General features: G+C 42.0%; 1 protein-coding gene across 1 annotated transcript; it reads right to left on the reverse strand.

The window, feature by feature from the left end:
• Window positions 1-9,986: 9,986 nt before the first annotated feature.
• On the reverse strand, window positions 9,987-43,559 carry TFRC (transferrin receptor). The gene is made up of 19 exons (XM_066240923.1): window positions 43,458-43,559; window positions 37,756-37,814; window positions 37,000-37,210; window positions 36,172-36,358; window positions 34,108-34,257; window positions 33,866-33,965; window positions 31,321-31,434; window positions 30,618-30,716; window positions 29,677-29,816; window positions 26,154-26,311; window positions 25,262-25,381; window positions 23,378-23,463; window positions 22,778-22,841; window positions 21,973-22,040; window positions 20,431-20,489; window positions 20,131-20,212; window positions 14,637-14,858; window positions 13,618-13,758; window positions 9,987-13,017 (listed from the first exon to the last, which is right to left on the reverse strand). Exons 2-19 carry the CDS (start codon window positions 37,789-37,791, stop codon window positions 12,775-12,777), a joined length of 2,280 nt encoding a protein of 759 aa, XP_066097020.1. The 5' UTR covers window positions 37,792-37,814; window positions 43,458-43,559; the 3' UTR covers window positions 9,987-12,774.
• Window positions 43,560-72,089: the final 28,530 nt, after the last annotated feature.

Raw genomic sequence — 72,089 nt, forward strand, 5'->3', positions numbered from 1 at the left:
TGCAGAAACAGACTGATGTTACTGTCTCTCTTGCTCTCCCTTCCTCTCTCTAAAATTAATAAAAAAATTTTAATTGGGTTGTCTTATTATTCAGTTGAAAATAGTAGTGCCTGACCAGGTGGTGGCACAGTGGATAGAGTGTTGGACTGGTATGCGGAGGACCCAGGTTCGAGAGCCCGAGGTCACCAACTTGAGCGCAGGCTCATCTGTCTTGAGCAAAAAGCTCACCAGCTTGGACCCAAGGTCGCTGGCTCGAGCAAGGGGTTACTCGGTCTGCTGAAGGCCCATGGTCAAGGCACATATGAGAAAGCAATCAATGAATAACTAAGGTGACGCAAGGAAAAACTAATGATTGATGCTTCTCATCTCTCTCCGTTCCTGTCTGTCTGTCCTTGTCTGCCCCTCTCTCTGACTGTCTCTGTCTCTGTAAAAAAAAAAAAAAAAAAAGATCATATATTCTGGATATAAGTCCTTTATCAAATATCTGATTTGTAATTACTTTATTCTAGTCAGTGGTTTGCCCTTTTATTTAAAATAGAAACTTCTGGCCTGACCTGTGCTGGTGCAGTGGATAAAGCGTCGACCTGGAAATGCTGAGGTCGCCAGTTCGAAACCCTGGGCTTGCCTGGTCAAGGCACATATGGGAGTTGATGCTTCCAGCTCCTCCCCCCTTCTCTCTCTCTGTCTCTCCTCTCTCTCTCTGTCTCTCTCTCTCCTCTCTAAATGAATAAATAAAAAATTAAAATTAAAATAGAAACTTCTGAAAAGCAAAACTTAGGAATTTGGATGAAGTCTGGTTGATCACCCTTTCTTTTGTGTGCCAGGTTTTTTATGTTCTATCTCTGTTGCCTATCCCAAAGATTTTCTCCTGTATGTTTTTCTAGAAATTTATAATTTTAGATTTTTAATGTAAGTCTATGATCTGTTTTGAGTTGATTCTTGTGTGTGGTATGAGGTAAGGGTCAGTCAGTGTTCATTTTTTTCTACCTGTCAGTAACCAGTTGACCCAGCACTGTAAAGACTTGTCTTTCGCTTACTGAATTGCCTTAGCACCTTTGTAAAAAATCAATTGACCATCTATGGGTGGGTTTATATCTGAATTATTTTCTCTTCTATATATCAACCTTTTTACCTGTACCAAACTCTCTTGATTTCTACAGTTTTAGAGTCTTGAAATCAGTTAGGCTAATACCTCCAACTTTGTCTTCCTCCTCTTTCTCTGTGCACCATCATTCCTGGAAGTACTGTAGTAACAAATCAAGGAGTGAAGCAGATGAAATAAGCTCCTATTCTATCTCCCTACTCCAAAAATACATTTAATATATTATCCTTAGTAGAGAACATGTTAGATAATAGGAGATAATACATTTAAACTTAACCAAAAGCCAAGAAATTCTTCTTATCAAAAATTGCTTCTCGAGGCCCTGGCCAGTCAGCTCAGTAGTAGAGCGTCGGCCTGGCGTGCAGGAGTCCAGGTTTGATTCCCGGCCAGGGCACACAGGAGAGGCGCCCATCTGCTTCTCCACCCCTCCCCCTCTTTTTCCTCTCTGTCTCTCTTTTCCCCTCCCGCAGCTGAGGCTCCATTGGAGCAAAGATGGCCCGGGCGCTGAGGATGGCTCTGTGGCCTCTGCCTCAGGTGCTAGAATGGCTCTGGATGCAACAGAGCGACGCCTCAGATGGGCAGAGCATCACCCCTTGGTGGGCATGCCAGATGGATCCCGGTTGGGCGCATGTGGGAGTCTGTCTGACTGCCTCCCCGTTTCCAGCTTCGGAAAAATGAAAAAAAAAAAAAAAAAAAGAATTGCTTCTCTAGGTCCTCTGCATTTCCATATATATTTTATTCTAAGTTTGTCCATTTCTGCTAAAAAGCCTATTAGAAATTTGATTGGGATTGTATTCACTCTTTAGATCAGTTTGGGGACAATTAATACCTTAAAAATATTGAGTCTTCCAATTCATAAACATGATATATTTCTGCATTAATTTAAATCTTTATCTCAGCAACATTTTGTAGGTTTTAGCATTGAAATTTTAGACATCTTTTGTTAGATCTTTTTCCTAAGTATTTTATGGTTTTGGTGCTATTGTCAATTCATTTTTTAAAAATAATTGCTTGCTGCTAGTACACAAGAATGCAATTGATTTTAGTATATCAACCCTGTATCCTATCCCTTTGATAAATTCACCTGTTCTAGAAGTTGTTTTGTAGACTCTTAGGATTTTCTATATGAACAATTATATACTGTGCAAATAAGGAAAATTTAATTTCTATCCAATCTTTATGCCTTTTCTTTCTTTTTCTTGCTTTATTGCATTGGTTAGTGTCTCCAGTTCAATGTTGAATAGAAGTGGTGAAAATGGGCATCATTTCATTGTCCACAATCTTATAGGTGAGCAATTAAGACTTTCACAACAAAGTATAAGTCTTACTTGTAGGTTTTTCACAGATGCCCTTTATTGGTTTAAGAAAGTTCTCTATTATTTCTAGTTTTCTGAGAACTTAAGAATAATGAAAGGGTTTAAATCTTTCCAAATGCTTTTTTTTTTTTTTTTGTATTTTTCTGAAGTTGGAAATGGAGGCAGTCAGACAGACTCCCGCATGCGCACGACTGGGATCCACCCAGCACGCCCACCAGGGAGTGATGCTCTGCCCATCTTGGGCATCGCTCCGCTGCAACCAGAGCCATTCTAGCGCCTGAGGCAGAGGCCGCAGAGCCATCCTCAGTGCCCGGGCCAACTTTGCTCCAATGGAGCCTCAGCTGCGGGAGGGGAAGAGAGAGACAGAGAGGAAGGAGAGGGGGAGGGGTGGAGAAACAGATGGGCGCTTCTCCTGTGCGCCCTGGCCGGGAATTGAACCCAGGACTCCTGCATGCCAGGCTGACGCTCTACCACTGAGCCAACCGGCCAGGGTCTCCAAATGCTTTTTTGAATCTATGGCATAATCACCCGAGTTTTCTCCTTTGTTCCATTAATATAGTGAAATGTGCTAATTAATTTTTAATAACAATGTACATTCTATAAAAATCACCCTTTAAGAAAGTAAAATTTGGCTCTGGCCAGTTGACTCAGTGGTAGAGCATTGTCCTGACATGTGGAAGTCTCAGGTTCGATTCCTGGTCAGAGTACACAGGAGAAACAACCATCTGCTTCTCCACCCTTCCTCCCCCCATCTCTCTCTCTTCTCCTCCCACAGCCATGGCTCAATAGTTCAAGCAAAGTTGGCCCAGGGCACTGAGGATGGCTGCATGGCCTTGCCTCAGGGGCTAAACTAGCTCGGTTGCCGAGCAACAGAGCAGTAACCCAGATAGACAGAACACCCCCTGATAGGAGGCTTGCAGTTGCAGGGTGGATCCCAGTCAGGATGCATGCAGGAGGAGTCTGTTTCTGCCTCCCTGCCTCTCATTTAATAATTTTTTTTTTAAAAGTGTAAAATTCAATGGTTTTTAAAAGATTTTATTTAGGGCCTGGCTGGTTAGCTCAGTTGGTTAAGAGCATTGTCCTGAAAAAACAAGGTTGCAGTTCGATCCCTGGTCAGGACACACACAGGAAGCAACCAATGAATGCACAACTGAATGGAACAAATGAACACTTCTCTTCCTTCTCCTCTCTCTCTCTTCCTCTCTCTGTCTAAAAAAAAAAGAAAAAAGCCCTGGCTGTATAGCTTGGTTAGTTAGAGCATTGTCCTAGAACATGGAGGTTGCCAGTTCTATTTCCCAATCAGGGCACATACAGGAGCAGCTCAATGTTCCTGTCTCTCAAAAATTTTTATTTCTTGATTTTAGTGAGAGGAAAGAAAGGCAGGGGAGGAGGAGGAAGCATCAGCTCATAGTAGTTGCTTCTTGTATGTGCCTGACCTGGCAAGCCAGGAGTTTCAAACTGGCCACCTCAACATTCCGGGTTGACAATTTATCCATTGTGCTACCACAGGTCAGGCAATTCAATGGTTTTTAATATGTCCACAGAGTTCTGTGACTATCACTCCTATTCGATTTTAGAACATTTTTATCACTGCAAATAGAAGCACCATAGCTATTAGCAGTCACTTGGTATTCCCTATTCATCTATCTGCTTTCTGTCTCTATAGATTTGCCTAATTTGAACATTTCATACAAATGGAATCATATCATATGTGGTCTTTTGTGACCGGCTTCTTTAAGTTAGCATAAGGTTTTCAAGGTATATACATGTTGTACTATTATCAAAATTTTATTCTTCTTTGCCTGACCAGGCGGTGGCGCAGTGAATAGAGCATTAGACTGGGATGCGGAAGGACCCAGGTTCGAGACCCCGGGGTTGCCAGCTTGAGCGCAGGCTCATCTGGCTTGAGCAAAAAGAAAAAGCTCACTAGCATAAACCCAAGGTCACTGGCTCGAGTAGGGGGTTACTCAGTCTGCTGAGGGCCCGTGGTCATGGTACATATGAGAAAGCAATCAGTGAACAACTACAGTGTTGCAATGAAAAACTGATGATTGATGCTTCTCATCTCTCTCCATTCCTGTCTGTCTGTCCCTATTTATCCCTCTCTCTGACTTTTTCTCTGTCCCTGTAAAAAAAAAAAAAAAATTATTCCTCTTTATGGCTGAAGAAAATTCCATTATATCTATATACTACATTTGGTTTATCAGTTCATCTGTTGATGGACACTTAGGTTGTCTCCACCGTTGGACTCTTGTGAATAAACAATGAACATTTTTATACATACAAGTGGTAGAATTGCTGAACTGAATCAGAATTCTGGCCTGACCAGGAGGTGGCACAGAGGATACAGGTTCGAAACCTCAAGGTTGCCAGCTTGAACGCAGGGTCACCAGTTTGAGCATGGGATCATAGACATGACCCCATGGCTGGTGGCTTGAAGCTCAAGATCCTGGGTTGAGCCCACAGTCACTGGCTTGAGCAAGGGGAAACTAGCTCACCTGGAGCTCCCCACCCCCCATCAAGGCATTTATGAAAAAACAATCAATGAACAACTAAGGAGACTAAGGAACCACAATGAAGAATTGATACTTCTCATCTCTCTCCCTTCCTGTCTGTCTGTCCCTATCTGTCCCTCTCTCTATTGCTTAAAATAAATAAAATAAATCATAATTCTGTTTATCTTTTCTGAAGAACCATCAAATTGTGGAACTGTTTTCCATAGCAGCTGTGACATTTTACATTCCTATTAGCAATGCAACAGGGTTTCAATTTTTTCACATCCTTGCCAACACTTATTTTATCTTTAAAAAAACACCCAATAACCAGTGACCTTGGGCTTTAAGCCAACAACCTTTGGGCTCAAGCCAGAGACCCTGCATTCAGAGACCCTGCATTCAAGTTGGTGAGCTTGCGCTTAAGCTTGCAACCTTGTATACCTTTTGTATATGGTGGAAGGTAAGGGCCTAACTTTATTTACTGCTTTTGCATGTGGCTTATACAGTTTTTCCAGCACCATTTATTTTTTATTTAATTTTAAAATTTTTTATTTATTTGTTTTAGAGAGGAGAGGGAGAGACAGAGAGAGAGAGAAGAGAGACAGAGAGAGAGAAGGAGGGAGGAGCTGGTCAAGGCACATATGGGAAGCATCAACTCCCATATGTGCCTTGACCAGGCAAGCCCAGGGTTTCGAACCGGTGACCTCAGCATTTCCAGGTCGACGCTTTATCCATTGCGCCACCACAGGTCAGGCCTATTTTTATTTATTTATTTATTTATTTATTTAATTTTTCAGGGACAGAGAGAGAGTCAGAGAGAGGGATAGATAGGGACAGACAGACAGGAATGGAGAGAGAGAAGCATCAATCATCAGTTTTTCGTTGTGACACCTTAGTTGTTCATTGATTGCTTTCTCATACGTGCCTTGACTGTGGGCCTTCAGTAGACCAAGTAATCCCTTGCTTGAGCCAGCAACCTTAGGTCCAAGCTGGTAAGCTGCTTTTTTTTTTTTTTTTTTTTTTTTTAATCATGCCAGATGAGCCCATGCTCAAGCTGGTGACCTTGGGGTCTCGAACTTGGGTCCTTCCACATCCCAGTCCGATGCTCTATCCACTGCACCACAGCGTGGTCAGGCTTCTCATCTCTCTCCATTCCTGTCTGTCTGTCCCTGTCTATCCCTCTCTCTGACTCACTCTCTGTCTCTGTAAAAAATAAATAAATAAAAATTAAAATACCAATGACATACTTCAAATATATAGAACACATATTCCAAAAATTTATATGGAGCCAAAAAATAACCTGAATAGCCTCAGCAATCTTGAAAAAGAAGAATAAAGGGGGAGGTATCACTCTTCCTGATATCAAGTTATACTACAAGGCCATTGTACTCAAAGCAGCTTGGTACTGGCATAAGAACAGGCATATAGATCAATAGAACAGAACAGAGAATCCAGAAATAAACCCACACCTTTATGAACAACTGATATTTGACAAAGGAGGTAAGAGCATACAGTGGAGTAAAGACAGCCTCTTTAACAAATGGTGTTGGGAAAATTGGACAGCTACCTGCAAAAAAATGAAACTATTGGTGTGCAGTTTTCTTGTATCTTTGTCTGGCTTTGGTACCAGGATAATGCTGACATCATAGAATGAGTTACAAAGTATTCTCTCCTCCTCAATTTTTTGGAAGAGTTTGAGAATTGGGGTTAATTCTTTAAGTATTTGGTAGAATTTACAAATTAAGCTATCTGGTCCAAGGATTTTCCTTCTTGAGAAGTTTTTTATTTTATTTTATTTTAATTCATATTAGAAAGGAGAGAGAGAGAGAGAAGGGGGGGAGGAGCAGGAAGCATCAACTCCCATATGTACCTTGACCGGCAAGCCCAGGTTTTCGAACCGGCGACCTCAGCATTTTCAAGTTGACTTTATCTACTGCGCCACCACAGGTCAGGCAAGAGAAGTTTTTGATTATTAATTCAATATCCTTGATAGTTCTAGGTCTCTTCAGATTTTCTTTCTTCATGAGTCAGTTTTGGTAGATTGTGTATCTCTAGAGATTTGTCCATTTTAATCTAGGTTATCTGATTTGTTAGTGTATAATTGTTCATAATATTGTTATAAGCTTTTAAATTTCTGTTCAATTGATAGTAATGCTGCCATTTTTATTTCTGGTTTTAGTACTTTGAGCCTTTTCCTTAGTCATTCTAGCAAAAGGCTTGTCAATTTTGTTGAGCTTTTCAAAAAACTTTTGATTTCTTTCACTTTAAAAAGATAAAAAAATTATTTGACTTTAGAAAGAGGAGAAAGTATGGGGGGAGGAGCAGGAAGCATCAACTCATAGTAGTTGCTTCTTGTTGTATGTAAATTGACCAAACCTGGGGTTTCAAATTGGCAACCTCAGCGTTCCAAGTTGATGCTTTATCCACTGCACCACCACAGGTCGGGCTGATTTCTTTGATTTTTTTATTGTTTTTTTGTTTTCTAACTTGCTTTAATCATTAAAAGCTTTGAATTTAGTTTGTACTTCTGGTTCCTTGATCTCCTCTTCTACATACACCCCAACCAGCATCCACCCAGCAAGCCCCATCTGGGACCAATGCTCGAATCAATTGAGCTATTTTTAGCATCTGAGGCTGATGTTTGGGCCAATGAGCTATCCTCATCACCCATGCCAATGCTGAACCAATCAAGCCACTGGCTGTGGGAGGTGAAGAGGTAGAGAAGGGGGAGAGGGGAGAAGCAGATGTTTGCTTCTCCTGTGCTCTGACCAGGAATCAAACCTGGGACATCCATACACTGGACACTGTATCCACTGAGCCAACTGGCCAGGGTTTTGCTTTTTTTTTTTTTAGATTTTATTTATTGATTTTAGAGAAAGGATAGAGAGAAGTGGGGGGAGGAACAAGAAGCATCAACTCATTCCAGGTTAGTGCTCTATCCACTGCATTGGTCACGCCAAACTGCAGTCTTTTAACTCAAATACCAAAGAAGGTAAACCCATTGATAGCCACAACTGATAGTACCTGAGGTGTTAAATTCTAAAAGATGGTATATTTTGCAGATAACCAGATGTCCTTAAGTGTTTGTTTAGGGCTGTTTCTTGGCTCATTCATTGCCTTTCACAGAGGCACTTTCTCCTATAGAATACAGCAAGTTTAATTATTGTCCTGCTTCTCCTCAAGGGTGTTTGTGGCTACTAATTCTGACAGGGTAAAGCTTAGACATAGATGAGGCAATTAAAAGGCTTCCCAATTCTCATGGCTGCAATTCCTGCAATCATAAAGAATACTGGCTGGCACTTGTACTGATATTAAATTGTAAGATGCATTATCTGGCAAAAGACTGTTATCCAAAATCTACAAAGAGCCTGACCAGGCGGTGGTGCAGTGGATAGAGCGTCGGAATGGGTCACAGAGGATCCAGGTTCGAAACCCCAAGGTCGCCAGCGAGCGTGAGCTCATATGGTTTGAGCAAGGCTCACCAGCTTGCGCCCAAGGTCACTGGCTTGAGCAAGGGGTCACGTGGTCTGCAGTAGCATATGAGAGAGCAATCTCATATGCTACTGGTCAAGGTACATATGAGAAAGCAATCAATGAACTAGGTGCTGCAACGAAGAATTGATACTTCATCTCTCTCCCTTCCTATCTATCACACACACACACAAAAAAATCTACAAGGAACTCTTAAACCTCATAAAACAACCCAGTTAAAAGAAGGGCAGAAGATCAGGACACCTCACCAATATATTAATAGTTAGTAAATAAGCATATGAAAAGATGCTCAACATATCAAGATATGTAAATTAAAACCAGCTACTACTACAAAACTATTAGAACGGCCAAAATCCACAACACTGACACCACCAAATGCTGCCAAGGACATGGAGCAAAAGGAATTCCCACTAATTGCTTGTGGGAATGCAAAACAACACAGCCACTTTGGAAGATTTTGGCAGTTTCTTACAAAAAGAAACATACTCTTAAGAATATGGTCCAGCAACTGCATTCGTCTTTAGCCACATGAACTGAAAATTTATGCCTACATAAAAAACTGTACGTATGTTTGTAGCAACTTTATTCATATTTGCCAAAATTTAGAAGCAAAGATGTCCTTCAATAGTTGAATGGATAAACTGTTACATCCATACAATGGAGTATTATGCAGCACTAAAATGATAGCCATTGACATGAAAAGACATGGAGTGATGTTAAATACATATTACTGTGAAAGACACTCACCTGAAAAGGCTGCATACTGTATGATACCAACTACGTGACATTTTGGAAAAGGCAAATCTATGGCAACATTGAAAAGATCAGTGTCTAGGTCCTGACCGTTTGGCTCAGTGGTAGAGCGTCAGCCTAGCATGTATAAGTTCCAGGTTCAATTTTGGCCAGGGCACACAGGAGAAGCACCCAGCTGCTTCTCCACCCCTCCCCCTCTCCTTCCTCTCTCTCTCTCTCTTCCCCTCCCGCAGCCAAGGCTCCATTGGAGCAAAGTCGGCCCCGCTGCTGAGGATGGCTCAATAGCCTCTACCTCAGGTGCTAGAATGGCTCCAGTTGCAACGAAGCAACGCCACTCCAGATGGGCAGAGCATTGCCCCGGGTCAATCCCAGTTGGGCACATATGGGAGTCTGTCTCTCTGCCTCCCAGCTTCTCACTTCAGAAAAATACAAAAAGAAAAAAAGAAAAAAAATCAGTGTCTAACGGGGGTTAAAAGGGAGGGAGATGAAGCAGCAAAGCACTAAGGATTTGCAGACAGTATAACTATTCTGTAATATACTGTAATGGTGGACACATGTCATTATACATTTGTCCAAACCCACAGAATGTACAACACCAAGAGTTGAATCTTAATGTAAACCATGGTCTATGAGTGACAAAGTTATGTCATTGTAGGTTCAGTTGTAGCAAATGCAAATGTCCTACTCTGGTGAGAAAAGTTGCTAATGGAGGAAGCTGGGGGGTAGGGTGCACAGGCAGGGAGTATATGGGAATTCTACTTTCAACTCCATTTTACTGTAAACCTAAAACGCTCTAAAAAATAAAATTTACTTTTAAAACATGACAACTCAGTGTTCAAGCATTTTATTAATTCAGATAAGGAATTGTTGCACATACTAGCTTGTATACAATTATAGGGCATATCACTTGTTTACAAAGATCTAGCTGAGCAGTTGGTTGAGAAATTTAATTAATAATCCACCTTTAGCTAAGTAACATATTCAAATATTTTAAGAGGAAACACAGTAAAGATCATGCAAGTTCCAGAACAGTGAATTATGACAGAGCTCACTCATTTTTCTCTTTACCTTCAAAATGCACATGGTATCTATAACCAAGAAAGAAATGTGAACATCAGCAGCTGTCACTAGTCATATATACATTTCATTCAGGAATATTAAGCCTCTCACTATTTACTGTCTTGTTTTACTGGAAATAACTCAACCTTCACCACAGAAGAGTTTTTTTGAAGAGACAGCTGTAAAATGTATGCCCATTATTCATATTACACCTTGAAGTCACTGAGCTTTTATTTTAGTATGATACACAAACCATGAATCCCAGCTATGACCTTTTTTTACTTAGCCACACTAAATGCCATTCCGGATGAAACGCTGTGAAGACTACTCGGACTGGGTAGTGAGACAATTCAATGAGGCTGTAATAATCTAGATCTTATTTTAACTTAGGTAAATGACACTAAGTTTAAAGAACTTTAATAGACTATGGACTTTAAAAAAAAAAAAAGAGAGACTATGGACTTTTTCTTAGGTGACAGTATTGAACTACCCTCTAACAAACAGCTGATTATCAGGTTGAGTAGTAGAAAACAAAGTCTTTTACTCATGTAGCCTCAAACTTACTTGTTCACATCTACATTTAACTTATGACCACATATACTAATGCGCAGGTAGGTAGACATGATCAAAAATTCTTTGCAAGCTTCAGCTCCCCACACCCTTCACTCCCTCCCCCCCCCGACCTCCTATACAGTTCCCCCTGCTTTAAGCTAAAAGGTCAGTTCTGGATTCAAACTTGTATGAACTAAGGTTACAGGAGATAACATGCATATAGGGGATAAAATTAAATTTAGTTGTCAATAGCAAACATTATAAATGTGTGCTGCTATCCCACAGAAGACCCAGAGAAACCACAAATATGACAAAACATCACATAAAGTTTCAAAACAACCTTGAATCTTTACATTCAAATCATTAGGTTTATAAAAACCTTTGAATCAACAAAAGGAATCTTAAATGAATAATTGTATTTTATCATGGTTGAATTTACTCACCAAATGTTTAATGACCACAAAATGTTTTTGCAACTAAAACTAAAAGACAGAATTATAGGGAGCTAAAAATACATGTTAGATACTAACGATCTTCAAGCTTTGAAGATGTCATTGCATGAAGAAAATTATGGGAAACACTGTTCCCGATAATTACGTACACCCTTAGTGTAACATATGGAGATCACTGCCTCCGATATAGACACTGTGGTAGGCAAAAACTACCTTGTTCTTTATACATTATGGAAGACACTGCTCCCGATAATGTGAGTTAGGTTTGTGACAAAGGTACTGGAAATTTTGCAAAATTTGAATTAAAAGTTACATTTTGGATAAATTGAGCTGTAAAATTTTACATGAGTACTATTAGAGCCTTTAAGTGACATTAATTTATAACTTGGTCACAATTCATTGCATTTAGGAAAACTACCATTTTTATCTGCTTGGCTAAATAGAAGTCTAACTTGATTAGCAACCCCTAATTAATTTTAATTCTTCTCTAATATTTAGCTTTAAAATTTTATTTGAGGCTGTTTGCTAAAACCCTCAAATATTGACCATTATAAAAGCAAAACTTCCAGTATCTGTTGGGTTTTATTAGCAGATGCTGCTTTTATTTTTTAAAAAAAACGACAGTATAACTGTCATAATTATGGAAGGCACTGCTTCCGATAATTATCTTCTATAAAAAAACACCATTTATAGTGATCTCTGTCACTGATAAATAAAATAATAAATACCTCAGAAGCCAAAATGACAGAAAGCTTTTCCAAAAAATTAACACTTTGACCAAAATTTGGCAGTATGTTCTTTCAAGTCTGACAAACTGAGTTTGAAATTAAACACCTAAAACTGGTTCTCTTTCAAAATATCTTAAAACAACAACTAACTAAACGAAGGCTTGTGGGGGAGGGGACAGAGGAAAAGAAATACACTAGGTCTTTGGCTCTGGTCTCCTCTTTTCATAAATGATCTTAAGGTTAACACATTAAGGCCTTCCCCCTGTGATAAACAGTTGAACTTTATTATATCCAGCTAAAGGACCTCTATTTCAGACCTCACTGGCAAGAAAACAAGTCCCATCTCTTGAAAGTTAACTGTTTCATTCAGGTATGTGGAAACCAGCTAAATCCTTAAAGAAAGCAGATATCTTGCTACCTGGTATCTAGCATTAAATAAGGACAGAGGATCACGCTAAGCTACCACTTTTAACATTCAGCAGATACCTCCCACTCAAAAGCTACCAGTTCATGTCCTTAGGATTTAGACCAGTAGTTCATGTAACTGGTTCTGACTTTTTATACCTCTAATAGGAAAGAGGCAGTTACCATTACAAAGCACTTAAAATACTAGAGAAAATGTTCTGTCATGAACATTTTTAAGTGGTTACTGACTTTAACTTGAAGTGCAGGTACCTACCGTGTATTAAAAGCTGCTGCCCTAAAGACATCTAGTAGTACCAATATAATTGGGTAGAATTTAAACAATATTAGGTTTTGTAGCCCTACTGAAAATTTAGCACAGCCAGCACAAGTCACAACTACCCTAAGTTATGGGTATCACATTTAAAACTCATTGTCAATGTCCCAAATGTCACCAGAGAGGGCATTTGCAGCTCCCTGAATAGTCCAAGTTGCTAAAGCCAACTGGTTTCTCAACAGTGTTTCATTGAAAGCACTGCTGTTTTTTCGACGCAGCTCTAAGTGCTCTAGTAAAGCTGACAGAGTGTGAGGGCCAGAGCCCCAGAAGATATGTCGGAAAGGAGACTCTCTTGGAGACACGTAGGGTGACAGGAAGTGATATTCCACCTAAAAACAAAACATACAAGAGAGCTTACACAGCGTTATGACTTTTGTTGTGAGGAAAGGACCTGATACAGTAAAACCACTGCAATTCTCCTACTTTGAATGTTAAAAATTTCCCTGAATTTAAGACTGTTGCAAACCAGGCTACTAATCTTTTAACATTAAAATGGTATTATGTAACAGCCAATGTCAAATCCTTTGTAAAAGTGATCTCTAACTCTATTTCGGGGTTTAGAGCACACATATGGAAGGTTTACAAGTTTGTTGTAATAGAATCTTCTATTTCTCTCAAGCAGACTAGGCTGAAAAGCAGTTAAAGGCTGGATTAGACAACAGAAATACAGAAAATGACAGCTAAAAATCACCAATGATCTCTTCTTTAAAATATTTTTAAAGCCTAAAATAATTAATGCTAGGTCAAATGTCTCTTGTATTTCCAATCTTGATGTCGTTTTAGATCTTGTAAGAATTAAAATCTTTGATTTCTAAAGCAGCAAAGGATTCTAGAGCTCCTGGAGTTATTACTATACTTTTTAGAAATGCAAGATTTACCAACTAAAAATTAACATATTTTAGTTCCTCATGTTCTAAAAGTTTACTTACTTTCATGATACGGTCATTGATTCCCCTCATAACAAATCTGTTTGTTCTCTCTGCGTTCTTATAGTCTGTTGTTAGTCTGGAGGTCGCCCGGAAGAAGTCCCCACGAGCAGAATACAGCCACTGCAGATTCAGACCCATCTCCTGAAGCAAAGAACATTCCATTCCCATTAGATATTATTCTATATTCCTTTCTAATTTAGTGTAGCACCAAGATTGTGATACAAGGCGATGACACACAGACAAGTGCAAGACCCAGAGAACACTAAAGCACCTAGCACAGGAGCTTCAAGCTCTGTCAACTAAAATACACTCGTACTTAGGCCCAGCATATAAAATAAGTACTTGCGAGACTAACTACACTCTTAATCTCATAAGAAAACCATCCTTGTCAAAAAATTTAATATACTCTATTTAGTACATATTTCTGCGTAGTATTGTTTCCAGTTAAACTTCCCTATATATGAGCACACTTTAACGCATTTTAGTTCCACAAACTTCAGAATCTAGTTATTTCCGTTAAGTCCCATTTTCTGATCAGTTACAATTTGCATCAAGAAAGCCATAATAATTAAGATTTGGTTATCAGTTGGAAACCGCTCTTGATTTTATCAAACATCTGAATGTTACACAGGATAAACACTAAGTAAAACTATAACTAACTACTGGCTATGTTCTCTCCATGTCATCTCCAAAAGGCATGTATGTCCAAATTCATAGGTTCAAAGTCATGGTTGGAATATTGATAGTTTCTGGGTCCTAGCTCTTTGTGGGCTGCTTGGAATACATGAACAATAGAAAACAGTTCTAGATTCTGAAATACTGGCTGTGGTCTATCCTAGATCCATAGCCTCCCAACTTCCCTTTTAAATGAGTTATGGATTCTAAGCAAAATTATACCTCAGTTCACTTTGAAGCAAATTTTGGTTATGAGTTATGTCTCTCCCCAGAAACAGCTAAACATCATTCTTCAAATTGATTAATACTGCAGCAATAAGAACCTGATTTTAATTAGCGCTCACCTTTATGTCTGTTCTGAATTGGTTCATATCCCTCACAAATGCAAGTATTTTCTCATTATACATCTCATAGTTCAGGTTCAATTCAACATCATGGGTAAGTTTAATGATGAGCTGACCAGCCACTTCTGCTGCTCCACGCATCATTTTGTTCAACTCACGGACTTCCCGAGAGAGAACCTCAAAGGTATCCAGAGTAGTACCTAAATAAGGATAATCTAAGTCCTGGAAAACAAAGTGAAGTTAATGTACTCGGTGGATTAGAAGAGTAGGTGCCTTACATCGTTACAAAATCAAGATAATAGTAACTGCAATTCTTCCCTTGCTTCTAATATATTTCTAACCCCAAATTTATCTCTTATTCACTATTTTTTTTAATTTTTTTATAGTTTTTTAAAAATTATTTATTTATTCATTTAAGAGAGGAGAGGGAGAGACAGAGAGAGAGAGAGGAGAGATAGAGAGAGAGAAGGGGGGAGGAGCTAGAAGCATCAACTCCCATATGTTCCTTGACCAGGCAAGCCCAGGGTTTTGAACCAGTGACCTCAGCATTTCCAGGTCGATGCTTTTTCCACTGCGCCACCACAGGTCAGGCCTCTTATTCACTATTTTAAGGAGACACTACTTTTGCTACTTTCTTTGAACCTCACATATTCCAAAATTGACTACTTTCTTCTAGGTTCTATAAAATCCCTGTTCTAGGGGGGAGGGAGGAGAGGGAGGGAAAGGAGGGCAGGGAGGGGCACAAAGAAAGCCAGATAGAAGGTGACGGAGGACAATTTGACTTTGGGTGATGGGTATGCAACATAATTGAATGACAAGATAACCTAGAGATGTTTTCTTTGAACATATGTACCCTATTTATTAATGTCACCCCATTAAAATAAATAGTTATTTAAAAAAAAAATCCCTGTTCTATTATATCAGATAGCCAAAACAGATTTCTATCCAAATCCCTTTGGGTTATATACCCTTGTTACCTTCTCCGGGAAGTTTGGCCCATTTTATTTTAGTTATTTACTTTTTAATTTTTTTTTTCCTGAAGTGAAAAGCAGGGAGACAGAGAGACAGACTCCTGCATGCACCCAACCTGGATCAACCCGGGGCAATGCTCTGCCCATCTGGGGCACTGCTCCATTACAACCTGAGCCATTCTGGTGCCTGAGGCAGAGGCCATGGAGCCATCTTCAGTGCCCGGGCCAACTCTGCTCCAATGGAGCCTTGGCTGCGGGAGGGGAAGAGAGAGAGAAAGGAGAGGTGGAAGGGTGGAGAAGCAGATGGGTGCTTCTCCTGTGTGCCCTGGATGGGAACCGAACCCAGGACTTCCACATACCGGGCCAAGCTCTACCACTGAGCAAACCAGCCAGGGCCTATGTTTTTAATTTTTTAAAAAAGATCTTATTTATTGACTTTTAGAGAGAGAAATGGGGGGGCGGGGGGGACTGAAGCATCAATTTATAGTTGTTTCTCACATGTGCCCTGACTGGGCAAGCCTGGGATTGTTTTTTTTAATTTAATTTTTATTTTTTATTTATTTATTTTTTTACAGAGACAGAGAGAGAGAGAGTCAGAGAGATTGGCAGGGACAGACAGACAGGAATGGAGACAGATGAGAAGCATCAATCATTAGTTTTTCGTTGCACGTTGCGACTTCTTTTTTTTTTTTTTTTTTTTTTTTTGCATTTTTCTGAAGCTGGAAACAGGGAGAGACAGTCAGACAGACTCCCGCATGCGCCCGACCGGGATCCACCCGGCACGCCCACCAGGGGGCGACGCTCTGCCCACCAGGGGGCGATGCTCTGCCCATCCTGGGCGTCGCCATGTTGCGACCCTCCTGGGTGTCGCCATGTTGCGACCAGAGCCACTCTAGCGCCTGGGGCAGAGGCCACAGAGCCATCCCCAGCGCCCGGGCCATCTTTGCTCCAATGGAGCCTTGGCTGCGGGAGGGGAAGAGAGAGACAGAGAGGAAGGCGCGGCGGAGGGGTGGAGAAGCAAATGGGCGCTTCTCCTATGTGCCCTGGCCGGGAATCGAACCCGGGTCCTCCGCACGCTAGGCCGACGCTCTACCGCTGAGCCAACCGGCCAGGGCCACGTTGCGACTTCTTAGTTGTTCATTGATTGCTTTCTCATATGTGCCTTGACCACGGGCCTTCAGCAGACTGAGTAGCCCCTTGCTGGAGCCAGCGACCCTGGGTCCAAGCTGGTGAGCTTTTTGCTCGAGCCAGATGAGCCCGCGCTCAAGCTGGTGACCTCAGGGTCTTGAACCTGGGTCATTCCACATCCCAGTCCAACACTCTATCCACTGTACCACCGCCTGGTTAGGCAAGCCTGGGATTTTGAACTGGCAACCTCAACATTAGAGGCTGATGCTTTATCCAGTGCACCACCACAGGTCAGGCAAGTGGCCCATTTTAATGAGGAAAGAAGATGCATGAAATGATCGGGGAGGCAGTCAGACAGACTCCCACATGCGCCCAACCGGGATCCACCCAGCATGCCCACCAGGGGGCGATGTTCTGCCCCTCTGGGGTGTTGCTCTGTTGCATCCAGAGCCATTCTAGCGCCTGAGGCAGAGGCCACAGAGCCATCCCCAGTGCCCGGGCCATCTTTGCTCCAATGGAGCCTTGGCTGCGGGAGGGGAACAAAGAGACAGAGAGGAAGGAGAGGGGGAGGGGTGGAGCAGATGGGCGCCTCTTCTGTGTGCCCTGGCCGGGAATCAAACCCGGGACTTCTGCACGCCAGGCCAACGCTCTACCGCTGAGCCAACTGGCCAGGGAAAAAATGTATTTTTTTTATCGAGACAAAGAGACAGGAGAGAGATGAGAAGCATCAACTCATAGTTGGGCACTTTAGTTGTTCATTGATTCCTTTTTTTTTTTAAAAAAAAATTGAACAGGCTTTTTGTGTCAACCAAGTGATCAACAGGGAATGTGAAATCATTTGTGCTGGAGCTCAGTAAGTGAGGATGCTGACTGGGACAACACCCCTCACTTTTCATGGACTGGTTAAACTAATTAGGGTTACTAGTTTAACAGCTTATGTCTACCCCATCTTCAGATAATACCTACTTTGTATCATCTTGTGGCTAAGACTGATGTGTTGTTGTTTTTTTAAGATGGAGTCAGCTCTCTTTTATTTTATTTATTCATTTTTAGAGAGGAGAGAGAGAGAGAGGGAGAGAGAGAAAGAAGGGGAGAGGAGCTGGAAGCATCAACTCCCATATGAGCCTTGACCAGGCAAGCCCAGGGTTTTGAACCGGCGACCTCAGCATTTGCAAGTCGACACTTTATCCACTGCACCACCACAGGTCAGGCCTTGATTGCTTTCTTATACATGCCTTGACCAGGGGGCTCCAGCTCAGCCAGTGACCGTGGGTCATATCTGTTATCCCGCAATCAAGCTGGCGAGCCTGCACTCAAGCCGGATGAGCCCACACTCAGGCTGGCAATCTTGGGGTTTTGAACCTGGGTCCTCAGCATCCCAGGTCGACGCTCTATCCATTGTGCCACCACCTGGTCAGGTGACATGTACTTTCAATATAAAGTGTTACTACTTCTTAGACTAAAATGCCTTCTTAATCATGCAGCATTTGATCCATTCATACAATTTTACCTTTATTTTTTTTAAGACTTTATGTACTGATTTTACAGAGAAGATGGAGGGGAAGGGGAGCAAGGAGTATTGACTCCTAGTTGCTTTACTACAGTTGTTCATTGCTTACTTGTTGTTATGAGCCTTGACTGGACAAGCCCAGGGTTTTGAGCTGGCGACCTCAGTGTTCCAGGTCAACACTCTATCCACTGTGCCACCACAGGCCAGGCTTATAATTTTACCTTTATAACAAGAATGTTTGGCCTGACCTGTGGTGGCCCAGTGGATAAAGCGTCAACCTGGAAACACTGAGGTTGCTGGTTCAAAACCCTGGGCTTGCCTGGTCAAGGCACATATGGGAGTTGATGCTTCCTGCTCCTCCCCCCTTTCTCTCTCTCTCTCCCCCCTCTCTATAATGAATAAATAAATCTTTAAAAAAAAGATAAGAGCCCTGGCCGGTTGGCTCAGTGGTAGAGCGTCGGCCTGGCGTGTAGAGGTCCCGGGTTCGATTCCCGGCCAGGGCACATAGGAGAGGCGCCCATCTGCTTCTCCACCCCTCCCCCTCTCCTTCCTCTCTGTCTCTCTCTTCCCCTCCCGCAGCCGAGGCTCCACTGGAGCAAAGATGGCCCGGGCGCTAGGGATGGCTCCTTGGCCTCTGCCCCAGGCACTACAGTGGCTATGGTCGCGGCAGAACGACGCCCCGGAGGGGCAGAGCGTCACCCCCTGGTTGGGCGTGCCGGGTGGATCCCGGTCGGGCGCATGCGGGAGTCTGTCTGTCTCTCCCTGTTTCTAGCTTCAGAAAAATACAAAAAAAAAAAAAAAAAAAAAAAAAAAAAAAGAATGTTTGGTGTTCACAAGAACTTCTCATTACACAACTCTAGTAACTATTTCTTCAGCTCTATTCCTGACTATTGTCCACGGTGACAATCTCATCGACAATTCTTTGGTCTGACCTCAATTCTTTACATTCAGACTGTACATTTCTGTATTATCTATACCTCTAAACCAGGACTCCTAGGTTTTGACATTTAAGAAGTCATTAAGAAGTTTATATATAAAAAAAAAGACTCCTAAAGATCAACAGGAATCTTATATCCATAAATTTCCTCAATCATAGGTAATGACTCATAGCTCACGACCAGCTATTTCTATACGATTCATTACTGCTGCTCTGGTCAAGGGAATTCTACCTGTGTTAATCTCCAAATCCAGACATTTCATCAGTCCCCCACTCAGACCTTTCCCCTTCTAGTCCCAGGCTAAAACACCCAGTGATACGTCTAGTAAGGACCTGGCTGGATCGACAATTTGATGCCAAAGTCAATAGCTTCCACCCTGACCCCCTGTGCTACCTCTAGGGTCTCTTCACCCTCAGAAGAGCTTGCTACAGAGCTGGTTTTCCAACTCTAGCTAGCGCTTTAGCATACACGTCTTCATCATGTTGTTTACTCTGCCTGTTTTTCAGTCCCTTCCAATTGGCTCTTGTACCAAGCCAACCTTGTTTTCCTACAACTTGGTCAGTTCAAAGCTCTGCCTCATAACAATCCTGTATCTGTTTGATTTTTGTTCTTCTATCAATGATCCCTGCGTAAGAACAAATATCCAGAACCATATTTCAAGAGGTATCAAGAACAGCATAGAACTTGGTTTGACAGAAAAATAGTATTCTATACCTCCACTGCCCAATACGTACTCCTGCTACTGACTGATTTTACGTAATGAAGTTTTAGCAAATAAAAGCAAATGCTAATTTAGCTAATTGAGATAACAATTCTATATTAAGACTAATCATAAGGTAGTAAGTAATAACTGCATGTATATAACTTCTTAAGACATTTTAAGCACTCTAGAAACTTGTCTCAAAATAGAAAGATCCAAGATAATGCTTAGAGTTCTTCAGACTTACCTCACAAAAACAGAAAGAAACTGCGGGGATTCCAGAGTACGCAAGGAAAGGGAAAGCAGCATTATCAAATGAAAGTTTCTCGCTGCAGGGAAAGCAAGAATGTGTTTTATAAGAAAGTTTTCTAAAGAACAGACTGTGCAACCATGCAACCTTACCCTTAGTCCCAAAGTCTTAAAATGAACTTCTCTAGGTATAGGTAAGCTCACTGCAAGGTAACATTTAGATCTCTACCTAACACAGTAGGCGCTACTATGTGAGTCTCTTTTTCTATTAGCTATTCATTCACTTCTTTCAACTTACACTTTGTTGATCCAGTTGCTATCCTGATATAGAGACAGCCCAGTGATGGGATGTTTCACCTGTAAAATAAGAAATCAATTTGTCATTAAAACAAACCTTTCTGAAACATGTTTCTCTTCGCAAATATTTTTAAATATTTAACTTTTACTATATTTCCTTGAAAAATATTATGAAAAAATGATCAAGTTTCCAAAGTTATTCCTACTAAGCTAATGCTGTTAGTTCCTTTTGTTAAATGTTTAAAGGTCATTTAAGTACAATTTTAAAAACCTTTCCTAGCCCGACCAGTGGTGGCACAGTGGCTAGAGCTGAGGTCCCAGTTCAAAACCCCAAGGTCGCTGGCTTCACCATGGACTCCTCCAGCTTGAGTGTGGGATCATTGACATCATCCTAAGATCACTGGCTTGAGAAAGGGGTCACTGGCTCAACTTGAACCCCACCTCACCTCCCACTAAAGCCACGTATGAAAAGCAATCAATAAACAACTAAAGTGATTCAACTATGAGTTGATACTTCTCATCTCTGTCTCTCTCACACTCAAAAAAGCCCTCTCCTAGCCTTCATGAGATGCCATCTCATTGCTGATTTCTTCTTTCAAGAACATTTTATACTAACATTTTGCCAGCCTAACCTGCAAACACATTACTGCCTTATTGGAGACCCTACAGTAATCCCTAGTTTCCCATAGAACTGAGGTCAAGTTCCCTGACCCTTGTTCCTATAATCACTCTGATATATAGCTTTTGTATCTAATTAGGCAAATCTGGTTCCTCATTTATTTAAAACTAAGGTCATTAACATGTCGGTCTTTAGTCAATAAACATTTCATTTGTTTGTTTGTTTTTTTTTACAGAGACAGAGAGAGAGTCAGAGAGAGGGATAGACAGGGACAGACAGACAGGAACGGAGAGAGATGAGAAGCATCAATCATTAGTTTTTCTTTGTGCATTGCAATACCTTAGTTGTTCATTGATTGCTTTCTCATATGTGCCTTGACCATGGGCCTTCAGCAGACTGAGTAGCCACTTGCTGGAGCCAGCGACCTTGGGTTCAAGCTGGTGGGGCTTTTTGCTCAAACCAGATGAGCCCGCGATCAAGCTGGCGACCTTGGGGTCTTGAACCTGGGTCCTTCCGCATCCCAGTCCGACACTCTATCCACTGCGCCACTGCCTGGTCAGGCCAATAAACATTTCATTTGGCCTTCTTATTTAATTCTTAGGAATAGTTTAAGTGCATTTAAAATCCTCTTTAACACCCTGATTCTACAGACAATCCCCTGTGGGCCCCTACCATATAGTGTAGGTCTCTGGAGTTCTATCTTCCTAAACAGACTATGTATGTATTGTTTGAGATCAGAGCCCTTCATATACTACCTGCCTCACCTCACAAATGAGCCAAGAGCACGACTGAAATAATGCTATTGCAAATCTATTCCAAATTCCTATTAGTCACTTATAATAGTTTAAATATCAATGTTTTTTGCCTGATGTGCATTAGGCAAAAAATTAAGTTATACATTTTTGTAATTAGGTATATACTTACATCTTGCATTGTTTTCTCAATCAGTGAATACAACAATGGGCTGGCAGAAACCTTGAAGTTGCCGTTACCTGCAAAGAGATTTTAACATTGTCCCTTCTCTAGTCAAGCAATTTTCAGTTACTTCTACAACTCAAAGTAAACAGAAAGACAATAACATAGATCAGTGGCATATACAACAACTATATCCTCTTAATGAACTAAATAAAAACGTGATTTAGGAGTCAAAGTTCTTTAAAGATTGCTAACTTAAATTTGACTCAACTAAAGCGCTCACGTCTTCAGTTTGCATAGTTTATGGTTAATGGTTTGGTTTTTGTAGTGCCTTTTTGGTTCATCCATGTTAAGGCAGTCATCTGCTAACTATAATAAGCTTGCTATATTCAATACATTCTGCTGCAAAGCTAAAATGGCAATAATGACAAATCTAGTAAGATTTCATTTAATAGTAATTCTCTCCTTCTTCTTCAAAGTGGAGACATTTCACTATTCTCAGTTCATCCATTAGCTACATCTGCACTTTTAATAGCATTCAGAGCTGGGCCTAAATAGTTTGCATTTCTAATGGTCTCCCGTGATCCTGATGCGGCTACTCTGGGAGCACACTGAAAGCCATTGTCCTCGACAAAGCAATCTGCCCCCTCTTATAATTTAAGGGACAATTAAGAGAAAGCTAAGTCAACCTTTGATCTGGATATGGCCCATGTAAATTGTAAAAAGTAAAAAGTACTGTTTTAGAAAGCTTTCATCTGCTGTTTTATAACTGATTTATCTAAATTCATCGACAGCTAATGAAAAGGATACTTACTGAGTACAGCTTTATCCAGATTAATGTAAGTGAAAGCCTTTAAGTGCAAAGAGGAAAGGTATCCCTAGAAGAGAGGGAAAAATACTAATGTACTAACATGTATTAATCTAATTATCACATAGAATAACTATTATTAGGGGTTTCTTGTTAAATTTGGGTTCTGTTGAGACTAAATATACAGAGGCAAAAGTGATATATAATCGAATCTTTAGGAGCACGGTTTCTGGTACCATTCTGGGTGTAGTTAATACCTTTAGCCAGCCTGAACAGGCGGTGGCGCAGAGGGTAGAGCGTTGGACTGGTATGCCAAGGACCCAGGTTCGAGACCCCGAGGTCGCCAGCTTGAGCGAGGGCTCATTTGGTTTGAACAAAGCTCACCAGCTTGGACCCAAGGTCGCTGGCTTAAGCAAGGGGTCACTCGGTCTGCTGAAGGCCCGTGGTCAAGGCACATATGAGAAAACAATCAATGAACAACTAAGGCGTCGCGCAATGCGCAATGAGAAACTAATGTTTGATGCTTCTCATCTCTCCGTTCCTGTCCCTGTCTATCCCTCTCTCTGACTCTCTGTCTCTGTAAACAAACAAACAAACAAAAAATACCTCTAGCCATTCAGTGGCACCAATGGCTCCAAAGTCTCCAGCACTCCAGCTGGCAAAGACAATGCTTCTACTGGGTTTAAACCCACCTAAAAAATAACATAAAGTTAGTTTTATTTTGGGAATAATTACAGGCAGACAACTGACTTAAGATAAAACTTGGTCCCTTAACTTCTGGACCAAAGCATATTTGAAATCACCATGTATCTTTTTTGAGAACAATTTGCTTAAATGTGAGTTAAAACAATGGATTACTTTAAAACAGCTATTATAAAAAAGAATAAAAACTCATTAAGTTAATAGGGAAGAGTTTTCAGAGAAATTACATTAGCAACAGTTCCTTTGGGGGCTGTACGTGTCACTGCCCTCCATTTCTCCCCTTTCCCTAGGTATTACGTCTTTCAACATGAATGTACTTTTGAATAAAAGGTAAGCACTGCAACTTATCCTATGACCCAAAGATAAAAAAATGTGATGAGGGTTTACATGTGTGTGGGGGCAGGTACAGAGGAATGGCGAATATCATGGGCGAAAAGCTTGAAAGTAAGCCTTTACATATGGTTTATAATATATATTCTATATTGCATCAGATTATACACTCTGGTTTTATAATAAAACTATAGAGCATTAGTACTGAACTTGCTACTGCTTGCTTTCAAAGAGATTCCTGAAGGGCCATGTTAGATTTACCATATCATATCATTCTGGCCCTAAGAATTAGGGCCAGATATAACACTTTCCAGGGTCTCAAAAGAAACTTATATATCAGGGGTCCCCAAACTACGGCCCGCGGGCTACATGCGGCCCCCTGAGGCCATTTATCCAGCCCCTGCCGCACTTCCGGAAGGGGCACCTCTTTCACTGGTGGTCAGTGAGAGGAGCATAGTTCCCATTGAAATACTGGTCAGTTTGTTGATTTAAATTTACTTGTTCTTTATTTTAAATATTGTATTTGTTCCTGTTTTGTTTTTTACTTTAAAATAAGATATGTGCAGTGTGCATAGGGATTTGTTCGTAGTTTTTTTTTATAGTCCGGCCCTCCAATGGTCTGAGGGACAGTGAACTGGCCCCCTGTGTAAAAAGTTTGGGGACCCCTGTTACATATGATTCCCAGGATAATAAAGAAACTACATGGAAAGCTGTTTCTTTTCTTTTCTTTTTTTTTTTTTTGTACTTTTCTGAAGCTGGAAACAGGGAGGCAGTCAGACAGACTCCCGCATGCGCCCGACCGGGATCCACCCGGCATGCACACACCAGGGGGCGATGCTCTGCCCATCTGGGGCATCACTCTGTCGTGACCAGAGCCACTCTAGCGCCTGAGGCTGAGGCCAAGGAGCCATCCCCAGTGCCTGGGCCAACTTTGTTCCAATGGAGCTTTGGCTGTGGGAGGGGAAGAGAGAGACAGAGAGGAAGGAGAGGGGGAGGGGTGGAGAAGCAGATGGGCGCCTCTCCTGTGTGCCCTGGCCAGGAATCGAACCCGGGACTTCCGCACGCCAGGCCGACGCTCCACCACTGAGCCAACCAGCCAGGGCCAGAAAGCTGTTTCAAAGTCAAAGGCAGGGATATAATTTATAAGCATAGAAAATATAGTCAATAATATCATAATAACTTAATATGGTAACATGGTTACTAGGCTTATGGTAATCACTTCATAAGGTATATAAAATGTCAAATCACTATGTTGTACATTTGAAACTAACATAATATTGTATGTCAATTATATTTTTAAAAAGTCACAGGCAGATACAACAAAAGACAATCTGCTGTACTTAAGAACTCAGGATCTAGAAGGAGTGATGACAAAGGCAGAAGTGAGCAAAGCATACTGTAATATTTAAAAATATATGTAGCACATAAATATTCAAGTTCTAAAAATTGGCACTCTACCTTTTAAGACCATGTCAGAAAATATCTGGGCGAGTTCCAAAAGGAGAGCTGTTCCCACACTGGATTTCACAGCTCCAGGACCCCAGGCATCCCTCTGGGCCCCGACTACAACATAGCGATCTGAAAAAAAATGAAAAAGAAAAAGAAAAGAAAAAAACATAAGATACAATGAGCTTTTAAACTGTTTTCTAAGTCTAGAATAAGCACATTCATAGAAGGGTAAAAATGAAGTAGTATATGTATTAAGAATAAGAAAGCCTTAGGACTTTGGGGATAAAAAATTCAAGTGACATACTAATCCTTTTCCTTGGTACTGCTCCTCTTTTTCTACATTACCAATTAAGTTCATTTATCAACTATGTATTTGTGCTCACTTGCTGTTTAATAAGCAACTGAAGTGCAAGGGCTTCCCATATTAAATGGTATGACTATTTGGTTGCATTTAAAGAGACAGACGACCTATTCCTGGATCAGCAGCAAACTACAGGCTGCATGATCATTCGTTGTGTATTATCTGTGACTGTTTTCATGTTACAACGCCAGTATTAAATAGCTGCAGTAGAGACTGTATGGCCTGTAAAATATTTATTATCTGCCCCTCAATTATAAATTTGCTTACCGCTGGTCTACTCAATAATTAAAAGTGATTTCTAGTCCTGATCAGTTTTTGACAAGTTACTCTACTAGGGCCTTATTAGCTCCTGATGAAACTGACACCTGAATGATTCATTCTAACATAAATAAGACTTAAGTGTTTCACAAAGCCAAGTCAGCCTTCCTACACTCTCTCTTCTGGCCACATGCTTAAGTGGGAGGAAAACAGAAATACATAAATAGAGCAACAGATTAGAGATAGAGAGAGATTTAAAAACAAAAAAACAAGGGTTTATACCTGGTTCTTCAAAGCCTTTAATAACACCAAAGACATTTAAAATTCTTATCTCTTTCAGTACATTGTTCACAGTGAGTTTCACATGCCTATTTGGTTTGGTTACCAGCTTACAGAAAGCATCTAGTCTCCAAGCAGGAGGACACTCTTCTTCCATATATCTACAAGTAAAAAACAGAAATCAGTGTCTGAGTTATTGTTACTTTTCCCAGATTTACAAAATCAGCCCTCCTTACCATCCGGTAGAGTTCTAGGTTAAGAGGACAAGTAAGAGACATAAAATTTACTCTCTAGTGGCTACTGTGCCTTATTCTGATTGTAGGCAGTCATTTGAAAACCAGGAATTTCTTCCTTGTTTAATCAATGTTTTTTTTTTGGGGGGGGGGTTTGTTTTGTGACAGAGACAGAGGGACAGATAGGGACAGACAGGCAGTAAGGGAGAGATGAGAAGCATCAATTCCTTGTTGTGGCACCTTAGTTGTTCATTGATTGCTTTCTCATTCATTCCTTGTGGAGTGAGAGCGGGGGGGGGGGGGGGGTGGCTACTGCAGACCGTGTAACCCCCTGCTCAAACCAGATGAGCTCGCACTCAAATTGGTGGACATCAGAGTTTTGAACCTGTGTCCTCCATGTCCCAGTCCAACACCCTATCCAATGCACCACCGCCTGGTCAGACAACCAGTGTTTTTAAAATAAATTCCTTACCTTCCTCTTCTGATGTGTACCTGCCAGAGACATCTAGTTTACATTTAAAATAAATACCAAGATGACTCAGAATGAAGTTTTTATGTAAAAGTCCATCAATATATTCCTATGTTTACTAACTTTCTACTATCAAGGGTAGTATGTATACAGGCTTATCTCAGTTATAAAAGAATATTCTCATGCTTCTGATAGTTAAATATTTACCCCTACCTAATTCCTCAAATGCTATTCAAACAATGACTGCTCAAAGGGGCTTACTTACATAAATAAGTTGTGTAAAACCTTGCACAACACAGGGTTTAACTGCACAGGTCCGCTTACACATGAACTTTTTTATTATGTATATTACTGTAAATGTGTTCTCTTCCTTATTATTTCGGTTTTATTTTTAAAATTTTATTTATTGATATTAGAGAAAGAGGAAGGGGGGAGGGAGGGAGGGAGGGAGGGAGGGAGGGAGAGAGAGAGAGAGAGAGAGAGAGAGAGAGAGATATCTGTTCCTGCATGTGCCCTGAACAGGGATCAGACCCACAACCTTTGTTTCAGGACAGTGTTCTAACCAACTATATACCATCTGCCTTATGACTGTCTTTCTTTTTCTTTATTTCTCATAGATTTTATTTATTGATTTTCGAGAGAGGTGAGAGAAAGAGAAAAGGGGGGTGGGAGGAGAAGAGGGAAACATCAACTCATAGCTGCTTCTCGTATATACTTTTACTGGATAAGCCTGGGACCCTGAACCGGCAACCTCAGCGATCCAGGACTGCTCTATCCACTGCCACCACCACAGGTCAGGCCTTATGATTGTCTTAGTAACACTTAGTTTTACTGTAAGAATATAGTATATAATATATACAGTGTGTCTGTAAAGTCCTGGTGCACTTTTGACCAGTCACAGGAAAGCAACAAAAGACGACAGAAATATGAAATCTGCACCAAATAAAAGGAAAACCCTCCTAGTTTCTGTAGGATGATGTGGCAGCATGTGCGCATGCGCAGATGATGATGTAACACCGTGTATACAGCGGAGCAGCCCATGGCCATGCCAGTCGAGATGTGGACGGTACAGAGGAAAGTTCAGTGTGTTCTGTGCTCACTAAATTCGAATCCATGACCAAAGTGCAACGTGAATATTGGCATGTTTATAACGAAGCGCCACCACATAGGAATAACATTACTTGGTGGGATAAGCAGTTGAAGGAAACCGGCAGTTTGGTGGAGAAACACCATTCTGGTAGGCTATCAGTCAGTGATGAGTCTGTAGAGGCTATACGGGATAGCTACCTAAGGAGCCCTAAAAAATCTGTGCGTGAGCCCACATCGAACTGCACTGAATAGGTATGAAACTGGGAGAGTTTTCCTTTTATTGATGCAGAGTTCACATTTCTATCATCTTTTGTTGCTTTCCTGTGACCGGTCAAAAGTGCACCATGACTTTACGGACACACTGTATAATACATATACATGTAACAAAATATGTGTTAATTGGCTGTTTCTGTTATTGGTAAGGCTTCTGATCAACAGTAGGCCATTAGTAGTTAAGTTTTTGAGGAGTCAAAAGTTATACACAAATTTTCAATTGTGGGAGTGGTCAGTGCCCCAATCTCTGCATTGTTCTAGGATCACACTATATGTCAAATCATTATTATCCTTCACTACACAAGGATAAGATAAGGGGCTGGCTTCACAGGTTATGTGGTGAGAATGAAGACCTGATTCTAAGTTTGGTATGAGTCAATAAGAATCACCTATTACAGCCTGGCCTGTGGTGACGCAGCAGATAAAGTGTTGCCCTACCATGCTGAGATTGCCAGTTCGAAACCCTGGGCTTGCCTGGTCAAAGCACATACAACAAGCAATCAATTAACAACCAAAGTGAAGCAACTATGAGTTGATACTTCTCGCGCTATGCCACCCCCACCCCTGTAAAATCAATAAATCATAAAAAATAATAATATGAACCTATTATAACAAATGCCTCTTAGACTTAGACAGCATTATTAATAGTCACAGTATTGTACAAAGTCCTTACATGTAGATGCTCTTCATTTGAGACCAATCACCCTGTTAGGTACAAAATATTTTAGCTATCCAGTTAAGTAAAGAAAAAAAAAGAAAGAAAAGAAACACGATCAATGGAGTAACTTGCTCTATGTCACTCGGCAAATAAATGTTCCCATGAATATCTGAAACTAGACTGACATCCTATGCCAGTGAGGTATACAATATATCCAGATCAAGATAAAAATCAATGTCATGTACTGGAATCAGACTGGGTCCTGTTTTTAAAGAGAGATACTACTACACTAGGGATTTCCAGGACTAATCATGGCTGCAAAACATCTAGAAACTGTAACGAGGACTGAGGATATTAAATCTATAGACAAGAAAAGTTAAACTGTTCTATTGCTAAAAAGAAAATCCAGAACTAATGGGTGTCATAGGGAACAACATTTCAGCTCAACATGAATTCTAACAGATTCCCAATAACTGAATGGGTTGCCACAGACAAAAAAGTGCTTTACCACAAGAAGTATTCAAGCAGAAGCTACGCCAGGATTATTGCACAAGGAATTCACTGCATGAACTGAACAAGGGTTCCTTGAGTTTGTAAATCTGGTGTCTATTATTAATATTACTTTATGGAGGGGAAAATTTCTTTTTTCTATATCAAGTTAATAGCTATCCATCCCCAAAATGTTCCAAATGTGGAAAACTGTAGCCAATAGTTTTAAGATTTAAATCAAATCAACTTAAACAAATTATCCCTCTTTAATCATAAACTCTCACCCTGCAAGACAGTTTTCAAATCAGAACTTACTCAAACAGTTTCTCTGCACTGGCTCTGGAAATTGTTTGGACAGGTATATTAGGCAATCCTGATGACCGAGATGGTGGAAACTGAGTATGATTGAAGGAAGGAAATCCCGGTGTGTAAGGGTCACCTGTCCCCAGATGAGCCTAGTAAACAGAAGAGTAATCAGCTTTATCAGGTACTTACTCAAGAAGTTTCCCTCTAAGACTCAGATTCAGTATGAGGCTACTTCCCGTGCTTCAAGTCTGAAAAGTGAGTAGCTCTATGCTACGTGACTCGTTTTATATGGCATATGCCAAATTCTCAATTCAAGACACTATAGTCCCCCATATCCATGGGGAGTATGTTCCAACACCCCCCCCCAGGATGCCTTATATATACTACATTTTTTCCTGTACATACACACACTGTACAGCTTCCTGTTTGGTATATCTGAACCGACAGCATCATCATTACTCTTGCACTTTAAGGCCTTTATTAAGTAAAATGAGGCTTTCTTGAACACAAGCACTGCAATACACTGAGCACTGCAATCTGATAACTGAGACAGCTACTTAGTGACTTATGAGTGGGTAGCGTATACAGCACTGATCCACTCGTCCCAGGCCAGACGAAGTGGAATGACTCAAAATTTCATCACACTACTCAGAAAAGCATACAACTTAAAACTTATGATTTCAGGAATTTTTCATTTAATATTTTCAGACCACGACTGACATTGGATAACTGAAAGCAAAACTGTGGATAAGTTCCCACCATACTACTCAAGTATTTTTAGTAATAAGTAGGTCTGAAAGTCACATAATCCACCTCACTCACTGCTAAAACTCTCTCAGAAGTAAAACACGTATTTAAGGATGGCACAATTCTATTTCTATGAATGCAAATGAGATCTAGCAGTAATTTTAGAATGCAGAAACTCATTTACTCAAGAAATAAGAACTCACATGACCAAAGAATGGAACGTCTGCTTTAACAATGGGAAACTTTGTTTTGTCCATGTAGATCAAAACACCAACTGCATTTAAACTTTCAGCATTTGCAACCTAAAGAAAAACAGATAAGGCCCAGAATATGAAGACCTAATCATATAAAATTAGAAGAATATATACTGGACTTTATGTTAAAACAAAGGGTTATAAAGGATTACACCTTTATTCACAAATGTTTCAAATAGCTTTTCTGGTTAGAAAAAATATATGCCTTAAAACTCACTAAGAACTTTAAAAAGAAATAATAAAAACTTGTCCAAGAAAACCACTGTCTTTTGATATATTCCACTCTAATCCCTTCTGTAGGTGTGGCTTTTAATTTTCTTTTTTATAAAACCTAGTTATAACTGAGTTTTATATATATATATATATACACACACACACACAGACACAATTTAAACTGCTTTCACTTAAGCATTTCTGATGAGTTCATTTTCACTGAAATATAATGGCTACAAAATAATCCAAGTGCATATGCTATAGTGTTGAAGTATTCTATAACTTTAGATAATTGGGGTTTGTTGAGTACTTTAATAAATTAAATTATATTATCAAGTGGTGAGAGTTTAAGACTACTGGTTTTCAGAATGTAATGAAACTAAAATCCATTTAACTCAAGAATGGTATGACTCCACTGTATTTAATAATGCATACTCACCTTTTCAGCAAAAGTGATTTTCCCTGCTCTAACAATCACTAAAGATCCATTCACAGGAGTGTTTAAACTCTCAAAGTCTTGTTTAGTTCCAAAATTAGCATGGACCAGTTTACCCTAAAATAAAGACATTAGATTTAATGAGCACCATGGTATTGGAACAGCCATCGAGTCTAAGACAGAATGGTTTTACAGATCAAACCCAAGAAAGGGAAAATAAGGGCCAAGGCGTAGAAAGGTTGTATGGGAGTTCTAAAGTCAAAAGTAGTCAGTTATCAGGAGTAAAGTTAAGATTTCTGGTCTCATATATTCACATCTTCCATGCTGGCTTTAATCTACATCTATTCACATTAATTAATTTACATTTAATCTATTTTACATTGATTCAGACATCTCAGGGGGAAAAAAAGGACAACAGGATATGTAAAAGAGACACACTACACCAATATAAATATTGTAGGCTAGCTATGGCAGCACCAATTACATAATATTTCACACTTGAACCCCAGACAATTGAGGACATACATAGAAACAGGTCTTAACTGGAAGTTCTGATAACAAATTTGTCCAAAAACAGACTATTACAATGAACTGACTTGCAGAGATCAACTTTTAGATGTTTGTAAGCTATCATTATAATGTTCCTAAACTCTAATATTAGATAAAGCTCAGATGTACAGCTATCAATTGACATTAATAACCAACTATCTAGGCCCTGGCCCGTTGGCTCAGTGGTAGAGTGCCGGCCTGGCATGCAGGAGTCCCAGGTTCGATTCCTGGCCAGGGCACACAGGAGAAGCGCCCATCTGCTTTTCCACCCCTCCCTCTCTCCTTCCTCTCCGTCTCTCTCTTCCCCTCCCGCAGCCAAGGCTCCATTGGAGCAAAGTTGGCCTGGACGCTGAGGATGGCTCTATGGCCTCTGCCTCAGGTGCTAGAATGGCTCTGGTTGCAACAAAGCAAGGCCCCCGATGGGCAGAGCATCGCCCCCTGGTGGGCATGCCGGGTGGATCCCGGTCGGGCGCATGCGGGAGTCTGTCTGTCTCCCCGTTTCCAACTTCAGAAAAATACAAAAAATAAAAAAATAACCAACTATCTAAATATACAAAACTTGCAGGGAGAACTAAAACCTTCAATGTTTTTTAACAGAACAATCCATGCACTTCCAAACCGCAAGCTTGTAGGTAACTAGGGAAAGTGAAATAGCACAGGAAAGCAGGCAGACTGAACAAGCAGAAACTTCATCTGGCTTGGAAGGCATCTACTACATATACCTTTAACGTACATAGATGTGGTTTTTAACCTGAAAAACCTAGATAGAGCTATTCTATCTAGCTGCTTTTTTATGTTAATAGTAGTCTGCCCACATTTGCCCAAATTTTATAAGATCAAGCATTAAAGAATTAAAGTTAGGACTAGACTACAGCCAAGACGGTATTGATATCTGTCCCCATATAAAGGGGAATCTGATATGTGCATTCGTTCAGCATGACTACCATGCGTCAGGCACTGTCCAAGGCTCTAGGACATAGCAATAAATGAAACCAACCCCTAGCTCTTCATGTAGCTTACATTCCAGTGTGGAATCAAATGAATGTCAGGTGCCATAAGTACTATGAAGAAAAATAAAACAAGGTAAGGGGAAGTGATTAGAGGAGGACATTTTTTTTGTTTTGTTTTGTGACAGAGACAGAGAGAGACAGATAGGAAGGGACAGAGATGAGAAGCATCAATTCTTTTTTTTTTTACAGAGACAGAGAGTCAAAGAGAGAGATAGACAGGGACAGGGATAGACAGGGACGGAGAGATGAGAAGCATCAATCATTAGTTTTTCGTTGCACATTGCAACACCTTAGTTGTTCATTGATTGCTTTCTCATATGTGCCTTGACCGTGAGCCTTCAGCAGACTGAGCAACCCCTTGTTCAAACCAGCGACCTTGGGTCCAATCTGGTGAGCTTTTTGCTCAAACCAGATGAGCCTGTGCTTAAGCTGGCGACCTCGGGTCTCAAACCTGGGTCCTCCGCATCCCAGTCCGATGCTCTATTCACTGTGCCACTGCCTGGCCAGGCTAAAGAAGCATCAATTCTTCATTGCAGCACCTTAGCTGTTCATTGACAGCTTTCTCATATGTGCCTTGACCAGGGGGATACAGTAGACCAAGTGAGCCCTTGCTCAAGCCAGATGAGCCCACACTCAAGCTGGCGACCTTGGGGTTTCAAACCTGGGTCCTCCCTGTTCCAATCCAATGCTCTACCACCTGGTCAGGCGGGAGGATATTTTTTGATCAGATAATCAAGAATGACTTCCCTAGAGAGGTAATGTTAGAGAAAAGACTTACACAAAGTGAGGAAACAGCCATGCTGATATTTAGGGAAGACTTGGGATTTTATTTTCACCATGACATAGGAAGGTTAGGAACAAGAATATCTCATAACCGGTTATGTTTTACAAGTAAATGTGTACTCTAACTTTTAAGAACAGTAAAGACAATGAGTTTTTGAGCTGTACAACAGAGAAAAAAAAGTCATGCACTGTTCTGCCTTACTTACAGTAACTGTCGTAGCTTTACTGTACGCCACGTAACCCTTAGGGTACTCTGTGTTCACTGAGTTATTGTTCGTATCCACCACAACCATGGAGTTTGGAGCACTGTTAAAAAGATTAAGTTAAAATTAAGCTAAGACCACCACTGGGGAAAAAATTTAATGGCTTTAATATATTGTCTTTGCTATATTTATCATAACTAAAAGTAGCTACTTATATAAAATAAGTTTACCATCTTTCAACATACCTGCCTTCAACCTGAATCTTAACAAAATGTTCATCGTGCCAGAATTTGCTGAGTTTAAGCTTACGAAATTGATCTTCAAGATAAAAAGCAAGGCTTTCATCTTTATAAGATCCAGCCTCACGAGGGACATAAGATATATCATTCAGCCGCCTAGAAGAAAAAATATCACGGTTAAACAAATTAAAGTTTAATTTAACATAAATATTAAACTCAAATATCAAGCAAATATTTTTTTTAAGATTTTTTTGTTTATTCATTATAGAGAGTAGAGAGAGAGAGAAAGAGAGAGAAGGTGGGGAGGAGCAGGAAGCATCAACTCCCATATGTGCCTTGACCAGGCAAGCCCAGGGTTTTGAACCGGCAACCTCAGCGTTTCCAGGTTGACGCTTTATCCACTGCGCCACCACAGGTCAGGCAAGCAAATATTTTTTAAATTAAGAAAATACTGGTTAACAACATTACAGACAGGTATACACCATTATGATTTGATATCTATATGCACTACAGCATATTCATAACCAAATGTCTAGTTTGCAACAATTGTTTTAAATGCATAAATCAATATTATCCATTAGAGTTAAGATAAATTAACGGTGACCCAAAACTTTGACTGTCCAGATAAATAAATAAAAACTTGCGCCCAATATCTGAAGAAATTTATTTATGACTTCAAATTTGTTAAAACCATCTTATCAACTGTAAAGCATTCCTTCAAGAGCCCATCCCAATACATTATATCTACTTAGGATAGTTTTAGGAAAACGAGCAGTTTCCAGAAGATCTTTCATGAGAAAAGATAAGAAGACAGTATTACTGTTGGTGAACTCAAGATTACAGCTTCAGTTTTCACCTACTTTGATGTACTGTCAATCCTCTGGATGTAAAACTGCTTGTTCTGATCTGCCCTGGCTACTTGTAAATATACATAGCATATTAGTTATTAGATTTTTTTAAGTGAGAATCAGAAGAAATCAAGGAATACAATACAGTACTAGAGACATCAAGTTGGGCAGTCAAGTTAGTCTCAATCTAGAAGATAAAGAAAAAAGACTACTGATGTCCTTGGGGAGAGTAGCAGAACATAAAAGGGATCAGATGGAAAATCAGAGCAAAAGAAAGCCAAACAGCAAGCAACAAGCTACAAAGATCCAGATGACAGAAAGATTAAAGATGTGATTTTTTTTTTTTTTTTTTTTTTTTTAAAGAAAAAGGAGCCCTGGCCAGCTAGCTCAGCAGTAGAGCATTGGCCTGGCGTGTGGAAGTCCTGGGTTCAATTTCTGGCCAGGGCACACAGGAGAAGCGCCCATTTGCTTCTCCATTCTTCCCCCTTTACTTTCTCTCTCTTCCCCTCCTGCAGCCAAGGCTCCATTGGAACAAAGTTGGTCCAGGAACTGAGGATGGCTCCATGGCCTCTGCCTCGAGCGCTAAAATGGCTCCAGTTGCAATGGAGCAATGCCACTCCAGATGGGCAGAGCATTGCCCCGGGCAATCCAAGTCGGGTGCATGCGGGGTTATGTCTTTCTGCCTCCCTGCTTCTCACTTATTTAGAAAATTTTAAAAAAAGAAGAAAAAAAAAAAAGAAAAAAAAGAAGCCCTGGCCAGTTGGATCAATGGCTAGGACTTTGGTCCAGCATATAGATGCCCTGGGTTCGATTCCCAGTCAGGACACACAAGAGAAGCGAATGCTTCTCTCCTCACTCTCCCCTTACTTTCCCTCATATCCTCACACAGCCAGTGGCTTGACTGGTTCTGGCATCAGCCTCAGGCACTAAAAATAGCTCAGTTGATTTGAGCATTGGCCCCAGACAGGGGTTGCTAGGTGGATCCTGTTCAGGGTACATGCAAGTGTCTCACTATCTCCCCTCTGCTCACTTAAAAAAAACAAAGAAGAAAAAGACTCCTCACAAAAATTTTAACTTATTTCCCCATTAACATAGTTTAAATTCTTTACTGACTCCTTACACTCTAAATATGGGAAGTCTCCAATACTCTAAAAAGCCTGTCCTCCAGAGTATTGTCTTTGTTTAGGTATTGAGTTGAGCGTGTGCAGCAGCTCCACGTTACCTGATTGTGTTAAACTCTGCAGCATTCAGTTTCTCTGACAACATTGCTTTGAGGTCTGTCCACAATAAGCGGGAAGGTGTTTCGGGGAAGTACTCTTCTGTTTCCTCTTCCTCAGGAGGCTCTGTTTTCTCACATTGAGCTTTTGGTTCTAAACGTTTACAATAGCTCCAGTAGCCAATCATAAATCCTAAGGATAAAATGTTTCAGAGCTGAATCCACAAAATTCCATTTATAATCTATTCCTATAGGAACTGTTAATATTTTCAGCTAAGTCTTTTTCTTGGGGGGTCAAACCACTTTATTGGGGCCTTCAGGGGAGGGTAGAAGGGTTGGGAAGACAGTGAGATCTGCCGTCCTCGACCCAGCCGTGATCTCATCTTCCCAGCCACCAAAAATGTCAGCTAAGTCTTAAATACTGGTTTTAATCAAACTTAAAGCAGTTTGAAAGTAAATAATGTACCTGTTTTATATATTTTAAACCATTTAAGCTAATAAATTATATAATATCTTTTATTTTAAAGTTACCTTTTCAAAGCATAGATACCTTTTCTTCCCAGAAGCCATCCTTGAATCCTTTGGCCAAGCTTCTATGCTATAAATATCCTGTGCTATTTCTAGTGTGACATTGACACATTACACTGAAATGATTCATGTGTCTCTTTTTCCTACCAGGCTAAACTCAAAGACAGGTATAGAATAATGATTGTTTTGCTAGTACCTAGCACAGTAGCACATAAAAAGGTACAATATAAATGTTTGCTGACCTGAATTAAGAAACTTCCTAGAGTTGATGATAAGGAACATTAACTTTTGAATGGCCATTCTTACCAATCAAGAAAAACATGATTACAGCAATGGTTCCATAGCAGATATATCCACTAAACCTTTTCGGTTTTGCAACACGGGCACGGCTACTCTTCATGTTATTGTCATCATTTTCTTCTTCATCTGCAGCTAGTTTCATCTCCACATGGCTGTTATCACCATCTAATTGCCGTGCGAGACTGAACCGGGTGTATGACAACGGTTCTCCACCAAACTGAGATTTTTTTTTTAAAAGAGAGAAAGAAAGCATCATGAAAAGGAAGAAAGGGAGTACGAACACTCACAGAAAGACTGGTCAGGCACTATACTTGTTACTGGGCCATTACTATGACTTGCTATTCACTCTTAGGGAAAAAGAAGTTCCCCTTTCAAACCAATATTCTTCCATGTACCCAGTTCTGTCAATGGCAGGTGAGGGCTATATCGTTCCCTGGCCTTCTCCATTTCATTCAGCCTTTTCATTCAGGGTTTCTGTTATGTATATCTACTCATATACATTGTGATCTGTGCTTTCTTCAGTTCATCTGATCTACGTGGTGGTCCCCTCTACCAAGCTCCAAATACCTTGAAACTTCTGACAAGATTTTCCATAATTAATTCTATTCAAGACTAAATATTCTTTTGTGGGGTGAATTATGCCTCAAGATCACCATTTCAAATGTAAATGAATGTGATAATATCTTTGGGTAAAAGTCATTATTATGTACCTCCTATTCTTACAAACTGGTGGCAAAGAAATATAAACTTAAAATAGCTTACCAAGTTAGAGAATGCTGATCTGGCTTGATCCATCATTCTGAGCTGCCACACAGAAGAGCCTAGTAATAAAAGAGAAATTATGACAATGATATGCTATTGTATCAGATTAATGAAGGGTTTTCATTACCACCCTAGATGATGATGTATCAATTTACTTCTAAATATATCATCTCCTTTTTAGAAAAGGTCTCTAACAAAGATATTTAGATTATATGACAACTAAATTTAGTGTAATCCTTGATCAGATCTTGAATTGAGATGGGGTAGCTGTGGGACAGCTTCAATGGCATTATTGGGAGAAATAAGAAGTTTGAATATAAATTTTATACTGGAAAACAGTATTGTGTCAATGTTAGATTTGAGGAGTGTGATAATGGTATTATATTTTTGAGAACACTTTGATTGTAGGAGATTAATAGTTAAAAATTTAAGGATAAAGTCTTGTAATGTCTGTAACTTACTTTAAAATAGTTCAGTTTTTAAAAAACATGTAAGAAATAAAGCAAATGTCACAAACTGTTTACAACTGATGAACCTAAGTAAAGGGTACATGGATAGGCATTTACTATTATTTCAATTTTCCCTGTAAGCTTGAAAGTTTTCAAAATTAAAAATGGGAGGAAAACTAGTTAGACTGTCATCCATGTAAGTAAATTTAAGTAACTAAATTTAGTCAAAGGGACAAATACAAAAGACAATAGACTGACACCTGGAAAAAAAGAAAACAAACAAGCCAAAGTAAAATTAAGTCAAGACGCATCAAGCTACATAGACAAGTAAAGGATCTCCAACAGAAAGAGAAAACCTGATCCTTCTGATTAAATGAACAGTTCCTATAAATGATCTGATAGATCTTTGATGCAAAAAGAATACACAAAAGAAAAATCACAGAGTATGCTATTTTCTACATGAAGAGGCCAATTATCTGAGAGGTTGAATAACTTGTTCAAGGCTGAAAACTGATACTGTAAAAATGAAGTTCAGCCTGACCTGTGGTGGCGCAGTGGGTAAAGCATTCAACCTGGAATGCTGAGGTCACCAGTTCAAAACCCCGAGTTTGCCCAGTCTAGGCACATATAAGAAGTAACTACTATGAGCTAATCCTTCCTGCTCCTCCCCCACCACCTCCTCTCTCCTCTCTCTAAAAATCAATAAATAAAATCTTTAAAAAAAATAAATAAATAAAGTTCAATGTGTTACTGAGTTATAAAACTCTTCATCTGGTTCATATCTGGGTGCCCCCTCCAAAAAAAAAAATCTTCATCTCCAGAAATATTAAAAACTTAATCATAACTTTTTTCTAAGAAAAATATACAACTGTAGCCAACAGAGTTCTGTGTTATGTTAAAGCATAAATATAACCAAAATCTAGATTATTTTTTCTCTCCATTTCCGCAGGTACCGTGAAGTCAAGATTTTAAAAATTAATTTGGTTTAAGTGAATCTAAACACTTGAAATTATAAATTGATACTATGTTGAGATGTATAAAATGAACATTTATGTCATGCTATCCATTTTACAGCTTTGCTGATAGTACAAGGGCACTTACAGCACATTTAACACCCACATGGCAAAAGCAAGTCGTAAGATTATATGCAGACTGTAAACAAACATTATATAAACTGGAATTAGAAAAGTCTCCTATCAAAACCTATTAACAAAATCATTTTTAAAAATTCTGTAGCTTTAAAGACAGAGCCAATAACCAATAAATAGATGATATTCTTAGAAGCACAATCTCTTAACCCCATCTGGTACAAAATGCTTATCACTTTCACTGCACCAGGACTGTACAAACCCAATCACTAGAGCCAGAACTAGAAGGCCCCACCCTGAGCCAATTTTAATCACCCTTTTCAAGGAAAAAGTAGCTTGCAAGTTTAATTCTCATCTGAATTTAGTGTAATCCTTTAGTGTATCAGCCATTCCTCAAGGTTTCTAGTTTTAAAAATTAAGTCAAAGGAAAATAATTGTGACTTAGGCAATTGCAGTTTTAACCTTATCATTTAACCTCACATCTGTGAAAAATACAGTAATTCTATGATATCCACAAAAGTTATTAAGTTTTATATACAGCAAATTTGAGTCATTCTTCCTAAATTACCTCACACATAGTAAAGCTTTCTATTTAAAAGAACCCCTTAATAAATTTTCTTCCAACTGAATTTAAAAGCACGAGAAACTTCCCATACTAGTTGCAACAACACTGCCCTGTCTATAAACAAGTAATTCTGTTAAAGGGCCACATCTAAAAGCCAAATAACGCTTATTTGCCTTAATTCAAGATGTCACCACCAATGCTATACCAATCTACTACAAAAAACAAACCAAACATCACCCTGATTTTTATTCATATTAGCACTTCGTATATCTTTGGTGTTCTTAACAGAAACTGGAAAAACTATTTAGTTTCTCATATTAATAATGAAAATTAAGGTAAGCTAAACAGAGAACCATGTGTTTTTAACATGAAAGGGAAGAGGATCTGAAATGTCTTCAATTGAGTCATGGGATGGAATATAGGAGGCTGGCAAAGGCACTTGCTAGACTACAGTCTCAAATTTCTTTTTTTTTTTTTTTTTAAATCTAAACTCAGGGAAGGCTGCTGGCTGAGGAAGAGACAATCTTTTTTTATTTATTTTTTATTTATTCATTTTAGAGAGGAGAGGGGGAGAGGGGGAGAGAGAGAGAGAGAGAGAGAGAGAGAAGGGAGGAGGAGCTGGAAGCATCAACTCCCATATGTGCCTTGACCAGGCAAACCCAGGGTTTCGAACCGACGACCTCAGTATTTCCAGGTCGACGCTTTATCCACTGCGCCACCACAGGTCAGGCCTCAAATTTCTTTAAAAGTCATATAATCTTATAACTAATATCTTAAATGTGGCATGAATTTCTATTTAATTTTTAAAATTCAGTAATTATCTTGTCTTAAGCTTTTTGGGGTGTCTTAAAAGCAGGGGTCTGTATACAGTATGTATAGCTGGGGGGGGGGAGGAGATCAGGAACCAAAATTCACTTTCATCTATGTATAACACACTCAAAGCTACTACTCTTTTTTACCTGAAATAAAAATAAGACACTTGTTTGTTATTACTGAAAAGCTCACTTTGATTGAGAAAAGAGGCCACAGTTTCAAGTCCCTGGAGCTCATGTCGTTAGGTTCCTCTGTCTACTTGAGGCTCTGTTCTAGAGACCTTCACTACCGAGTACTTCACTGCCCTCTACTTTTTCCAAAATGAGACAGAATCCAGCCCCTGCCTTGACCCACCGACAGTCTTCTGTTCTTGAAGTCCTACTCATTTTTTCCAGGCTCAGCTCACAGGCCATCTCTATGAATCCTCTTCTGATTTATTTCCCTAACCTATATATTACTTGACATGGAATTACATGGCAATTAACAAAGTAAAAGGATTTTATTTCTTAACAATATAGGGGCATGCTTAATGTACATGAGGTTCATTGTTCATATCATTTGGAAATAACAAGAAAAAGAATATAATGAAAACCTTATACTTGGAATCTCTTCCTATTCCTGCCACTATTCTGTTTAATCCTAAAATCTCTGGGCAAAGCTTGGGTAGTAGGGAGATTTTTAAAAGTAGAGAAACTTTAAAGTTTACATAGTAGGGCTCCAAGACCTCAAGCAATTGGTTATATAGATACCCATTTTGCAAACTATTTCCCTAGATAACTATGCATCTGCAGGTGAAAATGAAAGAGTATACATCTTATAAAACTTCTACAGGTCCCTCAGAACTCATACTTGTATATATACAAAATGGTCTGTAAAGAGAAAGTCAAGGTCTTTCCTAGCTTTAAGAGTCAAAATGGAAAAAGCAATGGAGGAAATCAAGGAGAGCAAGCAGCATCTTTATTCCCATTCAGCTTTCTGAAAAAAGATTGCCCAGCTGGAGGGTCAACCACTTGAAATTCATTGTTGTCTGATTCAAATTTAACTGTGAGCCTGGCTCCAGTATAGATAGGTACATTATCAGAGGCAAATAACTGACTTGCCTGAGGGCAGTTATCCAAAGTGTTCTTCCCTATCCAACAATAGTGTGCTTCAGCACAGGCTAGAAGCACACTATTGCTTGATAAGAACATTCCATCAAAGACAAGAGTGCTAAGCTATATATAGATTTTTAGAAAACATTTTATATCAATGACAAAAAAATCTTTTAATTCTGGATTTTTCTTGTGAAGCATATTGAGTTTACTATAATCCAAAACTGGGGAGGAAAGCAAGACCACAAATACTTTAGAACACCTACATTTTCACAGCAAGGAGCAACTTCTGTAAATCACCTAAAATGTTTTTGTCAATAAGGTCAAACTCCCCAGCTTAGAAACAACTGAATCAGCATCTAGTATTCCAAATTCATATTTAAGCATAGAATAAAGATGTCGGTATCAAAAAAAAAAAAAAAGATGTCGGTATCTAAATACTTCTGTAACAGGACAACTATTTCCTACTGCAATCCTGTTAATACTCCCCCACTTCCAAACAGGAAAAACTAGCAATCAAGTTCTCCGATACACCCAAGGTCACTACAGTGTGCAGAGGGAAAATGTTAACAGAAAAGAGTGAAGTCACAAAATATTATTCCTTACCCACTCTCCCCGCGACCACCTTAGATAGCTGTCCACCAGAAACAGTGACACAATGGGCCTCTAATGCGTTTGTCAATACAGCACAGCCCTTTGACCATATCGCTAATATCCTGAAGGTGCAAGCCGATTCCAATCCCAGCTTTTACTAAGCCACAGCATTCGCAAAGTCTAAGTTTTATTCCTATGGTCTTCCATCTCAAACTGAAGAGTCAAGCAATCTGAATATTCTCAATGCGTTCACTGAACCTGCGGTGCTCAGTAGGCTTGTGTCTCGGGAAAACTGAGAAGCCACACACAGGCCAATGGGCAGCGCGAGGCAAGAAAGATCAGGTTATACCAGAGAGTTCAAATGTACAGCTTACAGAAACCTCTATCTATAAATGCCCAGGATACGCTCGTAACCGAATCCAAGGGAGCTTTGTCCCTCTCAGCAGTGAGACCAGGTCCCGGGGCGACCGCCGAGAAAGCAAAGGGCTATGTATTCAAGGTCACCCACGCACCCCGACAGCCATTCCCTGGGGACACTTCTAGAGCAGCCACGTGCTCGCAGCGGAGCGGGCCAACCCTGCGGCAGAATGGCTTGATCCGCGCGGGGCGGACACTTCGCTTAGGAGTCTGCGGTACAGGGGTGTCCCACGAGGACCTGCATCTTTTAAGGGCCAGCTGGTGAGGACTTGAGATCGTAGAGACCCGGGGAGCCGGATCCAGAATGGCGGGGAGCAAAGTGACAGTTGGGAGTCCCTTATCTCGCCCTCAGAGCCCAACAGGGAAACTACTCGCCGCTCGGCGACTGAGGCGAGCAGGGAGCATAAAAGAAGAGAAGCGAAGGGCAGTCCCTCTCTGCACCATCGGCCCACCCCGCTGCACCTGCAACCCGCTCTTCACGCCGCCGCGGCCTCTTCCCCATCCGCACGCGGGCCCCGCTCCATCCCGCCCGCGCCCTCCACCTGGAGGCGCGGCAGCCTCCCCGCGTCCCCTGCGAATCCCCGAGGGTGCTGGACAGCACCGAGCGGGGCGGCTCCGCAGACCGTCCGGACCAGCCCCGCAGGAACTGCGGTCCGCGGAGTACCAGCAGCAGCGCGTCACTCACTCGGAAGCCCCCACAGTCCGCTGTTCCCCGAACCTCCGTCTGCCGAAGCTGACGCTCTTTGAGAGGATAACCGCCCCCACCAGCTGTTTATAGTCCGGCCCCTCCTTCGCCGACCCCCCGCTGGCTTTGCGTCACTTCCTGCCTCACGTACACCTAAGGAGGAGCTCTGGAAATGGATAGCCCCGGGCGCAGGGTGCGCATGCACCAGGGCAAGGGCCCGCCTCTGGGACGGGGGACCGACCGGCTGGGTGAGGGAAAAGGCGCCAAGACTTCAGGTGCCGGGCGGCGGGGGAGAGCGTGATTGGCACAGCAGTCGCTTGGCCGCTCTCCGCTGGGGTGTGGCCCGCGCTCTGCAGCCCCGAGCCTCACAGTCTAACCTTGACGGATCACCAGACTTCGCAGTGCGAAGTCAAAGGTGTTAGCATTTAGTACTAAATGTTGGGTTCTTGCACTGAAATTTACACCTTTAAAGAGTATGTCCTTAATGGAATATTACATATCCAGTAAACCTATATGGTGCATATGTATTTTGCAGTCTCAGAAATACTTAGCATAAGCAAAGAGGGGAAATAGTTAAAAGCTAAAGCAAATTTGTGCTTAGGATGTGGAAAAGTTGCACATGAACCAAAGCAGCGAGCGCTTCCCCTAATGTTGAATACAGGAGGGAATGGAAGGGAAAATAGAAAAAGTAATTAGAGCCTGACCTGTGGTGGTGCAGTGGGATAAAGCGTCGACCTGGAACACCGAGGTTGCCGGTTTGAAACCTTGGGCTTGCCTGGTCAAGGCACATATGGGAATTGATGCTTCCTGCCCCTCCCCTTTCTCTCTCTCTCTCTCTCTCTCTCTCTCCCCCCCCCCCAATAAATAAATAAATAAAAAAAAGTGATTAGAATGATAGAATTGTAGATGAACTTTCGTGCTCATTGCCATTATTATTATAGGATTGTGCAATACATAATAAATAAAATTGAATTCTTGTCAGTTTTTTTTATTCATTTACTATTATTTTATTTTAGGTGAGACGAGGGGAGATAAGACTCCCAAATGCATCTGACTGGGAGCCACCCACCAACCCCATCAGGGGCCAATCCTCCAGTTTGTTTATAGCGCCCGGGGCTAATGCACTCCAACATCAGCTCTTGGAGCCACACTTGAACCAATTGAGCCACTGGCTGCAGGAGAATAAGAGGGAGAGAAGGGAGTGGAGGGAGCAGATGATCGCTTCTGCTGTGTGTCCTGATGGGGAATCGAACCCAGGACATCCATACAACATTCATAGGTCAGGCCAATGCTCTATCCACTGACCCGCAGGTCAGGGTTCTTGTCACTTTTTAAACCCTTTTTAAACATTCACACCTTCTCCCTGCCTCTGGTCAATAACCTACTCCAGTGAGGGAGATTAGACAAATTTACAAATAGCTACAAAGCTATAAAAGTGATACAGATAAAGCCTTTTCAAGATTAGAGCCATGAGGGATATAGAACAGTCCTTTAAAATGCATATCAATTTCCTATCCGCTGGGCTAAAATAGAGGAAATACTTGGGGTTTACCCACCCCTTTTCTCTTTATCCCAGGTTCCTTAAAATCTCTCTCAAAGGAAAACTGTCTTTAAAGCTTATAAGCAGGAGCACCTCTGCACATTAGTCATCTACACAGGAAAAAGTTAGAGTGTGGAATAGAATAGGATGGATATGGATTACCTGTGGAGGGGCCACCTTGAAATTCAGACAATAGGCCAGTTGAGTCTCCTCTCCCTTTACTAGACAAGTGGGGATCTTAAAAACAAACAATGCTAGTATCCTGGTGAAAATCTTGCAACCACATGGGGAAAAGGGGGCTTAGGAGATGAAGGTCAGGATAGAACCTATGAAAAGCCAAATAAAAATTCTACATTTACTAAAATGAAACAATAAAGAGGAAGGACACCACCTTAAAGAGTGTGTCAATTATATTTCTATTTTCATGCTTTCATTTAGAAATAATGGACACTAAGCAATTAAATTCCCTTTACTATCCCTAGAAGCTTTCCAGGATCTCCCTCCTCTGCAATCTCAAGTGGATGAAAATAAATTTGTCTTTATTTGTTGCTGCATCTATACATACTGCAAGGTAATTTTGCTTTGTCTAGTCTTCCATACAGATGTCCCATTAGACAGAAAACCACAGGCCCCAAGTGTCATTATTCGTGCTAAAAGCCCATGACATCAAACCTAGAGTTTTTTTAGGTGAGAAGAGGGGAGATAGTAGGCAGACTCCTGCATATACCAACCAGAATCCACCCCCCCCAACCCCATCCACGGCCAGTATCAAGAGCTATTTTTAGTGCCTGAGGCTGGCAGGAGCTATCCTCATATCCTCAGCCCCAGGGGCCACCCAACCATTGGAGCCACTGGCTGTTGGAGGGGAAGAGGGAGAAAAGGGGAGAGGGAGGGAGCAAGAGGCAGATGGTCACTTCTGTGTGCCTTGACCAGGAATTAAATCTGGGGCCATGTATACGCTGGGTCAACTGGCCAGGGTCCAAACCTAGATTTAATACCTGTTCTGATTGCAGTTTCAGCTTCTCCCAGAAATGTAATCTTAATCAACCAGTCTGAAATTTTCCCACCAGTAAGGTAGCCTGTCATATGGGTCCTCTTCATTACTTCCCAACCCCATAGAAAGAAGAGGCAATCTGCTTGATAAAACCTATCCCATTCTCTTCCCTAATAAAAGGTGTCCCACCCCAAAATAATCTTTTCTTTTTAATAGTTCCTTTGCCCAACTTCTTCCTATCAAGACTTTTAATTTTGTACAACTCCCCAGAGCACCCTTCGAATTGCTACTCCATTCATGACTCCATTAAAAAGCCAATCAGATCTTCAAGTTTACTTGGTTGAATTGTGTTTTTTTAACAGTTCGAAGATTTTATTTTTTTAATCTGATTTTCGTTGCCATTGCTGCATTATTACATAGCCTTAGCTCCTGCATCTGGATGACTCCCAATGCTAAAGCCATCACGCTTGCAAAGAAATATTTTTGGTAACCTTTATTTAAACAATAACTGAAATTGATATTATTCAATTCCCAACCTTCCACAGATTATTACATAAGACTTCCCTTACACTGGAACTGAAATTTTTTTGTTTGTTTGTTTTTACAGAGACAGAGAGAGAGTCAGAGAGAGGGATAGACAGGGACAGACAGACAGGAATAGAGGGATGAGAAGCATCAATCATTAGTTTCTCATTGCACATTGCAACACCTCAGTTGTTCATTGATTGATTTCTCATATGTGCCTTGACCACGGGCCTTCAGCAGACTGAGTAACCCCTTGATCGAGCCAGAGACCTTGGGTCCAAGCTGGTGAGCTTTTGCTCAAACCAGATGAGCCCGCGCTCAAGCTGGCGACCTCGGGGTCTCGAGCCTGGGAGCTTGGCATTCTAGTCAGACGCTCTATCCACTGCGCCACCGCCTGGTCAGGCTGGAACTAAAATTTCTGCAGTTCTTCCAAAAGGTACACAGTATCAACGAAAGAAATGTCCAAACCTGTTGAATTTTTTAGTTTATTTGAGCTAAATTTTTGACAATTGCCGAGAAGCAAAATCTCAACAAATTGAGAAAATTGTCAGTTTCATCACTTATTTTATACATCATAATCAAAGAGGAGGACATGAGGGGGTTATGTGAAATCCATTGGTGATAGATTAGGGAGGTGAGAGAGAGCAAAGCAGGGAAATCTTTAGGATTGGATAAAAAGCAAAATGTATAAACAAATACTTTTTTTTTTACAGAGTCAGGAATAAGATAGTTAACAGTTAAAATACAATTGGCCCTGGCCTGATAGCTTGGTTAGTTAAAGCATTATTCCCAATAAACAAAGGTTGTAGGTTCGATCCCTGGACAGGGCACATACAGGAACAGATAGATCTCTCTCCCTCTCTCAAATCAATCAATAAATTTTTTTTGTGTGTGTGTGTGTGACAGAGAGAGACAGAGAGAGGGACAGATAGGGGCAGACAGACAGGAAGAAAGAGATGAGAAGTATCAATTCTTTGTTATAGCTCTTTAGTTGTTCATTGATTGATTTTTCATATGTGCCTTGAGGAGGAGGCTACAGCCAAGCAAGTGACCTCTTGGTCAAGCCAGCAACTTGGGCTCAAACCAGCAACCTTGGGCTTCAAGCCAGCAACCTTTGGGCTCAAGCCAGCGACCTCGCACTCAAGCTGGTGAGCCTGCTCTCAAGTCAGATGAGCCAGCAACTTTGGGCTTTCGAACCTGGGTCCTCTGTGTCCCAGTCCAAGGCTCTATTCACTGTGTCACTGCCTTGTTAGTCCAGAAAAAATTTTTCATTAACATGATAATAATAACAATAAGAGGACTTGTGGTTTCTATTCTGGTGGGGTGGCTGCACTCTGAGGGGGCTGGAAAAGAAGATTACTCTTATACTGTACTTTAAAGGTATGTTATTAGGGCCTGACTAGGCAGTGGCACAGTGGATAGAGCATCAACTGGGACGCAGAGGACCCATTTCGAAACCCTGAGGTCGCCGGCTTGAGCACGGGTTCAACAGCTTGAGCATGGGGTTGCTGGCTTAAGCATGGGATCATAGACACGACCCCATGGTTGCTGGCTTAAGCCCAAAAGTCGCTGGCTTGAAGCCCAAGGTCGCTGGCTTGAGCCCAAGGTCACTGGCTTGAGCAAGGGGTCACTTGCCTTGCTATAGCCCCCCAGTCAAGGCACATATGAGAAAGCAATCAATGAACAACTAAGAAACAACTAAGGAGCTGCAACAAAGAAATAATGCTTCTTATCTCTCTCCCTTCCTGTCTGTTCTTACCTGTCCCTCCATCTGACTCTCTTTCTATCTCTGTCAAAAAAAAAAAGGTATATTATTATAGATTCAAAAACACAACAGACAGGCTCAATTAAGGCATGCATAGACCTTTGTTAGAGAAAAATACTGCCCTAGGACATGACTAGCTTTGAGTTAGAAAGTTTTTTTTTGTTGTTGTTGTTTTGTTTTGTTTTGTTTTGTTTTAGAGAGAGAGAGACAGGAAGGGAAAGAGAGGGGGGAAGGAGAGAGATGAGAAGCATCAACTTGTGACCCCTTGCTCAAACCAGCAACCTTGAGCTCAAGCCAGTGATCTTAGGCTTCAAGTCAGAGACCTTTGGGCTCAAGACGATCATGTTGATGGTCCTGAGCTCAAGCCTGTTATCCTGTACTCATGCTGGCAAGCCCACACTCAAGCCAAGGACCTCAGGGTTTTTTTTTGTTTGTTTGTTTTTGTTTTTTAATTTTTTACAGAGACAGAGAGAGAGAGTTAGAGAGAGGGATGGACAGGGACAGACAGAAACAGAGAGATGAGAAGCATCAATCATTAGTTTTTTGTTGCGCGTTGCGACACCTTAGTTGTTCATTGATTGCTTTCTCATATGTGCCTTGACCATGGGCCTTCAGCAGACTGAGTAACCCCTTGCTCGAGCCAGTGACCTTGGGTCCAAGCTGGTGAGCTTTTGCTCAAACCAGATGAGCCCATGCTCAAGCTGGCAACCTCGGGGTCTCGAACCAGGGTCCTCCGCATCCCAGTCCAACACTATCCACTGTGCCACTGCCTGGTCAGGCCCCTCAGGGTTTTAAACTGGGGCCCTCAGAGTCCTGGGTCAGCGCTGTATCCACTGTGCCACCACCAGTCAGGCTACTTTAAAAGTTTTCATTTCAGGCTCTGGCTGGTTAGCTCAGTGGTAGAGCATCGGCCTGGCGTGCAGGAGTCCCAGGTTCAATTCCCAGCCAGGGCACACAGGAGAAGCACCCATCTGCTTCTCCACCCCTCCCCCTCTCCTTCCTCTCTGTCTCTCTCTTCCCCTCCCGCAGCCAAGGCTCCACTGGAGCAAAGATGGCTGGGCGCTGGGGGTAGCTCCTCAGGCGCTAGAATGGCTCTGATTGCGGCAGAGTGAAGCCCCAAGATGGGCAGAGCATCGCCCCCTGGTGGGCGTGCCGGGTGGATCCCGGTTGGGCGCATGCGGGAGTCTGTCTGATTGCCTCCCCATTTCCAGCTTCGGAAAAATACAAAAAAAAAAAAAAAAAGTTTTCATTTCAGACCACGCTGTGTGGTTACTTTAGGTCTCTGAGTCTGCAAGGCCACCATGTGGGGATCCCCTGAGCTTCTCAGGTTCAGCATGTGTTCCCTTTTTTATCTACAACAGAAATAAAAAATTTCAAAAAGACATGTACACTAAAATTTTACATAAAGGAAACAGGAGGTTGGAGAGGAATAAAAAATGTGAAGAAAAAAGAAAAAATAACAGTGAGGTCTGGGGAAAAGAGCACAAAGCCTGGAGTCAAAGAAATGGAGTTCTCAACTTGTTGAGCTTGTGGTATGAGCTATAAAATGGAAATAAAAATACTTGCCCGAAAGAATTTTTGTGAGTTTAAATGAGATAAGGCAGATACAGTCTCCTAAAAATACACAGTCAACTGGTCCATAGTAGATGTTGGTGAGTATTGGTTGAGTCAGTCTGGGTGGGATGGTGCCTGGTCAGGCAGAAAGCTAACTACGTGGAAGACATCTATAGGCCAGTGCAGGCCTTCCTTGATTTTGGAAAGTTTGCTTCTTGCTGCTTCAGTTTTATGAAAGACCTACATTAGTGTCTGTTTTTGATAACCAAAAGAAATCCAAGGAAAAAAGGTAAAACAGGGGTTATGTGTGTGTGTGTAGGGGGGTGAGGAACCACTGAGCCATTTCACCTGCAGATGTTGTAAAGTACCAAAAGGCTACAGAATTAATATTAATATTTTAGGAGGCTTGGAGAACATTTTATTAATTTGGGCTAAGGTGGGCAGAGAAATTGTGAGAATAGTCTCTGTACTGTGTGATTGGCATAACTAGGATGGCTCTTGCCATTGTATTGTAAATGAAAAGGGAAGGAAAGCATAGATTCCCTGACATTCCACCACACCTGTGGGGAAAGGAGTGAATGGCTAGCCAGGTGCAGGAAGGGAAAAGCCAAAATAAACCTTTTCTTATAGCAATGAACCATTTGCGGGCATTTGTCCCCACGGAAACTACCTCTCTTATGTAAATGCATGTGGTTAATACGTCTGACTCCGGACAGAGAGATGGCGGATGAACACTAGAAAATATAGGAAGGCCTTTTAATATGTAAAAAAATATCTTTCTACCATTGTGTTGACTTGTAAATTTTTTTTTCTCCAAAATGATGTATGGTTTGCAAATTGAACGTGGTCCTATCATGTTAAAGGACATATGACTATAACCAATAGCGGTAAGGGGCTCCTAATTGCAATTTTTGCTTCTGTACTTCCCACTTACAAAACTATAAAAACTAAGTAGAACAAAGGGCTGGCGCGCTCTCCGTCAGATTTCTGTCGGAGTTCCCACCGCTTGGCCAAGCTAGACAATAAAGCTTTAATGTATAAACGACGGACCTTGCTCCTGTCTTCCATATTTCGGGTCCCTCCGAATTTGGATTAACAGGGGGGAGCAGATCAGTGTTTGTTTTGCATGAGCCGAGATAGAGGCAGGGTATACCTGCAGCAGCGAGAAAGCTCCTTCCCAAGGAACAGCACTCCGCATCTCAACATCAGGCTGCTGTAGCTTTGAACTGTGTCTGTGAGCATCTGTACTTTCTCTTGGTTTATTTTATGCATCGTTAGCAAAATGTGTCCTAAGGTATCAGAAAAACCTAAGAGAGCTCATAAGCATAAATCTGGAAGTAATTATTAGTGTATTTGGTAAGTTACTTTTTGGGTCTGGAATGCCCCTATTTTTTTTTTATTTTTTAGTTTTAATTTTTGAGAGAGAGAGGGAGAGAGAGAGGGAGAGGGAGAGAGAGACGGGAAGGGAGATAAGAAGCATCAATTCAGAGTTGTGGCACTTTTCTTTTTCTTTTTAGTTGTTCATTGATTGTTTCTCATACATGCCTTGACCTGGGGGCTCCAGCCAAGCCACTGACCCCTTGCTCACACCAGCAACCTTGAGCTTCAAAATGATCCCATGCTCGAGCCAGCAACCTTCTGGGTTTTGTCCCAGGTCGACACTCTATCCACTGCACCCCCAGTTTTTTCCATATAAATTCATCTTCTTTTACAGCATTTTGGTGTACAGAAGCCTAGCAGTCAGCAACTGGTCCAGGTGCTGTCACCAACTGTGCTGCAGAACCATGGACTCAATGGCTCCGTGCTTCAGGTTCCCCACCAGCCACTTGGAGGAAACATCCCTTTATTTCCTTCACCAGTGAATTAAATAGTGGTAAAGCTCCTTAAACTACATGGTTATACAAATATAAAAAGCTGCTAGTTCAGAGCTCAAGCTAAGCGAGTAAATGTGGCTCTGAGGAGGAAACGCCTGGAAACTGAAACGTTCTAAGCAGCCAGCAACAAGGTTATTGCTCAAGAGAAGGACAGTTGTCTTCAATGGCTTTTGAATGCCCTTGTTAATCCAAATTCGGAGGGACCCGAAATATGGAAGACAGAAACAAGGTCCGTCGTTTACACATTAAAGCTTTATTGTCTAGCTTGGCCAAGCGGCGGGAACTCCGACAGAAATCTGACGGAGAGCGCGCCGGCCCTTTGTTCTACCTAGTTTTTATAGTTTTGTAAGTGGGAAGTACAGAAGCAAAAATTGCAATTAGGAGCCCCTTACCGCTATTGGTTATAGTCATATGTCCTTTAACATGATAGGACCACGTTCAATTTGCAAACCATACATCATTTTGGAGAAAAAAAAATTTACAAGTCAACACAATGGTAGAAAGATATTTTTTTACATATTAAAAGGTCTTCCTATATTTTCTAGTGTTCATCCGCCATCTCTCTGTCCAGAGTCAGACGTATTAACCACATGCATTTACATAAGAGAGGTAGTTTCCGTGGGGACAAATGCCCACAAATGGCTCATAGTTATAAGAAAAGATTTATTTTGGCTTTTCCCTTCCTGCACCTGGCTAGCCATTCACTCCTTTCCCCACAGGTGTGGTGGAATGTCAGGGAATCTATGCTTTCCTTCCCTTTTCATTTACAATACAATGGCAAGAGCCATCCTGGTTATGCCAATCACACAGTACAGAGACTATTCTCACAATTTCTCTGCACACCTTAACCCAAATTAATAAAATGTTCTCCAAGCCTCCTAAAATATTAATATTAATTCTGTAGCCTTTGGTACTTTACAACACCTGGGAGTGAAATAGCTCAGTGGCTCCTCACCCTGATTCCAGAAAAAAAATGGCTCAGTGACTGATAATGCCTGGGAAGAAAAGATAATTAATTGCTATCATTATTAACATTTAGTATTGGGCCGGGCAAAAGCATGCAAAGAGATAGGAAAGAAATCCGTACCCCTGAAAGGACAAACATGGTCTCTAGGAATACAGAATTTATGCTTAAAGGATAAATAACAGGAATGTGAATGTTCAATACAAGCAAAAATAAAAGCGAATCAGGGTCAGTGAGAGTCAAATGCCCAGATCTGAAAAGAGAGGTAAGGCTTTGGTATGCTCACCACGTCACACTTGGAGTTCTCTAAATCTTGTTCCAAATTACATGCCCATTTAGATTCTAGCTAATCTTGGCGCTTACCTGTTTTAAAATAATCTACTTTGTAATGTTAAAGTGCAAGTGAGTATAAACACATTTTCCTCTCTAACTTAATCACAGGTATAAGAGGAAACTTTTGCTGCTTGTCCCATAAGATCAAAGCCAAAACATAATTCTCTTACCTTAGCTACAGACCAGGAGCCAAGGAGGAAAAGGGGGAATGAGGGCAGCCGAGGCATCATAAAACCACACCTGCAAGTCAGGCAAGCTGGGGGTGGGAGGCTTTCAGTTTTTAGACCAAGGCATTTAATTTAGTCCTTTGTCCCTTACACTTAAACCATTAGTCTGTTTATATTATGTATATTTCATCACAATTTAAAAGAAAATCATTAATCTGTCAACTCAGTAATAAAGGATCCAAAACCATTTGTTCTTTCTGGGGTCCTCTTTGTGGCCTAAATGTTAAATGGGGTCTCTTAGGTCAACCTTTCTCGAACATTTTTGACTCTGCTCCATGGTAAAACGTCCATTTTATTTCACAACTTAGTATACACACGTGTGTGTGTATTCACATGAAACTGAAACAAAAGTTTCCTGAAATAATACCCTTGCTGTCGCCTGACCTGTGGTGGCGCAGTGGGATAAAGCGTCGACCTGGAAATGCTGAGGGCGCCGGTTCGAAACCCTGGGCTTGCCTGGTCAAGGCACATATGGGAGTTGATGCTTCCAGCTCCTCCCCATTCTCTCTCTCTGTCTCTCCTCTCTCTCTCTCTTTCTCTCCTCTCTAAAAAAAAAATTGAATAAAAAGTAAAAAAAAAAAAAAAAAAAAAAAATACCCTTGCTGTGTGCAAAGCAGTCTGGAATTCTCTGTTGAATTTTTAAAATGCTGATTTCTATCTATTAAATTTGATTTCTCAGTGGGCTGTGAGTCCTAATCATCTCCTTTCTCAGAGCACAAGTTGTTTTAGGGAACAGGACTAATGACTTGCTCAAAGTTAAATTTCAACTCCCAAGGTTCCTGCCTGTTACTTTGTCCACTATTTCAACTTTCTGCCACCTACACTTCAGCAAATATTGATTGAGGTTTTACGAGTTGGGAGGCAGAGTTAGGAAACATAGATAAAGCCTTTTCAAATGCTTCCCAATGCTGGCACACACCGGACAACCACAGCAGACCTCCGCCCGTTGTACAGTAGGTCCTCACAGCAGCCACTACAGAAACCGCTCTAACCTACGTTCAGCTCTGACCACAGTTCCTATTAACAAGCTGTATCCATTTTCTTTACCTTGGAATCTAGGCCGATGGCAATCAATCACTTTAAGACCAGAATCATAAAATGAAAATGTGGAGCTCTGCACTCTAGAGAGTGGAGGCAGACTGTCAGCTCATATATCTGAGGTTGGCACTATTTTCCATTTTATTTTGCATTTCTTTATTTTTCTTCCTTACAAATGTACTTGAAACTTCTGTTTCCTGTCTAAATACTGTTGACTAAATTAAGTTTTGTTTCCCCTGTGCTAAAAGGAAGCTCACATGGAGAACACGGAAGAGGAGCAATGTCCAGATTAATACAGAGGAGGAGTTTGCCCCTACTTTATAGCAAGTGGCAAAGGTTACTCAGGGCAAGGAAAGAAGAATAATTAGTTTTTATATTAATCACGATGATATTTATGCCAGTGAGTATATGGTCTAGTTAGAATTTTAAGCAGAATATGAGGTTCTATTTAGTCCCATCTGGGCAAAATAGAAACTAGTGTCTCAATAGAATTTCAGGTTTGAAGGAACTTTAACTCATGTACCCTCTCTGTTCTATAATAAATGTGCAATAAACATATGTTGAGTTCAAAGAACAAAATCCCACTAATGTATCCCATCAAGTGGTTACCCAGTTTCTTCTGAACCTTTCCAGTGAGAGCGAATCTGCCAATTCCCAAGGCAGAGAGTCTTGGGTAGTTCAGACTGTTAGAAAGTTTTTACTCTTATTAATCTGAATTCTCTCTCCTTTTGCTTTCTAGAAATCGGTTATTGCTTGAAGATTGGTTTATATCCACAGCTGTCTTCTATTCTTCAGGCAAAATATCCTAATCCTTCCTAAAGGCCACCATAGGGCACAATTTCACATCTCTCCACTCACTGATCACTTTTGGAAGCATAGTTTGACCAATACGGATGGAGCAGGGCTACCATTCCTCTGTTTAAAGTCTACAGCCTTTATGAATCCCATCTGTCTGCTACCACATTCACTATCTTTTTTTTTTTTTTTTAATTTTATTTATTCATTTTTAGAGAGGAGAGAGAGAGGGAGAGAGAGAGACAGAGAGGTAGAGAGAGGAGAGAGAGACAGAGAGAGAGAAGGGGGGAGGAGCTGGAAGCATCAACTCCCATATGTGCCTTGACCAGGCAAGCCCAGGGTTTCGAACCGGCGACCTCAGCATTTCCAGGTTGATGCTTTATCCACTGCGCCACCACAGGTCAGGCCACATTCACTATCTTAGCAGCCACTGCACACTGTCAACTCTGTTGAGCTCTCAGCAGGGTTCAATGGGAACAGATTAGCCTTTGGAGCAGAGAGACCTGGATTCAAAATCTAGTTTGTCCATGTACTAGCTAATTGCACTAGTATTCCATATTTCTCTCTTTTTCATGGATAATGTGATATCCACATATTATTGTAGTCTGATATGCAGTATATAGACTGTCTACCCCAGTTTATCACCAGTCTAGTCAGCTAATAATGGAAAAGAGCCTAGTCTCTTTGGCTGGGAACATTCTTGCCGTTAGAACTAAATGACAACAGCAAAAGTTTATTGAGCATATACTGTGTGCTGGAAACGTTTAATTCTAACCTTTTACAATATTGGCTTGTGTAATCTTCATGACAATCCTTAAAACTAAGAATTCATATTATCCCCATTTTCCCAGTGTGAAAACTAGCATTATAAGAAGTTAAGGCACGTGCATGGCTAATGAGTGATGACAACCACAATTCAAACCTAGGCAACTGGCCCTAGACAATGCCACTCTACTGCCTCTTTACATATCTAACCATGACACAGACTGTGTAGACAGCTCTACAGACTTCTTCCCATGGCAGAAATTTTATTGGGACCATCCAACCGGGATTTGAGAAGATTCACTATTTGGGGGGGGGGGGGGAGATCCATTTTTCATTTCAGATTTAATTTCATTCCAAAATTTGGATTCATATTCATGCCGACGGGGGAAATCTCCGACAATTCCAGAAATCTAGGTATATGTTTGACAGAATTGCAGTGCATTTATATTTTCCCTATAAGATAGTTGATGTCATTAATTCTCAGAATGTATATATCTACCTTTGATATGGAAAGTTATTGAATTAAAAGAATTATATTAACTTTGCTTCCAAAATGTCAAAGAGTCAGTTTGGTTTTTTAAATTTTCATCTTCCTTTTTTCATCATCTGTAACTGGTAACTCTTGAGTTTCCCTTCCTCTATGGTGTAAAGCTGGCACCTTAAGCTTCTGATGAACTGTGTGCCATATGGCCAAACACTGCCTAAATTAAAGACTTTTTTTTTTTTAATAAATTTTTATTAATGGTAATGGGATGACATTAATAAATCAGGGTACATATATTCAAAGAAAACATGTCTAGGTTATTTTGTCATTAAATTATGTTGCAAACCCCTCGCCCAAAGTCAGATTATCCTCCGTCACCCTCTATCTAGTTCTCTGTGCCCCTCCCCCTCCCCCTACCTCTCTCCCTCCCTCCCTCCCATGTCCTCCCTCCCCCCAAAGACTTTTTTTAAGACTAAAAAAGAGGACTTTGAAAGAACTTTGTGAAGTGCTGGGTGGTTGCAGATGTAAATAGGGAAAGTGAACAAATGGGTAAAGAAAAATCTTGTAAACAGATAATTAATCTAAATCCCAAGTAAGCAGATCCAGTGGTCAGGAAAAATACTGTGTCATCAGAAACTTTTTGGTTTCTTCAGCTTTATATACAAAGACAACTTTTCTCTTGGTTTGGAAAATCATACTGCCAAAAATTTTATTTCTAATACATGGAAATGTGGTCAAAGAGGTAACTGTTTGGTGGTTACATCTGTGAGAGCTGGCCTGGCTCCCTCTGGCTCATCTGATACAGATGAGCTCCTAAACAGCAGAGAAGCCACATCGCAGAGCTAAGGTTCTCAGGTACTGGGTGCTTGTACTGTGTCATCTTATTTTCATCTCCCAACAATTCTGTGAAACAGGTAGCATACCCATTTTATACATGAATAAGTGGAAGTGCAAAGAATACCAAATAATTGGCTTCAAGTGGCATAGCATTTTTTTTCTTTTTACAGAGACAGAGAGAGAGAGAGAGAGAGAGAGAGAGAGAGAGGGATAGACAGGGACAGACAGACAGGAACGGAGAGATGAGAAGCATCAACCATCAGGGTTTTTTTGTTGAGCATTGTGACACCTTAGTTGTTCATTGATTACTTTCTCATATGTGCCTTGACCGTGGGCCTTCAGCAGACCAAGTAAACCCTTGCTTGAGCCAGTGACCTTGGGTCCACGCTGGTGAGCTTTGCTCAAGCCAGATGAGCCCGCGCTCAAGCTGGCGACCTCGGGGTCTCGAACCTGGGTCCTCAGCATCCCAGTTCGATGCTCTATCCACTGCACCACCACCTGGTCAGGCAAGTGGCATAGCTTTTTTATTTATTTTACAGAGACAGAGAGAGAGTGATAGACAGGGACAGACAGACAGAAACGGAGAGAGATGAGAAGCATCAATCATTAGTTTTTCATTGCGCATTGCGGCACCTTAGTTGTTCATTGATTGCTCTCTCATACGTGCCTTGACCGCAGGCCTTCAGCAGACTGAGTAACTCCTTGCTGGAGCCAGTGACCTTGGGTTCAAGCTGGTGGGCTTTTCCTCAAACCAGATGAGCCCGCGCTCAAGCTGGTGACCTCGGAGTCTCGAACCCAGGTCCTCTGCATCCCAGTCTGACGCTCTATCCACTGCACCACCGCCTGGTCAGGCTTTTTTTTTTTTTTTGATTTTTTTTTTTTTTAGAGAGAGGGGAGAAAGAGAGAGAGAGAGAGAGAGAGAGAGAGAGAGAGAGAAAGGGGAGGAGCAGGAAGCATCAACTCCCATATGTGCCTTGACCAGGCAAACCCAGGGTTTCGAACCGGCAACCTCAGTGTTCCAGATCGATGCTTTATCCCACTGCGCCACCACAGGTCAGGCAGCATAGCTTTTTTAAAGGCACAGCCTAGCTTCATATCTATGAGATCTTTTATCTTAAAACTACCTTATACTACATCTCCAGGTATTGCAATATTGAAAGCTGTCCAGGGGGCAGATGGTTGAAGCTCTATGCCCAAAGTAGAGTGATTTGCTGCCAGGATGCATCTTGGATGTTGTAACCATAAGTAATATCTTAGGAAGATTTGAGTCTAGTTTATAATTAAATCTGATGCTTCAAGCACAAAATAAAAGATCCCATAATATAAAGACAAAGGTACTAGGTGCAATGCACCTGGAATAACTATCTCCCAAAAATGATCACGACCGAAGGTAACCTATGTTAGAGTGACATTGGAATTTGCTTAACTGATAAGATGAAAGTCCACTGCCCCCAACCAGGTTATTGGAAATCAGTCAACCTAAAATGGAATCATGATAAGCCATCTCCAAACATCATAAGGTTATTGCTTCTGAGACTGGCTTTAAACAAGGAAGCATTTAGGGATTCCAAGATGGCAACCAAGTAGTAGGCAGACGTTCCAACTGCCTTCTCCTAGGACCAAATAGGATTACAACTTAATCTAAGAACAATCATCTTGAAAAAACCAGCTTTGGACTAAACAAAGGAGTCTATAACCAAGGATCGCAGAAGCCACACTGAGACTGGTAGGAAGGGCAGAGATGCAGAAAGAGCTGCCCTGCTCCCAGAAGCGAGATGTGGCTAAGGGTCCAGAGGGACTCTCACTGTGGAGATGTTCGCCCTATGAAGGGAGGGTCCTCAGCCCCACGCCTGGCACCCTAGCCTAGAGCCCCAGATCCTAGAAGAGGCATTAACACAGCATTTGGCGGTTGTTGGGCAGATAAAATGTATTATGCTCACTTTGTTAAAGATAACACGAGGAGGCCGTCGCCCAGGTGATATTAATGTGTGTTGGGGTGGGCTAAAGGCAGGCAGAATCCTTGTAGCCTGGGGCTTGCTTTTCATTTTTTTTTTTTTTTCATTTTTCTGAAGCTGGAAACAGGGAGAGACAGTCAGACAGACTCTCGCATGCGCCCGACCGGGATCCACCCAGCACGCCCACCAGGGGCGATGCTCTGCCCACCAGGAGGCGATGCTCTGCCCATCCTGGGTGTCGCCATGTTGTGACCAGAGCCACTCTAGTGCCTGAGGCAGAGGCCACAGAGCCATCCCCAGCGCCCGGGCCATCTTTGCTCCAATGGAGCCTTGGCTGTGGGAGGGGAAGAGAGAGACAGAGAGGAAAGCGCGGCGGAGGGGTGGAGAAGCAAATGGGTGCTTCTCCTGTGTGCCCTGGCCGGGAATCGAACCCAGGTCCTCCGCACGCTAGGCTGACGCTCTACCACTGAGCCAACTGGCCAGGGCCATTGGTTTTGGGATTAAGCCTTTCCTACCCTTTTTGATATGGGGTGGTACAATCCAATCATGCCTCAGAAAGTGACTTTGTATTAGAGACTTCCCTATTTTGCATATTGGATTAAGGGTTTGGATTTCTACACTATAAAATGGGGACGGAGCGGGACCTTGCGCTCTTGGTTCCTGAGGTTAGCATGAGAGAGCAGAGAAAGTAGAGCCAGCAGTGGAAGGAGGCCACGTGGAGGAGGCCAGGAAAAGCAGCCAAGATGGCGGAGTGTTGAGTGAGATGCCAGTTTGTGCAGAGTTTGTATCTGGGATAAGGAAGGAGATGGGGAACTGAGGAGAATAAGGCTGGTGAGCTAGAAACCTTTGATTCTAGGAAACTCGGATAAGTCAGTGGCTTTGTGAGCACTGAATGTGATTGGGTTTTGGAGCCCAGTGTGTATTTTTTACTTGCCCGCTGGGTGCAAGCTAGAATTAAAGACTATGGCCCATCAGTTTGTGGCTCCGTTGTTTCTTTACCGACTGTCCGAATCCACTGCGAACCTGCACTGGCCAGGCTGCTTTGATGGTGGCCCTGGCCACGGCTCCTGGCTTTACATTTGGTGTAGTTGGCAGGATTCGATACAGATCGGCAAGGAGCCTTTGAGTGGTGGAGTAGAGGACTGGCTAGTGTTAGGGTTCCCCATGGCTGTCCTTTTGGGGATTGTAGGCTGGCTGACTTTTACAGCCATGTGCGAGGAAACTGAGAGCTCTGTGGAAGAGGCTGCCTGGGACCTGCAAACCGAGCAGTGGAAGGAGCTGGAGCAAATGTGGGAGAAACAGATGCTGACCCTGGAGCTGGAGGAAGCGCTGGAGGAGGAGGCCAACCAGGTGTTCGAGATTCACCTGGAAATGGAGCAAACGCTGGAGGAGGATTCAGAGGTTCGTGAGTTGCAGCTTGCCCTGGATGTTGCGGAGAGCCAGCAGCGGCAGGAGGCCGGGGCTGAGGCTGAGGCTGAGGCTGAAGCTGAGGCCGGGTCCGGAGCTGCAAGGCTTTACAGTGGTAAAAAGAGCCAAAGTTTCTGTCTGTGAGAAATAGACAGGAGCTCTCAGAGATGCAGGCTCCATCTTAAAGGGCTAGCACAGAAAATTTGGTTCACAGCCACTTACCCGGCACTCTGGTGGAGAGAGAGCTGAGAGGACTAAAGTTGCATGAGAAGAGTGTAAAGTTGGTGGCCTAGGGAGAGACACCATGGGGATGGCCACCAGAACCCCTGTGCTGAGTCGTTCTCCAAAACTGCAGTCTCCATCTTTCTTGAGTGGAGCAGTTCCCTCCTTGAGGCATCAGCCTGGGGGAAAGCTACTGCCCCACCCTTAGGAATCCCTCTTGCCCCACCCTAAGGAGACTGGGCCACTCTGAGAAGCCAAGAAGCAGGGTGTGCTGTGCGTCAGTGACTTAGTTTTCTAGAGTTGAGGCCAGAACTCCCCCCCAACCCACCTCCCACACTCTCCCAAGACTATGACTGGTGCTGCCACCTCACGGGGAGACTCAGTAGAAACTATCCAGACTGCAGGCAGCCCACATCTCTGGATCCCAGAGGCCCCACCCACCGGACTCCTGGTGGCCACATCCTACTGAGGTCAGTAAAAAAAGTCTGGACAGACTGACACCTGGGGTTGAGGGGTGGAGCCACACCCACCAACCTTCCTGATCCCTGAATTGCCCCAGGCTCTAGACCCGGGATGTGAATCTTTTTATAAAAACCACCCACTTTTGCAGTGCTGGTCAACCTGGTCCCTCCTGCCCACTAGTGGGCAATCCAGCTTTCATGGTGGGCAGTAATGGAGCAACCAAATGGTGCTGCGATTGGCCCACCATGAAAGCTGGACCGCCACTAGTGGGCAGAGGGACCAGGTTGACCAGAACTGCAAAAGTGGGCGGTTTTTATAAAAAGGTTCGCTATCGTGGCTCTAGACTCTACCAGAGGTTTTATTTCAGTGGCCAAGCCCTACAAGCAGTTTGCAGAAAGAGGCTACAGGAGCTGGGTCTCAAGGAACCTTGGCCTTTTGCTGGCCTTCTTTTAGGTCCAGTGTGGGTAAAAGCCAGCCTAGGTGTGCTGCTTGGTATTTTCATGTGCACCTGGGCCCCACAGAGGCAGCCAAAAACTCTGATTGCTTCTAGCTCCAAGAAGGTAACTAAAGGCCAGCCACAGGAAGTGTCCTCCACTGGTCTGCACTGGGTTCCCTCCAGGGAGGCCCAGGGTTGGCACATCCAGTGGCCAGCTGCAGAGAGCATTGGTTATGGACCAAACAACCCATGATGGTGGCGTGTCCTAAGGGAGGGCTCATCAGACACTGGGCCCAGCTGAGGCGAGTTCCACTTTCTGTGATCAGCACCAGCACAGCAGCTTGCATGCATTGGACAGGGCGGAGCTTCACAGTCGGCTGGCCTGGCTGCTGGATATCCTGCCCCGCTGGGCTAGGTTCTGTAGGGGGAAGGAAGAGAGGCTTGCAGCACAGACATTTAAAGTGTGGGTCCTTATAAGCCTATTGTTGAGTATGGTCAAGGGGCTTAGCCACTTTTGGGGGAGGCACAGTCAGCCTCAGGGGGGGACTCTCTCAGTCTTCCACCCTGAGACCCAGGGCTTACCAGCTGGAAGAACTTCTGCAAAGCAGACTGTTGGCCCCACCCAATCTGAACCTGCTGCTCACCTCACAGGGGAGAAGTAGAATTGGAATATCCAGCAATGTCAGAGGGATTAGGCTCTGGAGTAGGGGCCACTTCCCCATGATGAGCTCCTGACCAAGAGACCACAGAAGTAGGGGGTCCCACTAACGTTGCATTCCCAACCACAGCAGCCGTAACCCATCAAGCTTGCAACCTGTAGAGTAATTGGTGGGGTGAGGCCAGTCTGAGCTCACACCACAGTCTTTCTATAGAAGACTCTGTAGGAAAATCACACAGCTGCAAGAGGAGGTGGAGCAGCTGAAAAGTGAAGCAAATCTTATGGAGTTTGGGGCTTTTCTGGAGTTCTGGTCACTTCTAAGGAGGAGGAAGCTAATTCTTTTTTTCTTTCTTTCTTTCTGAAGCTGGAAACGGGGAGAGACAGTCAGACAGACTCCCGCATGCGCCCGACCAGGATCCACCCGGCACGCCCACCAGGGGCGACGCTCTGCCCACCAGGGGGCGATGCTCTGCCCTTCCGGGGCATCGCTCTGTTGCGACCAGAGCCACTCTAGAGCCTGGGGCAGAGGCCAAGGAGCCATCCCCGGGCCATCTCTGCTCCAATGGAGCCTTGGCTGCGGGAGGGGAAGAGAGAGACAGAGAGGAAGGAGGGGGTGGGGGTGGAGAAGCAAATGGGCGCTTCTCCTATGTGCCCTGGCCGAGAATTGAACCCGGGTCCCCCGCACACCAGGCCGACGCTCTACCGCTGAGCCAACCGGCCAGGGCTAGGAGGAAGCTAATTCTTATACACAGGTTGGCCCTTCCCACATTACCAAGGCACAGAAAATGGAGACACAAACAGCGAACAGAGCAGTAGCTCCAGACAGGTAGCTCACAGCAGGTTGTAAACAATGGCTAATGCCAACCCAAGAAGACCAAGAACCAACACAACCAGTAGTGGGTGGCAGACAGCATCAACACTAGACTTGGCTAGTGTAAAGCCAGTAGCCACAGCCACCATGACAGCCATCTGGCCCCTGCAGGTTTGCATTTGATTCGAACAGACAGTAATAAAACAACAAAGCCAAGGACTGGTGAGCCATCATCTTTATCCTAGCTTGCACGCAGCAGGCAAGAAATACACACAGTGGGAAAACACTTCCCTTTCCATTCAGGGCTCCCAAAGCCACTGACTTATCTGAGTCTCCTAGAATCAAAGTTTTCTACCTCACCAGCCTTATTCACCTCTGTTCCCCAACTCCTTCTCTCTGCACAAACTCTGCACAAACTGGCTTCTCCTTCAGCACTCTGTCATCTTGGCTGCTTCTCCTCTCCTCTACGTGGCCTTTCTCTGCTCTTCTTTCTCTGTTATTTCTGTAATGCTAATCTCAGGAACCAAGAGAGAGCAAGCTCCTGGGTCTGCCCCATTTTATAGTGTAAAAATCAAAACCTTTAATCCAATATACAAATAAGGAAGTCTCTGATACAAAGTCACTTAGGGTGGGAAAGGCTTAGTCTTGAAACTAAGCCTTAGGGTATAACAACCCTGCCTGCTTACAGCCTGTCTCCCACACTCAATGCAAACTATAAGTGAGCAAACCTATATATCATATTTACAAACTTATTTGACCAACATTCCACCCCTTTTGCTTGCTTCACAATCTAAAGCACAGGTATACCTGCACAAGGAAATTAGGCACATTACACAAATTACAACAATATGACAAATCCTACAATTTCAAAAATTATAAAGATACACTTTACCAGTCTCTGAGCACTTTGCCAAAAGCGCAAAATGTCCTTGGCCTTCTTTCTAGCCATGGGAAAAGCTTCCTGGGACAGGGGAGTGCTTCCAGCAAAGCCTCCCCCCCCCCATCAGGGTATTTCACATTGTCCAAAATCTGTGAGTCCATCCAACAAAGGAGCCAATGCCCACTCTGGTCATAGTCCAGGAATCAGTCCAAGCACATGGGGCCTTAGCCACCGCCCTCATCCCTGCCATCCTGGCAGGTCTTACACTGTCTGAAGGAGGAGCACGTGGCAATGGCAGTTAGCATTTCCATCTCTGCTCTAGAGAGCATGATGGCATTCACCTCTATGTGCCAAAATCACAGACCTACCAGGGGTGTAGTAGGTACTCCTTGCTGCTGGGCTCTCATCTTCTGAAGACTACAGATTGCAACTCCAGCCTGATTCACCTCATCCTCCAAAGAGGAACTAAAAACACCAGCTCCCTCTGCCAGGCTTGAGCCCCGGGCTGCCGCTACCTTCTGCTCCACAGACTTTGCAGCCCCAGCCCAAGCCTTAGCCCCAGCCTTCTGCCACTGCTGGCTCCCCACAACATCCAGGGAAAGCTGCAACTCATGAACCTGTGATTCTTTCTCCAACGGCTGCTCCATTTCCAGGCGAATCTCGCAAATCTGGTTGGCCTCCTCCTCCAGCGCTTCCTCCAGCTCCAGGGTCAGCATCTGTTTCTCCCACATTTGCTCCAGCTCCTTCCACTGCTCGGTTTGCAGATCCCAGGCAGCCTCTTCCACAGAGCTCTCGGTTTTCTCACACATGACTGTAAAAGTCAGCCAGCCTACAATCCCCAAAAGGACAGCCATGGGGAACCATAACAGCAGCCAGTCCACTACTCCATCACTCAAAGGTGGTGATAACTCCACACTAACCTGTATCAAATCCAGCCACAAACTATGTCAAATGTAAAGCCAGTAGCCACAGCCACCATCACAGCCACCTGGCCCATGTAGGTTTGCATTTAATTCGAACAGACAGTAATGAAACAACGGAGCCAAAGACTGGTGGGCCATCATCTTTATCCTAGCTTGCACGCAGCAGGCAAGAAATACACACAGTGGGAAAACACTTCCCTTTCCATTCAGGGCTCCCAAAGCCACTGACTTATCCGAGTCTCCTAGAATCAAAGTTTTCTACCTCACCAGCCTTATTCACCTCTGTTCCCCAACTCCTTCTCTCTGCACAAACTCTGCACAAACTGGCTTCTCCTTCAGCACTCTGTCATCTTGGCTGCTTCTCCTCTCCTCTACGTGGCCTTTCTCTGCTCTCCTTTCTCTATTCTCTCCTCTAATGCTAATCTCAGGAACCAAGAGAGAGCAAGCTCCCGGGTCTGCCCCATTTTATAGCATAGAAATCAAAACCTTTAATCCAATATACAAACAAGGAAGTCTCTGATACAAAGTCACTTAGGGTGGGAAAGGCTTAGTCTTGAAACTAAGCCTTAGGGTATAACAACCCTGCCTGCTTACAGCCTGTCCCCCCACACCCAATGCAAACTATAAGCAAGCAAACTTATATATCATATTTACAAACTTATTTGACCAACAGCTGGCTACATAAGCAGCATGCCCAAGGAAGGAGTCCAGCAGGCACTAGATACTGCAGAGAATAAATATGCCCAACAGGACAGACACAGTGTCTAATACACATGGTCAAGGTTGACCCTTACAGCCAGCCAGCCTGAAAAGATAACCACAAAAGGACCAACTGTATTCAATACTCACATACAACAGGAAGGTAAATACTACCCTCAAGAAGCATTCTTAAAGCAAGGAATACAGGTGGCCTGGAGGTCAGTACCACCGAGCTCATCTTCCTCATTAAGACACGACAACAAATTTCAAAGTCAAACAGCACTACTTAATACACAGACAAAATGGGCAGACAAAGAAATATGACACAAATAAATCAACAAGAGAAACCCCCCAAAAGAAACTAAATGAAATGAAACTAACCAAACTACCAGACATAGAGTTTAAAATAATGATTTTTAGGAAGCTCAAAGATCTTAGAGCAGCAGTTCTCAACCTGTGAGTCACGACCCCGGCGGGGATCGAACAACCAAAACACAGGGGTCGCCTAAAGCCATCGGAAAATACAGAAATACATCGTGACCCACAGGTTGAGAACCGCTGTCTTAGAGCGACAGTGGATCATCACAATGAGAACTTAAACAGAGATAGCAAACATCAAAAAGGACATTGAAATCATAAAAAAGAACCAGTCAGAAATGACAAATACAATATTAGAAATGAAGACTGTACAAGAAGGAATCAATAGCAGGCTGGATGAAGCAGAGGATCGAATCAGCGATTTAGAGGACAAATGTAAGCACAGAAGCAGAGCAACAAAAAGAAAAGAGGCTCAAAAAGACTGAGGAAACTCTAAGAGACCTCTGTGACAACATGAAGAGAAACAACACCCACATCATAGGGTTTCCTGAAGGAGAAAAGAACAAACAAGGTTTAGAGAACCTGTTTGAAGAAATCATAGCTGAAAATTTCTCTAAATTGATGAAGGAAAAAATCACACAAGTTCAAGAAGCACAGAAAATTTCACTAAAGATGAATCCAAGGAGGCCTACACCAAGAGACATCATAATTAAAATGCTAAAGTTAAAAGACAAAGAAAGAATACTAAAAGCTTCAAAAGAAAAGCAATTAATTACCTACAGAGGAACCCCCATAAGGACAAGATCTGACTTCTCAACAGAAACACTTGAGGCCAGAAGTGATTAGCAAGAAATATTCAAAGTGATGCAAAACAAGAACCTGCAACCAAGACCACTACTTTATCCAGCAAGGCTATCATTTAAAATTGAAGGAGAAATAAAAAGCTTCCCAGACAAAAAAAGACTCAAGGAACTCATTACAACCAAACCAGTGATGCAAGAAATGTTAAGGGCCCTGCTATAAAAAGAGCAAAGGAAAAAAGAAATCAAGGGAAAGAGGATTGTAGGTTTAAAGAATAAAATGGAAATAAGTAAGTATGTATCAATAATAATCTTAAATGTAAATGGATTCAATGCTCCAATCAAAAGACATAGGGTAGCTTCATGGATAAGAAAACAGGATCCATATATATGCTATCTACAAGAGACCCACCTCAGAACAAAGGATACCCATAGACTGAAAGTGAAGGGATGCAAAATGTATTTCATGCAAATGTAAATGAAAAAAAAAAAGCTGGGGTAACAATACATATATCTGACAGAATAGACTTTAAAACAAAGTCTATAGTAAGGAATAAAGAAGGCCAATACATACTGATAAAGGGAGTAATCCAACAGGAGGATATGACCATTGTAAATATTTTTTTTCTTTTTTTTTTTAAGTAGATGAGACAATGACAGCTAAAACTGTAAATTTTTTTTGTATTTTTCTGAAATTGGAAACAGGGAGACAGTCAGACAGACTCCCGCATGCGCCCGAACAGGATCCACTCAGCATGCCCACCAGGGGGTGATGCTCTGCCCATCTGGGGCATTGCTCTGTTGCTCCGGAGCCATTCTAGCGCCTGAGGCAGAGGCCACAGAGCCATCCTCAGCACCCGGGCCAACTTTGCTCCAATGGAGCCCTGGCTGCGGGAAGGGAAGAGAGAGACAGAGAAGAAGGAGAGGGGGAGGGGTGGAGAAGCAGATGGGCGCTTTTCCTGTGTGCCCTGGCCGGGAATCAAACCCGGGACTCCTGCAGGCCAGGCCGACACTCTACCACTGAGCCAACTGGCCAGGGCACCATTGTAAATATTTAGGCACCTAATATAGGACACCTAAATATATAAAGCAGATTTTGATGGACATAAAGGGCAAGATTGACAACAATACTATAACAGTATGGGATTTTAATACCTCACTAACATCAATGGATAGATCCTCCAGACAGAAAATTAACAAAGAAACAGTAGCCTTAAATGACATACTAGATCAACTGTATTTAATTGATATCTTTATAACCTTTTACTCCAAATCAGCAGAATATACATTCTTTTCAAGTGCTCATGGTATATTTTCTAAGATAGACCACCTATTAGGACACAAAACAAGTCTCAACAAATTTAAGGAGATTGAAATCATATAGGCTTGACCTGTGATGGTACAGTGGATAAAGCATCAACCTGGAATGCTGAGGTCGCTGGTTCAAAACCCCAGGATTGCCTGTGTAAAGGCACATATGGGAGTTGATACTTCTTGCCCCCCATCTCCAAAATGAATAAATAAAAAATCTTAAAAAAAAGAAAAAAAAGAAATTATATCAAGCATCTTCTCTGATCACAATGGAACTGAAACTAAAATCAACTGCAGTAGAAAAAATGAAAAACATTCAAACACTTGGAGGCTAAATAGCATGTTACTAAATAACAAATGGGTTAACAATGAGATCAAGAAAGAAATAAAAAATTTTCTTGAAACAAATGAACATACAACAACCCCAAATCTATGGGACACAGCAAAAGCAGTCCTGAGAGGAAAGTTCATAGCATTATAGGCATACCTTTAGAAGCAAGAAAAAGCTTAAATAAACAACCTAAACCTGCACCTAAAAGGACTAAAAAAAGAGCAACAAAGCCCAGAGGAAGGAGAAGGAAGGAAATAATAAAGATCAGAGCAGAAATAAATGACATAGGGGCTAAAAAAATACAAAAGATCGCCTGACCTGTGGTGGCACAGTGGATAAAGTGTCGACCTGGAATGCTGAGGTTGCCGGTTCAAAACCCTGGGCCTGCCCGATCAAGGCATATATGGAAGTTGATGCTTCCTGCTCCTCCCCCCTTTCTTTCTCTCTCTCTCTCTCTTCTCTAAAATGAATAAATAAAAATTAAAAAAAAAAAATACAAAAGATCAATGAAACCAAGAGCTGGTTTTGGAAAAGATAAATAAAACTGATGAACCTTTAGCCAGACTCATCAAGAAATAAAGAGAGAGGACCCAAATAAATAAAATTAGAAATGAGAGTGGAGAAGTAACAACTGACACCACAAAAATACAAAGGATTGAAAAAAATACTATGAAGATTTATATGTCAAAAAATTGGACAACTTAGGCAAAATGAATAAATTTCTAGAAACATACAATCTTCCAAAACTCAATTTGGAAGAATCAGAAAACCTAAACAACCCAATTACAAGAAATGAAATTGAAACAGTTATCAAAAATCTCCCAGCAGGCCCCAGCTGGTTGGCTCAGTGGTAGAGCATCGGCCTGGCATGTGGAAGTCCCGGATTCTATTCCTGGCCAGGGCACACAGGAGAAGCGCCCATCTGCTTCTCACCCCCTGCCGCTCTCCTTCCTCTCTGTCTCTCTCTTCCCCTCCCGCAGCCAAGGCTCCATTGGAGCAAAGATGGCCCAGGCGCTGGGGATGGCTCCATGGCCTCTGCCTCAGGCACTAGAGTGGCTCTGGTCACAACAGAGCGAAGCCCCGGATGGGCAGAGCATTGCCCCCTGGTGGGCATGCCAGGTGGATCCCGGTCAGGCGCATGTGGGAATCTGTCTGACTGCCTCCCCGTTTCCAGCTTCAGAAAAAAAAAAAAAAAAAAATCTCCCAGCAAACAAAAGTCCTGAACCAGGTGGCTTCACATGCAAATTTTACCAAACATTCAAAGAAGAACTAACACCTGCCTGACCAGGCAGTGGCTCAGTGGATAGAGTATCAGACTGAGATGCAGAGGACCCAGGTTTGAAACCCCGAGGTCACTGGCTTGAGCTCATCTGGCTTGAGTGCAGGCTAACCAGCTTGAGCATGGGGTTGCTGGCTTGAGCATGGGATCATAGATGTGACCCCATGGTTGCTGGCTTGAGCCCAGAGGTCACTGGCTTGAAGCTCAAGGTCACTGGCTTGAGCCCAAGGTCACTGGCTTGAGCAACAGGTCACTCACTTGCTGTAGCCCCCAAGTCAAGGTACATATGAGAACGCAATCAATGAGCAACTAAGGTGCTGCAACAAAAAATTGATGCTTCTCAGCCTGACCTGTCTGGTGGCACAGTGGATAAAGCATCGACCTGAAACACTGAGGTCGCTGGTTCGAAACCCTGGGCTTGACTAGTCAAGGCACATATGGGAGTTGATGCTTCCTGCTCCTTCCGCCTTTCTCTCTCTCTCTCTCATTCTCTTCCCTCTATAAAGGAATAAATTTAAAAAAAATAACGCTGGGGAAGAATTGATGCTTCTTATCTCTCTCCTTTCCTGTCTGTCTGTCCCTATCTGTCTCTCTCTTGGTCTCTGTCACAAAAAATAAATAAATAACAGCTATCTTTTTCAAGTTATTCCAAAAAATTCAAAAGGAAAGAAGTCTTCCAAACTCATTTTATGAGGCAAGAATTATCCTCATTCCGAAACCAGGCAAAGACACTACAAAAAAAGAAAACTATAGGCCAATATCCCTGATGAACATAGATGCTAAAATTCTTAACAAAATATTAGCAAACCAGATCCAGCAATATATTAAAAAGATCAAACGTCACGATCATGTGGGATATATTCTGGAGAGACAAAGCTGGTACAATATTTGCAAATCAATAAATGTGATTCATCACATAAACAAAAGGAAGGATAAAAGTTATGTGATTATATCAATAGATCCAGAAAAAGCATTTGATAAAATCCAGCACCCGCCTGACCTGTGGTGGCGCAGTGGATAAAGCATCCACCTGGAATGCTGAGGTCGCTGGTTCAAAACCCTGCACTTGTCTGGTCAAGGCACATATTGGACTTGATGTCTCCTGCTCCTCCCTTCTTTCTCTCTCTCTCTCTCTGTCTCCTCTCTAAAATAAATAAATTTTTAAAAAAATTTTAAAAAATCCAGCACCCATTTATCATAAAAACTCTGAGCAAAGTGGGAATACAGGGAACATACCTAAACCTATTAAAAGCCATATATGACCAACTGACAGCCAACATCATATTCAATGGGAAAAAGTTAAAAGAAATCCCTTTAAGATCAGAACAAGACAAGGGTACCCCCTTTTACTACTCTTATTCAACATAGTTCTAAAAGTCCTAGTCACAGCAATCAGACAAGAAGAAATAAAAGGCATCCAAATTGGAAAAGAAGAAGTAAAATTGCCATTATTTGCTGATAACATGATACTGTAGCCTGACCTGTGGTGGCGCAGTGGATAAAGCGTCAACCTGGAAATGCTGAGGTCGCCGGTTCGAAACCCTGGGCTTGCCTGGTCAAGGCACATATGGGAGTTGATGCTTCCAGCTCCTCCCCCTTCTCTCTCTCTCTCTCTCTCTCTCTCTCTCCCCTCTCTAAAAATGAATAAATAAAAAAATAAAAAATTTTAACATGATACTGTACATAGAAAACCCTAAAGTCTTAATCAAAAAACTACTAGATCCAATAAATGAACTCGGCAAGGTGGCAGGGTATAAAATTAATATTCAGAAATCAGTTGCATTTTTATACACCAACAATAAGCTGTCAGAAAGAGAAATTAAGGGAACAATCTTGTTCACTATTGCAAAAAATAAATAAAAATAAAGTACCTAGGAGTAAATTTAACCAGGGAGGTAAAAGACTTGAACTCAGAAAATTATAAGACATTAAAAAAAGAAACCAAGGAAGATACAAACAAGTGGAAGCATATACCATGTTCATGGATAGGAAGAATAAACATTATTAAAATGTCTATACTACCCAAAGCAATATATAGATTCAATGCAATTCCTATTTAAATTTATTTTTTTAATTAATTTATTTATTTGTTACAGAGAGAGGGATAGATAGGGACAGACAGACAGTAACGGAGAGAGATGAGAAGTATCAATCACCAGCTTTTCGTTGTGACACCTTAGTTGTCCATTGATTGCTTTCTCATATGTGCCTTGACCACAGGCCTTTAGCAGACTGAGTAACCCCTTGCTCAAGCCAGCGACCTTGGGCCCAAGCTGGTGAGCTTTTTTTTTTTTTTTTTTTTTTGCTCAAGCCAGATGAGCCTGCGCTCAAGCTGGCGACCTCAGGGTCTTGAACCTGGGTCCTTCCGCATCCCAGTCTGATGCTCTATTCACTGCGCCACCACCTGGTCAGGCGCAATTCCTATTTAAATACCAATGGCATACT

Source organism: Saccopteryx bilineata, chromosome 8 (genome assembly GCF_036850765.1).
Source record: "Saccopteryx bilineata isolate mSacBil1 chromosome 8, mSacBil1_pri_phased_curated, whole genome shotgun sequence".
Classification (NCBI taxonomy): domain Eukaryota; kingdom Metazoa; phylum Chordata; class Mammalia; order Chiroptera; family Emballonuridae; genus Saccopteryx; species Saccopteryx bilineata.

Coding starts and splice junctions, on each gene's coding strand:
- TFRC (XM_066240923.1), bottom strand. CDS start 37,791: ATGATGGATCAAGCCAGATCAGCATTCTCTAACTTG. Junction 29,817..30,617: donor ACGTTCCATTCTTTGGTCAT/GTGAGTTCTTAT, acceptor TCTGTTTACTAG/GCTCATCTGGGGACAGGTGA. Junction 20,490..21,972: donor TTGAGAAAACAATGCAAGAT/GTAAGTATATAC, acceptor CTTATTTTACAG/GTGAAACATCCCATCACTGG.